At 43.8% G+C, this 72,089-nt stretch overlaps 1 long non-coding RNA gene across 1 annotated transcript; it reads left to right on the forward strand.

Moving 5' to 3' along the window:
- Positions 1 to 26,944: 26,944 nt before the first annotated feature.
- LOC137312614 (uncharacterized) lies at positions 26,945 to 38,499 on the forward strand. Its single transcript, XR_010960756.1, has 3 exons — positions 26,945 to 27,015; positions 34,929 to 34,961; positions 38,471 to 38,499. It is a non-coding gene; the product is annotated as an uncharacterized lncRNA (long non-coding RNA).
- Positions 38,500 to 72,089: the final 33,590 nt, after the last annotated feature.

Below are 72,089 nucleotides of genomic sequence, written 5' to 3' on the forward strand. Positions count from 1 at the left end.
CCAGAATTTCCATTCACTTGCAAACAAGGCCTTTGCCATCCCTGATCTTATTAAGGATGTTGTATTGATAACATGGACTTGCCGGTAACTTCGATCATGGCTGATGACAACTTCCCCCTTACTGAAGCCTCCCCGTCTGTCTATACCTTCTACCAGCTGCCCCACCCAAACCGCTGCGGTGGCGGTGTGAACCTTATAACCAAATTGCACCTTAGTCTGTGCCGCGACTCCTCTGTCAACTTTTCCTCATTTGAGCACATATGCCCCAGGTTAAATTTCCTTGACAGTTTTCGTCCCTCATCTTCTGCACTGAACGACTTCTCCTCCTCGGTGACTTCAACCCGCATCTCAGCTCACCCTGCTGTCTCTTCTCTGAGTTATGTGACCAACTGTTCTCACTTAACCTTTCCTTCATATCAATTATTTATGGGATTTGGGCGTCGCTGTCAAGGCCAGCATTTATTGTATTTTTCCCCTTGAGAAGGTGATGGTGAGCCGCCTTCTTGAACCATTGCAGTCCGTGTGGTGAAGTTTCTCCCACGGTTCTGTTAGGTGAGGTGTACCAGGATTTTGACCCAGTGAGGATGAAGGAACGGCGATATATTTCCAAGTCGGGATGGTATGTGACTCAGAGGGGAATATGCAGGTGGTGTTGTTCCCATGTGCCTGCTGCCCTTATCCTTCTCGGTGATAGAGATCGCGGATTTGGGAGGTGCTGTCGAAGAAACCTTGGCGAGTTGATGCACTTGCATGTAGAATTACATCGTTTTTACAGCACCGCAGAAGGCCATTCGGTCCACCAGGGTATATGCCGCTAATTTTGCTCAACACATACCGCTCACGAGTCACGCCCCCTGCCGCCTTCCAACCCACTTCCTCCTGTCTCCGCCTCTGCAAAAAAACGATGCCCTCAGTCACTTACAACGGAACTTTCAATCTCCCAACTGTGTATCCTTTGGCCCTCCAGTCGCCACCATACTTCTGCAGCTTCAATCACACCCTCACCTCCACCTTTTATGCCCTATTCCCCAGTAAAACTCCTAACTTCTCCCACCCTGGTCGTTTCCCGTGGTAGGGCCTATATCTTTGTTTCCATAAATGCAAAGGCCACAGATTTAAACGCTTATGGCGAACAACCGTTCTCGCCATTGATCACCAGAACTGAGTGGATCACAGAAAGCACTGTCGGGCCCTGTAATCCTCTGCCAAAGCTGCTCATTGCCCCTGGGAAATCCTAGAGTGCAAAAATAATCCCAAGCTCCTTTTCTCTACAAAACCGTCTCCTTAAACCCCTCTCTCCTGCCCACTCCACTCTCACCAACAACAAGTGAGAGGGGCTCATGGAATTCATGTCTCCTTAAACCCCTCTCCCCTGCCACCTGCACTCTCACCACCAACAACAAGTGACAGGAGCTCATGGACTTCCTGTCTCCTTAAACCCCTCTCCCTGCCCGCTCCACTCTCACCACCAACAACAAGTGACAGGAGCTCATGGACTTCCTGTCTCCTTAAGCCCCTCTCCCCTGCTACTTCCATTCTCACCAGCAACACTTGTGAGGGACTCGTGGACTTCCTGTCTCCTTAAACTCCTCTCCCCTGCCCTCTGCACTCTCACCACCAACAAGCGAGAGGAGCTCATGGACTTTCTGTCTCCTTGAACCACTCTCTTCTGCACCCTCTACTTTCACAACCAACAACAAGTGAGAGGGGCTCATGGATTTTCTATCTCCTTAAACCCCTCTCCCTCGCCCCCAACACTCTCAACACCAACAGCAAGTGAGTGGAGTTCGAGGAGTACCTTGTCTGGAAGACTGAGACCATCCGTTCAGCTGCTTCTGTCGCGTCTCTCCTTCCCCTTGTCCAACAAGCCAAACTGCCCCCAAAGCTCCACCTGCCAGAGCACTGAACTTTCATCTTCATCTATTGTCTTCTCTCTCCCCTTATCCCCTTTCTGAGCTCATCTTGTCCATCAGACCCACTCCTGATCTCACGACCCAATTCCCAATATACCTCTGACCACCCAACTAGCCTTCCTGGCCTCTTTGCCAGCTGTTACTGTAAACGGTTCACTTTCCTCAGATTTTGTCTCCTCCCTTTCAAATCTACCGTCGTCACCCCTCCTCAATGCTCACCCTTGACCCCACTACCCTTGCAAACTACCGCCCAATTTCCAACCTACCTTTCCTCTCCGAAATCCTTAAACGTGTTGTTGCCTCCCTAATCCGGGCCCATCTTTCCTGCAACTCAATATTTGAACCTTTCCAATCAGATTTCCACTCCTGACACAGGATTGAAACGGCCATAAAACATGTCACAAATAACATTCAACCTCACTGCGACCGTGATGCACTGATCGTTTCTCATCCTCCTCGATCTCTCTGCAGCCTTTGACACGATTGACCACAACACCCTTTTCCAACGCCTCTCTTCCGCTGTCCAGCTGGGCGGGACTGCCCTCGTCTGGTTCCTCTCTAATCAATTCAGTCGTTGCCCGGAGAAGTGCCTGCAATGACTACTCTTCATGCCCCTGCACCATTACATCTGGACACCCCAAGGATGTATACTTGCTGCCCCTCGATGACATCATCCAAGACAACTGCGTCAGATTCGACAAGTATGCTGGCGAAAAATAGCTCGACCTCACAACCACCTCTCTGAACCGCTCCATTACCTCTGTGTTGTCAAACTTCTTGTTTGGATGAGCCGTTGTCCTTGGCCCCCTGCACAAACTTCGTTCCCTATTAACCGATTCCATCCCTTCCCTCGCCTCTGTCTCTCGCTGGTTTGCAAGCAACCATGCCGCGCTCTTTGACGCTGAGCTGAGCATCTCACCCCATGACAGCTCCATACAATGACTGCCTATTTCCAACTCCGTATTATTGCCTGTCTTATCCCCTACTTCCGCGCATCTGCTGTTAAAAACCTAGTCCATGCTTTTGTTATCTCCAGAATCAACCATTTCAATGTTCTCCTGGCCAGCCTCCCGTCTTCCACCCTCTATAAAGTTAAACTTAATGTCTCTGCGCTTCTAACAGATGCATGTTGTGCACCCCCCACTTCCTTAGAACCACCACTGGCGGCCGGAATTCCCTCCCTAAACCTTACCGCCTCCATTGGTCAATAGAGAGTAATATCGGGTGGCGAGTAAACCAGGCATCCGATCTGAACCCGCACGGCTGCTTATGTTAAAATTATACTGTTTGGGTGTGTTCATAATACAGTTGAATGTTCTGACGGGACTGGAGGTAATCGTTCCAATGGCCCGAAGAACATTTTTGCTCCTTTACTTTCCTCGTGTTCCTATTTTGTAAGCCAGTAATGAGGTCCAGATTTCTAACAGTTCGTCTTTCCTCTCAGGGAAGTGGTGAAGCGGCGGAGAAATGAGGTGAGAATATCAGCAGTTGAATTGTCAATTTTATCATTCATTATTTTGCTAAATTGGACCACAAATCCAACTGAAATAACATCCAGACGCAAACTGTTAGACGAGGGGTTTTCTTACTGGTCATCTACTCCTCAAAATAATAGAGTCCGTAGCATTCAATGTTCGGTGCTACTGATTTATTCAGCATTCAATAATTATTATTAACAATAATTAAACATCCACTTAACAACAGCAATTATGGCAAAACCTTGTGAGGTTTTAGCCGGAGAATCCGAACTAAACACGTTAAAGTTTCAAGCTCGGGATTTTCAGAGTTGCTCAGACCTTAATCGAATTCCAAAGTATCTGTTCCATCATCCACATTTTATAGGCCTTTTCCAACCATTCTATGTGACAATTGTCATGTTTTATAGTTACATTACATAGTTATCATTCAACACTGATTTGATTGTCCGGTACTTGCAGCCATAGATCCAATCCCCCTAACTTGCGACATTGCCTAACTTTACTGATCTAGGACTTGCTCAGGCAGGTTTTCAATTTCAAGTGAAGCGTCGATGCCTTTATAATAAAGCCGGGGGTGGGGGAAGGTTCTCCCTTTTCTGTGTCTGTGCAATAACTTTAATTTTATAGCGGCATCTTACCATAGACCGGTAAAACCCCCAACCTGTTCCCTTTCCCATTCAATAACAATCGACTGAAATACTCACACAGGCACACACGAATACACAAATGCACAAATACACACACACATACATACACACACACACGCGGACACACACACACAGATACACATGTATACAAAGATACACAGACAACACACACATAGACATAAACGCACAAAACACCCACAGTCACACAGATACACAAACACACATTCACGCTCAAACACTCACACTCAAACTCACGCTCATACACATAGACACAAATACGCACAAGAACACACAAACACATATTCACACGATCAAATACTCTCACACACACACTCACCCATTCACAATAAAGCACTTATACCACAACACAAGCACTCATACACGGAAAAAGCACTCTCTCTCACACACACAGACACACACACAAGCACTCTCACACAAACATACACACAAATATTCTCACACTCAAACACTCTCTCACACAGACACACACCCAGCAACACTCTCACATTCTCACACAAGCACACACAATAACACAAGACACACACATAGAATCACTCATACACATAAACATCGACACACGTCGACACACACATAGACATATACACACCCAATCACACAGACACACAGGCACACATCCAAAAAAATGCACACGCGCAGTTGCACAGACACAACACCCAAATACGCAGAAGCCAATTTGCACAAAGCAATGTCTTACAAACAACAATGAGATAAGGAACCAGACATTCAGTTTCAGCAATAAATGTCGGCCAGCATCTTGGATAAACTCTGTTGCCTATTTCAAATATTACCTTGAAATATTTTACGTCTAATTGAGAGGTCAGAGAGGGCCACAGTTTTATGTCACATCCTGAACATAGCATTTCCAACAGTGCAGCATTACCTCTACTGAAGAGTCAGCCTAAATGTTATGCTCCAGTTTCTGGACTGGAGTTATAACCCACGACTTCCTGATTTCGAACCAAGATTGGTTCTGATTTAGTCGTTGTAGACTCTTCCTGAGGGACAACTGCATTGTGGGAACTTCCGACCTCCAGAAGTGTCATTCAAACTTATCCCCTGTGCTCCTGATAATGTGAAGGATCCCATTGGCACCATTCATAGAAAAACAGGGGAGCTGTCCCAGTGTCCTGGGCAATGTTTATTCCGCAACCAACAGCAGTAAAACAGATTAGCTGGGCATTTGTCTCATTGCTGGCTTTGGGATCTTGCTGTGCGCAAATTGTCTCATGCGTCTCCTTACATTACAACAGCTACTCCGCTGAAAAAGTACTTCATTGGTTATAAATTGCTTTGGGACGCCTTGGGGCTCTGAAAGTCGCTATATCAATGCAAGTTCCTTCTTTCTATCATAAAAATATCATCATGGATGAATATATATTTATATTCAAAAGTGAACGGTGATACAGTTAAGCAATCATTGTGACCATACAGCAACTCAGCACTTGGCACATTACCGCTACCTTTGTGATATTCCTAAAAATATCAAGCCTCACATCTACTCCTCTTCCTTATGGACACCTTGGCCATCCCATCCATTTCCTGGAAGAAGGGAGCAAATGGGAAGGGAAGTCCAGCGAAGGAGGCTCATTCACTTCCCAGTGGACAGTGAAGGATCCATTGCTGGTTGCCAAGGACCAGCTACTCCCCATTCTTGGCGGCGGAGATTGTATCCCATTCATATGGAGATTTCATAAAACTTCCTCTGGAGGAGAGACCAACCATAGAAAGAAAACTCTTTAATAAAAGAGGAAAAGGTTTTAAGTAATAAAAGGCAGTGTATTATTTTCTTTGTTTTGTTTCATTTAGACGCTGGCCTTAACCTACAAACACAGCAAAAGAAAGACGGTGTAAGTTACAAATCGCCCTGGCGGTTTATTTCTTGCTTTTGATATTGTCTTTCTTCGTGCTCTTTGCTCCTCCTGGAAAGATGTGTCGAAATATTTTGTCGCATTCTCTCAGGATCTTCTTGTGCTTTTTAACATCACAATTATCTTGTCCTGTAAGTTACTATGTATCGCACCAAATCTATTTTCAATCATATCTAAATGTGTCCTAAAACGGCGACCGAAAAGTGTGCAATGAGAGCGCATTAAACGGATCTGAGTTTGCCTCAGCGGGCTGAACGATTAATTCCCATTCGAACACGAATCTTTGAGCTGTGCGCTTTAGGGTTGCGCCCCTATTGGAAATGAAACGAAATAACAGAGATTAGTTGGGAGGATTGTGGCTGCACATGTGTAAACATACGACTGTTTAGATAGTATACAGCAGTGACGGATTGGCTTTCGGTTTAAGTGTGGAACACGCAGAACATTATTATGTATACAAGACAATGTTCTATTTTCCCACTGACCCAGTGTCCGGTTTGCATGTCTTGAACCAGCCATCTTTTTATCCCGCCTGGAATGTCAATTTGCCCTTTTTCTTTGCTGTGCCTATCGGAAAATGCTACTGGCTTTTTTGATTTTGCAAAGGTGTAAAACGCGCGATATGGATTCAGCCGCCCATTGTAAACCCCTCGGGATTTTCCTCTCCTTCGATATCATTGGGCGAGTCCCTTCTCGCCCGATTTCCGCCACCGCCCAAGTCGGAAGTTCCGCCCGCTATGTATTTCCAGCATCTCCCCTTTCTCTACTGCAGCTCGCGAGTCTCTCCTTGTTTTTAAACAAACAGGTTTAACTTGATCTGATTACTTCATCTGAAATCATAACCGTTAACAGGCAGTCAAAATCATTTAGAGTGGAGCAATATTTCCCATTAAAGATCGCCCACTGGAAAAAAAAATCTTTTTAGAATTTTGTCCTTCTGCTGCCGTTCATCTGCCGATAGAATTTCGCTGTACTTTTACCAAACTTTCAGCCGATCGGTTGAATTCCTGACCAATTGTACTGTTGATTTCAGGGCCAGCGAGACACCCTCCAAACCGGAGATGAGGACTCCAGCATCGACACAATGGTGAAGGTTTAGAACATTTGTATGTCTCCCGGGCACAATGCCCCGCTCCAACCACTCAACAAGAGGGCCAGTGCCGAAAAACGCGATAGTCATGAGCATTTCACCAATTTCTGTATTATCAAGTGAGATTTTATGTTTCTATATCGGAATCTAGAGAAATGCAATATAGGGGAGATGTCCTACCTGCCTCCTGGTATTCAGTTTACTTCAAATATCATTACAACGACCCTTTTGGTGGAGGAATTGTTTATTCTGCACAGCCCGATCCTGAATCGCAAACTTGGACCCCAGTTGATGATCTGGAAAAAAATGAGATGCAAACTTGGTGAAGGTGCAACAGAGGACTACATGCATCCTGAACAGCAGAAGCAACATGTTATAGACAGAGCTGATAGATCCACAAACAACGGATCAGATCAAAGCTCTGCAGTCCTGTCACATCCAGTCGTGAATGGTGGTGGACAATTAAACAACTAACGGAAGGAGGAGTCTCCATGAACATCCCCATCCTCAATGATGGCAGGCTCCAGCATGTTAGTGCAAAAGACAAGGCTGAAGCGTTTTCAACATCTTCAGCCAGAAGTGCCGAGTGGATGATCCATCTCGGCCTCCCCTCGAGATCTCCACCTTCATAGAAGCCAGTCGTCAGCCCATTCGACTCACTCCACGTGATAGCAAGAAACGGCTGAGTGCACTGGATACAGCAAAGGCTATGGGCCCAGAAAACACCCCAGCTGACGACTTGTGCTTCAGAACTAACTGCGCCTCTAGCCAAACTGTTCCAGTACATTTACAACACTGGCATCTACCCGACAATGTAGAAAATTGCCCAGGTATTTCCTGTCCACAAAAAGCAGGAACAATCAAATCCAGCCAAATACCTCTCATCAGTCTACTCTCAATCATCAGCAAAGTGATGGAAGGAGTCGTCAACAGTGCTTTCAAGCAGCACTTACTCACCAATAACCTTCTCACCGATGCTCAGTTTGGTTCTGCCAGGAGCACTCGGCTCGAGACCTCATTAGAGCTTCGTTCCAAACATGAACAACAGCGATTAATTCCAGACGTGAGTTGAGAGTGACTGCACTTTACAGCAAGGCAGTATTTGACCAAGTGTGGCATCAAAGAGTCCGAGTGATATTGAAGGCAATGAGAATCGGGGGAAAACTCTCCAGTAGCTGGAGTCATAACCAGCATAAAGGTCGATGGTAGTGGTTTTTGTAGGCCAATCATCTCAGCCCCAGGACATTGTGGCAGGCGTTCCTCAGAGCAGTGTCCTCGGCCCAACCATTTTCAGCTGCTTCATCAATGATTTCCCCTCCACTTTAAGGTCAGAAATGGGGATGTTCGCCGATGATTGCACTGTGTTCAGTTCCATTCGCAACCCCACAGATAATGAAGCATTCCGTGCCCGCATGCAGCAAGATCTGGACAACATCCAGGCTTGGGCTGACAGGTGGCATGTAATATTCACGTCAGACAAGTGCCAGGCAATGACCATCTGCCAACAAGAGCGAGTCTAATCACCTCCCCTTGACTTTCAACAGCATTGCTTTCGCCGAATCACTCACCGTCAACATCCTGGGGGTCACCATTGACAACTGGACCAGCTACATAAATACAGAGGCTAAAAAAGCAGGTCAGAGGCTACAAGAGCGGGTCAGAGTGACTCACCTCCAGACTCCCCAAAGCCTTTCGAACATCTAAAAGGCACACGTCAGAAGTGTGATGGAATGCTCTCCACTTGCCTGGATGAGTGTAGCTCTAAGAACACGCAAGAAGCTCAACATCATCCAGGACAAAGCAGCGCGCTTGATTCGCAACACATCCACCACCCTAAATATTCACTCCATCCGACATTGGCCCAACATGGCAGCAGTGTGTGCCATCTATAAAATGCACTGCCTCAACTCGCCAAGACTTCAACAGCGCCTCCCAAACCCACGATCTCTCCCACCTCGAAGGACAAGGAGAGCAGGTGCATGGGATCAACACCACCTGCACGTTCCCACCTGCACATTCCCCTCCAAGTCACACACCATCCCGACTTGGAAATATATCGCCGTTCCTTCATCGTCGCTGGGTCAAAATCTTGGAACTCCCTACCTAGCATTACTGTGGAAGAACCTTCACCACACGGACTGCAGCGGTTCTAGAATGCGGCTCAACACCACCTTCTCAAAGGCAATTAGGGATGGGCAATCAATGCTGGTCTTGCCAGCGACGCCCACATCACATGAATGAATAAGAAACACCTTCATGATTTAAAGTTTAAGACTTCTCTCTTTTTCCGTGGAAATAATCCCGGTATTTCAAATCTTTCCCCATACAGTTTCCTTTCTCTGGTCTCATTCGAGAGAATCTACATTGTGCTCTCTATAGATTTTAAGTTGTTTCTATAATGGGACGTCCAAACTGCACACTGTACTCTTGTCAGCAGCCCGAGAGAGCAGTAAAACGGGATGTCAACAAGGGGAAAAGGCAAATAACTAATAAACCTTCATCTTATTCACTGTAGCTGGTTTCATCTTCGATCGATCACTCCATAAAGGCAACCTCCTCTCTACATTTGCCCCACTTTTGACAGCCGTACCTTCACCCATATCCACACTCCAGAATGCCCTTTATTTCAATGCGATGGCTGTAGATAAACCTTGTTCTGTTGTTCGAACAAAACAGTGTCCACGAGTAGTTAGCAATTTTAATTTATCTTGAAAATTCCGTCTATTACATAAATCACTTTCTGGTACAAGAATATTGAGCCAGAAATTACTTTTGCTCAAACAGTGGACAACTAATGAACACATTCCAACGAAAGTCAACAACAACTCGCATTCACAGACCGGCTTTAATTTAATATGCATTCCAAAGGGGTTTCACGGAGGAGCGGTTAAAAACGGGCACTAAAGGAATAAGAAGATATCAGGAGGACTGGCGAAAACCTTGGACAAAGAGTGGGTATAGGGAGAGTGTAAAAGGAGGAGAAGTAAATGGAGAGACTGAGGGGATAAGGTTGGTTTAAAGATAGTAGAATTTAGATGTCTGAAGGAATGTCCTCCAATGGTGAGCTGAAGAGAGTGGAGGATGGTAAAATATAACGATAACTACTTGTATTTATTTAGCGGATTTAACATAGATAAATATCCTAAGGCGATTTACTGAGGTATAATCAGATAAACATGGACCCCCGGCTACACAAGGAGATATTTGGAGGGATAGCAAAACTATAAAGTAAAATATGGCGTTCATGGAAGGTCTGAAAGAAGGAATGAACTTGCCTTTACGTAGCGCCTTTCAAGACCCAGGACGTCCCAAAACGCTTTACAATCAACGAAGTGCATTTTGAAGTGTATTCACTTTGGCAATCTAGGAAAAACGTAAGCATATTTGGGCACAACAAGTTCTCACAAACTGCAATGAGATAAATGACCAGAAAATCGGTTTTAGTAATATTGGTTGTGGGCTAAATATTGCTCAGGACAACTGGGATAACTCGCCTGCTCTTTTCGAATATTGCCATGGGATTTTTTACATCTACTTGAGAGGACAGATGGGCCCTCAGTTTAAAGTGGCATACAAAAGCTGGTCCCTCCGAAAGCACAGTGCTCCCTCAGTACTGCACTGCAGTGTCAGCCTGGATAATATGTTCAAACCTCTGGAGTTAGAATTGAACTCACAATGTTCTAATTCAGAAGCGAGGCTGCTACTCCTGAGCCACGAGTGACACTTGAAAGAGGTAGAGGGAGATGGTTGGGCATAGGGAGGCCATTCTGGAGCGTGGATATGGCTGAAGGCACAGCTGTTAGAAGTGGAGCAAATGGACTAAGTTTGTACAGCGGCCAAAGGAGGAGGAGCCGAGTGTTTGGCCGGGGCTGCAGGGGCTGCATGTTTGGAGGAGGCTACAGGGATAGCAAGGGGTGAGGCCCTGGTGGATTTAAGTGTAAGAACGAATTAAAATATACTACAGGCTTTGGAGGCTGGAAGCCACTGTTGGTCAGTCAGGAATTACATGGTTGGTGAGGGACTCACCAACCAAAAAGATTGGGGTGGAGATGGAATCCGTGGACAGGATGTGGAGATTGTGGGGTCAAAGATCATGACTTCCCGATTTTTAACCGGTTGAAATTGTGACTCATCTAAAACAGACTGTTGCTCTGACAACACAAATATATTGTAAGGGTCAAGAGAGGCGAGGGTTTTGCCAGCGCACAACTGTTAATTGATCCATATCTGCGCACAATTTCACTAAAGGGCAGCATGTAGATGAGGAAGAGGGAGTCAAGGATGGAATCTTTAGAGGCATCAGATATAACTGTGCTGGGGTGGGAAGAGAAGCTTCTCAGGGCTATGATCAGATTGGTGTATCCAAGCGAGCGCAGTGCCACCATAATAGGCCAATGATCGATGAATGGGGAGGTCACGGGTGGATTTCCTGTAAGTGTGGAGGAGGGGCGGAGTTGGGGAGGGTTCGACTATGGAGCGATTGAAGCCCCAGGATGAAAATCTTAAATGTTAGGCGACCGGGAACTGGGAGTCAATGAGGCCGAACAGGACCTCGTGCTGGTTGGAAGGCTGGAGAGGAGTGAACAGGAGGAATGGAGTCTGGAGGAGACAGAGGCATTGATGAGGGTTTCAATGGCAATGAACTGAGGAAAGAATGGAGGCGGGTGAGGGAAGCACGAGGCCTTTGTGATGAAGGTCAAATTCGGTCATGAGCTCAGCTCGGGGTTACATGGGAACAAGTTTATTGGTGCCGTCAACCAATGCAAAATAAACGGGTAAAAATCTGCAGTAAAATAATGGAGAGTGGAATGGCAATGAAGCTCGTTCAGTGTCCGACCCCTAATATCACCCACAGTCCTGAGCGTGGTCTTGAACTTTCCCCGTGTCAGAGACGCAAAATACATATTTTAACTCCGAAACCGCAGGAATAGAGTGAAACTGGACTGCTTTTGCTACTGGATTCAGTGTATATTCCGAGAAATCGGTAAAATTTCTAAATGAATCGGCAGGAGTGAACATGGTCAAAACAATTATATGAAAACTGTAAGTGAAGCCGCTCATTGTTGTTGGACCAGTCCTTTCTGAGCACAGCTTTTAACTTTATTCCTGAGAGAGGTCTCATTAAGACAAAGTTCTGAACTTTGCAATGTTTGTGATATATCCACGTCATTATTTACATTGGAGACAAAGCTGGTGATGTAATGTGTTTGTTTCGGCGACTGTAAATAATAGCAATGATCAGGGGTATAACCGTGTCAGCGGAGATTTGTCCCCTGTATAAATCAGGGCTTGTAGCAATGTATCAGTTCAGAGTCCCTGCCGTTGCTGCTGTTCTCAGATCAATTGAAGTCAGTGCTTCTCACAAAAATGGGATATTCAGTAATGTTTCTGATAGAACGCATTTACTATCCTGTTCTTGCAGCCATTGGAGTTCCAGGTAAGCCGTTACCTCATCTGTGAATATTGTAAATTGGTGTTAACTGTGCTGCTGTACTTGGCTAATTATTTTTTCTCCCAACATGTTTTACGCAGTCACCTCGTCCCTTATATAAGTTGAATGATGGAATGTTGAAAGTCCCTGCTCTTTCAGTCTTATAGGAGCTGCATTATATCTGTAATGAACATTGTGTAACCAACCCTGGCACTGTTACTGGATTGTTCTCTGTACTGAGTATACTGTTGAATAATGGTATGTGCTTAACTTCAAAACGTTCGGTCTTGTAGCAGCTGCATTATCTCTCTTATGATCTTTACATATCCATCATTGTCATTGTAACTGGATTATTCTCTGCATCGAATGTATCGTGGAATAATGGTTTACACTTTTAAGCGGTCGGTCCTGTAGCAATTGCATTATATCTATGGTGAACGTTGTTTATCCAACCATGGCATTGTTACTGGATTATTCTCTACACTGAATATATTGGAATCAGATGTCTGAGCTAAGAGCTGGTATCAGACCATCAGGAGTTGTTAACACTTTCATGTTGTGGAACAAACTTGTCCTGGGATATTTTTTCATCAATGAGTTTTCAGTGATTTATAATGAGACAGTTCGCGGCATCACAATGTCCTCCCTCCACAATAGCATGGTTCAGTTTAACTGGGGTTTCAATGTATTTATTGGTTTTCACTATTCTGAAATATTATTTCATATCTGTGCACCTGACGCAGCTCCAGAGGTCTGGCTATTGAACTGAGTTTGCTGCTGATTCTTTCACATCTCATTCTCTGCTTCACTGTGGATGAATTCACTGTAAAATGCAATGTTTTGAGGTTTTGTTGTATCAGTTTGCACTTTATGTGTTGGAATCAGGAGCCCCTCTATTTACCTGTTGATTATCAGTAGCAGCGGTGATGTTGGCGTTTTCTTAATTGAAAAATGCTGCCATCTAACGCTGTACTTTATAATTACAGGAGAAGGAAATTCAATTATTGTGAGGTGTGTCTGGAAGAGGCATTCGATTCTGTTTATTCCATGCATTGTAGATGAATTGAACAGTGTAGGTGAACAGGTGGAGACCGGGATGATCTGCAGAAACATTAAATTGTTCACTGAGGCTTCACCATTCAACAAACTGACGTTAAGAATAGGATCGTTGGAATACGGGGCTGGTGAAGAGAAAGTAGGTGCAGGATGTTAGAATTGAATCGGATGTGAAAAGGGGCATTGGGAAAGAGAGTAGAGAGAGCGCGGAGAGATATACAGGAGCGATAGAGAACGCAACTGGGAAGAACAACGAGAGAGAGGAGCAGAAGGAACGAGAGAAATAGAAAGACAGGGAGAGAGAGAGGGGGAGACAATGGGGGAGAGAGAGATAGAGAGACACACAAGCAGAATGTGAGAGAGGGAGAGAAAGAGAGATGGAGGGATACAGCGGGATGAATTGCTGAAACTTCGAATACAACTATCAAGAGGAAATGTGGCTTGAAGGTGTTATTCGGATATTGTTGGATTGTGAGAGTTTTATTGTACTCTCTCCGGGTGTCTTTATCACTATCAGTCTGTTTATGTGAATATTCCATTTACTTGCTTGCTGACTGAATAAATTAACATATTTGAAATGTATTTAATGAAAAAGAATCAGTGATTTATTGATCACAGTGGATTATTAGGATACTGTATTCTAGAGCTATGTGTCAGCTTAATTAATGCATGTTAATTACAGGGCTCCACAGGTTAGATGCGAGGAGGATGTTTCCCCTGACTGGAGAGTGTAGAACCAGGATCACAGTCTCAGAATGAGGGGTAGGTCATTTAGAACTGAGATGAGGAGAAATTTCTTCAATCGGAGGATGGTGAATCTTTGGAATTCTTTACCCAAGACGGCTGCAGAGGCTCAGTCATCGAGTGCATTCAAAGCAGAGATCGATAAATTTCTCGCTATTAAAGGCATCACGGAATATGGGGATGGTGCAGGAAAATGGCGTTGGGATGCAGATGGACGGGAACGTGAGCGAGGGCCGGTACAGTAGGGGGACTGTGCAAAGTAAATTTATTGAATATATTATGTAACCAACGAGCTGCTCCCTGACAACAATAACCACAGACATTACGGTTTCAATTCATTAATTGCGTTCTGTTAGTGGGACCGAAAGATTAGATTCCATCAAACACTTTACTGCAGTCTCTCCCTGTGAAACTCAATCTCTCCTCCCACTGCATTGAATCCTCCGTCTCCTCATCCGTTGTTTCCGTTGATCCGCATTCCCAAACCATCTGCTCCTGACTCTCCTCCAGCTCCAAATGTCATTTTCCTTGTCTCCCTCGCAATCGCACTCACTAGCTCAGCCTCCAGCTGCCTCTTTCAATCCGATCCGAAGCTCAAACAAAACGCCGCTAATCTCGGACTTTCCCGATTTGTGCCAGCCCTGACGGCAGTCTTCACCCAGAGCAAAAAAAACAGCAGCATCTCCCCTGTCCCCTCACCTTCCCGGCCCTCGCTCACTCTCCCGTCCATCTGCAGCAGAAATCCGGATTTAACCCGTTGGATTCCCGGTCCGTAAAATGCCTTCTCCCTTCCCCACCGGCATTGCGTTCGCACTCAGCCCTTCCAGTGGATCCGGTGCTCACTTTATTCAATTTCTGTGTCAATTTGCCAAGTCACTAATAAAATTGTCTTTAAAAATACTTCTCTGCCCGAAAGCGCTGTCCAGGTCAATGAATCAATTTCCACCGTTTGGTGCAACAATAAAGCTGGAAATTTCACCCCAGATCCTCTCAAGCTGCTGCTTTGTTTCCAGGTCTGATCAGTAATTTCTCTGCTTCCTTTTCTCTCTCTTACAGTTAACTTGGTGGCGATTGTGATCCTGTCCCGAGGAAAGTGCGGACTCTCCAAATGTATCACTCGCTACCTGGTGGGAATGGCGGCGGCGGATCTCCTGGTCGTTTTCACTGCTGTCATAATGTGGCGCATTGTTGAGATTTATTTCCCAGTTTCGTTCTTGACCATTACCCCCGTGTGCCGTCTCATTGTCATCCAGAGTTTAGCAGGCACAACTGCCTCTGTCTGGTTCACAGTGGTTTTCACCTTTGATCGATTTGTGGCCATTTGTTGTCAGAAGCTAAAAACAAAATATTGCACCGAGAAAACGGCGGCTGTTGTTATCGGGGTGGTGAGTGCGCTGAGCTGTTTACTAGGCATTCCCTGGTACTTTGTATTTGACCCGGAATATATAATGGACAATGTACCCCGGGGTTGTGTCTGGAAACCGACATTTTCCACTTCACCCGCATGGGCAGCGTTTGACTTGTTTAATCTTGTGTTGATGCCTTGTCTCCCATTCATTCTGATTTTGCTGTTCAATGTTCTCACCGCCAGGCATATTTTAACGGCCAGCAGAGTCCGCAGGGGACTCCGGGGCCGCAGCAATGGAGAGAATCACAAGGATCCAGAGATGGAGAATCGAAGGAAATCCATCATTTTACTCTTCAGCATATCGGGCAGTTTTATCTTGTTATGGAGCACAGCATTTTTTTATGTTATCTCTCCACGTATAACAAACGCCCAGTACTATACGGCCAGTGACACTGAGTCAGCCGGACATATGCTTCAACTGCTCAGTTCCTGCACCAACACGTGTATTTATGCTGTGACCCAGACTAAATTTAGACAGGAGCTGAAGTACGGGGTGAAATACCCCCTGAATTTAATTGTTACATTAGTTAAATCATAGAAAAAATTGAGGACTTTACATCCGCAATTAAATTAAAACTCAATTAGAGTAGATTTTCACATTTATCGGTGATGTAAGACGGGCAGGAACGGATCGGGTGCCCGTTATTCACCGCACCTGATTTTACTATAAATTGACATGAATCAGTTGATTGAAGTGACTGATATCAATCGAATACTTCCAATAAATTTGGAAATACCAGAGAGCAATTATATTTTACCCAACAAATGCAGTGTTGTGAAATGATACAAGATGTGATTCTAACAAGTCTAACATGAGTCTCGAAATAATATTATTTCAATATTAAATGTTTAATCCTGAAATGAATAAAACCAAATACTCCTTTTCGGTTGATGATTATTTCCCATCACACACACTGCCCGGTGGGATGGACTGAGGGTGAGCTGTCAGGATCAGACAGCGTCCTGTTCATTGGGACATTTGTTTTGACTTCAACTGAATAAAAATGGACCAACACACGGACCGTTACTAACTGGCATAATATTAATGTAATTTTTGGGTATGGTAGCATAGTGGTTATGTTACTGGACTAATAATCATGAGTTCAAATCCCGCCACGGCAGCTGGGGAATTAAAATTCAATTAATTAAATTCAACTAATTAAATGTAATGAATTAAATGAAATCTGCAATTAAAATACTAGTATCAGCAATGGTGGCCATGAAATTACCGGATTGTCATAAAAGCCCATCTGGTTCACTAATGTCCTTTCGGGAAAGAAACCTACCATCCTTACCCGATCTGGCCTATATGTGACTGCAGACCCACAGCAATGTGGTTGATTCTTAATTGCCCTCTGAAATGGCCTAGCAAGCCACTCAGTTGTAAAATCTCGCTAAAAAAAAAGTCACAATAAGAAAAAAACCGGACGAACCACCAATCACCTGACACGACAAAAGCAAACCAAGCCCAGTCGACCCTGCAAAGTCCTCCTCACAAACATCTGGGGACTTGTGCCAAAATTGGGAGAGCTGTCCCACAGACCAATCAAGCAGCAGCCTGACAACGCATCACTCTCAGAATTAACGTCCCGGAATCTTCCATCACCATCCCTGGGTATGTCCTGTCCCACCGGCAGGACAGATCCAACAGAGGTGGCGGTACAGTGATAAACAGCCAGGAGGGAGTGCACCTGGGAGTCGTCAACATTGACTCCTGATCCCATGAAATTTCATGGCATCAGGTCAAACATGGACAAGGAAACCTCCTGCTGATTACCACATACCGCCCTCCCTCAGCTGATGAATCAGTCCTGCTCCATGTTGAACACCACTTCGAGGAAGCAGTGAGGGACGCAAGGACACAGGATGTACTCTGGGTGGGGTACTTCAATGTCCATCACCAAGAGTGGCTCAGCAGCATCACTGCTGAACGAGCTGGCGGAGTCCTGAAGGATGTAGCTGCTAGACTGGGCCTGCGGCAGGTGGTGAGCGAACAAACACGAGGGAAAAACTTATTTGACCTCGTCCTCACCAATCTACCTGTCGCAAATGCCTTCTGTCCATGACAGTATTGGTCGGAGTGAACACCGCACAGTCCTTGTGTGGACCACGTCCCGTCTTCGCACTGAGGACAACATCCAACGTGCTGTGTGCACGACCACAGTGCTAAATGGGATAGATTCAGAACAGATCTAACAGCTCAAAACTGGGCAACCATGAGGCACTGTGGGCCATCAGCAGCAGCAGAATTGTATTCCAGCACAATCTGTAACCTCATGGCCCTGCATATTCCTCACTCTACCATCACCAAAATTCCAGGGGATCAACTCTGGTTGAATGAGGAGTATAGAATAGCATGCCAGGAGCAGCATCAGGCGTACCAAAAAATGAGATGCCAACCTGGTGAAGCTACAACTCAGGAATACATGCATGCTAAGCAGCGAAAGCAACATGCTATAGACAGAGCTAAGCGATTCCACAACCAATGGATCAGATCAAAGCTCTGCAGTCCTGCCACATCCAGTCTTGAATGGTGGTGGACAATTAAACAACTAACGGGGAGGAGGCTCTGTAAACATCACCATTCTCAATGATGGCGGAGTCCAGCACATCCGTGCAAAAGACAAGGCTGAAGCCTTTGCAAACATCTTCAGCCAGAAGAACCGAGTGGATTATCCATCTTGGCCTCCTCCCGATATCCACACAATCACAGAAGCCAGTCTTCAGCCAATTCGATTCACTCCACGTGATATCAAGAAACGGCTGAGTGCACTGGATACAGCAAAGGCTATGGGCCCCGAAAACATCCCGGCTGTCGTGCTGAAGACTTGTGCTCTAGAACGAACTGCACCTCCAGCCAAGCTGTTCCAGTATAGCTACAACACTGGCATCTTGCCGACAATGTGGAAAATTGCCCAGGTATGACCTGTCCACAAAAAGCAGGACAAATCCAATGCGGCCAATTACCGCCCAATCCGCCTTCTCTCAATCATCTGCAAAGTGATGGAAGGTGCTATCAAGTGCCACTTACTCACCAATAACCTGTTCACCGATGCTCAGTTTGGGTTCTGCCAGGTCCACTCGGCTACAGACCTCATTACAGCCTTGAACAAAACATGCACAAAAGAGCTGAATTCCAAAGGTGAGGTGAGAGTGACTGCCCTTGACATCAAGGCAACATTTGACCGAGCGTGGCACTAAGCAGCCTCAGTAAAATTGAAGTCAATGGGTATCAGGGGGCAAACTATCCTGTAGCTGGAGTCATTCCGAGCAAAAAGGAAGATGGTAGTGGTTGTTGGAGGCCAATCATCTCAGCCGCAGGACATTGCTGTAGGAGTTCCTCACGGCAGTGTCCATGGCCCAACCATACTACAGCTGCTTCATTAATGACCTTCCCTCCATCATAAGGTCAGAAATGTGGATGTTCGCTGATGATTGCACAGTGTTCAGTTCCATTCGCAACCCCACAGATAATGAAGCAGTCCGAGCCCGCATGTAGCGCGACCTGGACAATATCCACGCTTTGGCCTGATATGTGGCAAGTAATATTCGCGCCAGACAGTGCCAGGCAATGACCATTTTTAACAAGAGAGAATCTAACCACCTCCCCTTGACATTCAATGGCATTACCATCGGCGAATCCCCAATCATCAACATCCTGTGGATCAACATTGACCAGAAACTTAACTGGACCAGCCATATAAATTCAGTGGCTACAAGAGCAGGTCAGAGGCTAAGTATTCTGCGGCGAGCGACTCACTTACTGACTCCCCAAAGCCTTTCCACCATCAACAAGGCACAAGTCAGGAGTGTGATGGAATACTCTCCACTTGCCTGGATGAGTGCAGCTCCAACAACACTCACGAAGCTCGACACCATCCAGGACAAAGCAGCCCGCTTGATTGGCACCCCATCCACCATCTAAACATTCACTCCCTTCATTATCCGCGCACTGTGGCTGCAGTGTGGACCATCCACAGGATGCACTGCAGCAACTCGCCAAGGCTTCTTCGACAGTACCTCCCAAACCCACGACCTCCACCACCTAGAAGGACAAGAGCAGCAGGTACATGGGAACAACACCACCTGCACGTTCCCGTCCAAGTCCCACACCATCCCGAATTGGAAATTTTTCGCCGTTCCTTCATCGTCGCTGGGTCAAAATCATGGAACTCCCTTCCTAACAGCACTGTGGGAGAACCTTCACCACACGGACTGCAGCGGTTCAAGAAGGCGGCTCACCTCCACCTTCTCAAGTCCAATTAGGGATGGGCAATAAATGCTGGCCTCGCCAACGACGCCCACATCCCATGAACGAATAAAAATAAAAAAAATCCCAATGGGCTTCACGGTGGAGGGAGGGAAAACGGGCACAAAAGGAATAAGAACATATCAGGAGGACTGACGGAATGCTTGGTCGACGAATGGATTGAGGAGGTTGTAATTGGAGAGACGGAGGCGATGAGTTTGATTTTCGAGAGTAGAATTTAGATGTCTGCAGGAATGGCCGCCAAAGGTGGGATGAAGAGAGTGCAGGATAGTAAAAAATAACAATAACTACTTCCTTTTCTATAGCGCCTTTAAAGACCACAGGACGTCCTAAAAACGCGTTACAGTCAATTAAGTACATTTTGAAGTGTAATCACTTTGGAAATGTAGGAAATGCGGCAGCCAATTTACACACAGCAAGTTCCCAAAAGCAGCGATGAGGTAAATGACCAGAAAATCGTTTTTACTGATGTTGGTTGAGGGATCAATATTAGTATCGTGGCGAACACTGTTGCGTCTACCTGAGGGGGCAGATGGGCCCTCGGTTTAACTTTTCCTTTGAAAGTCGGCACCTCTGACAGTACAGCAATTTTTCAGTACTGACTTTCATGCAGTAGAAGCGCTCCCTCATTACTGAACCTCCGACAGTGCAGCACTCGATCAGTACTGACCCTCTGACAGTGCAGCACTCCCTCATTACTGGCCGTTTGACAGAACAGCGCTTCCTCGGAACTGACCCTACTTCAGTACAACGCTTCCACAGACCAAACCCACTGACACTTCAGCACTCCCGCAGTACTGACCCTCTGACAGTACAGCACTCCTTCAGGACTGACCCTCTGACAGTATAGAACTCCCTCAGTACTGACCTTCCAACAGCACAGCACTCCCTCAGTTCTGATCCTACTACAGTATAGCGCCCCCTCAATACTGACCTTCCTACAGTACAGCGTTCCCTCAGTACTGACACTGCGACAGAGCAGCGCTCCCTCAATACTGACCTCCTTGCAGTGTTGCGCTACCTGCGTACTGCACTGCACTGTTAGCCTGGATTACGTGCTCAAGTTTCTGGACTTTGACTCGAAATCACAACCTTATGACTCAGAGGCGAGACAGCTATCACTGACCCACGTTTGACAGCTGAAAGGAGTATAGGGAGATGGAGGGACTTAGGGAGGGCATTCTTGGCCGTGGATATAGCTGAAGGCACGGCTGCCAAAGGAGGGCAAAGGGACTGCAGGTGCACCAGCGGCCAGAGGTGGAGGAGCAGAGTGTTTGGGAGGGGCTGTAGGGCTGTAGGAGGTTACAGAGATTAGGAGGAGGGAGGACTTGATGCATTTAATTGTGAGAAATAATAAAAATAAACTATAGGCTTTGGACACTTGAATCCAATGCAGGTCAATGAGGGTTTGGGTGATTGGTGATGGACTACCAATCAAAATGAGAGGGGTTGGAGATGGAATGCGGGGCAAGGATATGGAGAATATAGGACTAAAGATCATGACATCCCAATTTTTAACTCGAGTCACAGAATCCATTCCTCCAGTTCACTCCTTGCCGGCCACCCATCCTCCACCTTCCAACCCGCTTCAGGTCCTCCTCGGCCTCACTGACTCTTACTGACTCCCAGTATCCCATCGCCTTAAATTTGAAATTCTCATTCTTTGGTTCAAATCACCCATGGCCCACCCCTTTGCATCCCTTTCCTCCACTGCCCACCACCACCCGCCACCCCCAGCACCACCCCGCCCCCCGCCAACTCTCCAAACATAAAATGATAGAATCACACAACACAGAAGGAGGACATAATGGAGTTTGTGGCTCATCTGAAACAGGATGTCGGTCTGACAACACAAAGTCATTGGAAAGTGAAGGGAGATGGTAGTTTTGTCACCGTACATCTGAAAGCTGGTCCATGTCTGCGGTCAATGTCACCAAAGGGCAGCAGGTAGATGACGAAGAGGAGGGAGCTGAGGATTGAAACTTTAGAGACATCGGATATAACGGTGTTAGGGTTGGAAGAGAAGCGTCGCCTGGCTATGATCAGATAGGTGATTGGAACCAAAAGCGGCCAATGCTCGATGCATGAGGAGGTCATGGGTGGATTTGCTGTGGGTTTAAAGGCCAAGAGCAGAGGAGTGCGACTATGGATAGTTCTTTCAAAGAGGCCACACAGGTACAATGCCTGAATTGCCTCTTTCTGTGTTGTGTGATTCTGTCATTTTAGCTGTGGAGTGGTGAAAGGTCGGCAGTGGAGGGAAGGGGTTCAGAGGTTTCGACCATGGAGGGATTTGAAGCAGAGAATTAGAATTTGAAATGTAATGCAATGAGGCGATGGGGAGCTGGAAGTCAGTGAGGGTCATTGAGACCGATCAGGACCTGGTGCGGTTCGGAAGGTTTGGACTGGTGGCTGGCCAGGAGTGAAATGGAGGAATGGAGTCTGAAGGGGCAGAGGCATGGATGAGGATTTCAGTGGAATTGGGCTGAGGGAGGAATGAAGGCGGGTTATGGAAGCACGGGGCCTTTGTGATGGAGGTCATATCGGGTCATGAGCTCAGCTCAGTTACACGGAGTGAACTTTACTGGAGCCATGAATAAAATGTCGGACAAACGGGGAAATATCTGCAGTAAAACAGTGGAGAGAGGAAAGACAATGGAGCTCGTTCAGTGTCCGTCCCCTTATATCACCCACAGTCATTTCTAGGCTTCAATCCTGAACCTGTCTTTAACTGTCCTCGTGCCAGAGACTCAAAATTCATATTTTAACTGGGAAACTGCAGGAACAGAGTGAAACGGGTCTCTTTGTGTCCCTGGATTCAGTGTCCACTGCGGAGAAATCGGTAACATTGATAAATGAATCGGCAGGAGTGAATACGGTCAATACAATTATATGAAAACTGCAAATGAAGCCGCTCATTATTGTTGGATCGGTCCTTTCAGAGCACAGCACGTAACTTTATTGCTGAGAGATGTCCGATTAAGATAATGTCCTGGACTTTGAGGCGTTTCTGTTATATCCACGTCATTATTGTACATTGGAGTCAAAACTGGTGATGTGATGTGTTTGTTCAAGTTAATGCAATTAATAACAATGATCAGGGGTCTAATCGTTTCAGTGGAGATTTAACCCTGTATAAATAAGGGGTATTTGGAATGAATCAGTACACAGTGCCAGCCGGAGCTACAGTTTATAGGCAAACGGAAGTCAGTGCTTCTCACAGAAATGGGATATCCAGTAATTCGTCAGATAGAACGCATTAATTATCCTGTTCTTGCAGCCGTTGGAGTTTTGGATAAGCCTTTATCTCAGCTGTTAATGGTGTAAATCGATATTAACCGGGTTGCTGTACTTGGCATTTTATTTCTCCCTGTGTGTTTTACACAACTGCCTGTTCTGATCTATCAGTTGATGGTATGTCCTAAGTCTCTGCTCTTTTGCTCTTGTAACAGGTGCATTATATCTGCAATTAACTTTGTATATCCAACCCTGGCATTGTTACTGGATTATTCATTGTACTAAATGTATTTTTGTATAATGGTATGTCCTTAACTTCTAAATGTTCGGTCTTGCAGCAATTGCTTTATATCTGTAATGTACTTTGAATGTCCAACGCTGGTATTGTCACTGAACTATTCTCTGTACTGAATGTATGGGAATCTGGTGTCTGGGTTAAGAGCTGGTCTCAGACCATCAGAAGCAAAAAAAAGTTTCATGTTGTGAAACGAACCTGTCCTGGAATATTTTTTCATCAATGTGTTTTCAGTGATTGATAATGAGGCAGCTCACGGTCTCAGTGTTAGAAAGAGGAAGCTCAATGTCCTCCCTCCACAATAACATGGTTTGGTTTCACTGTGATTTCAATGTATTTATTGGTTATCACTGTTAATGAAATATTATTTCATTGTGTGTGTATCTGACGCCGTTTCAGATGTCTGGTTAATGAACTGAGTTTGCTGCTGATTCTTTCACATCTCATTCTCTGATTCACTGTGGATGAATTCACAGTAAAATGCAATGTTTTCAGGTTATGATGTATCAGTTTGCACTTTATCTGTTGGAATCGTGAGTCCTTCGATGTATCTGTCGATTTTCAGCAGCCGCGGTGATGTTGGCGTTTTGTTAATTGAACAATGCCGCCATCTAACGCTGTACTTTAAAATTACAGGAGAGGAATTTCAATTATTGTGAGGTTTATGCCTTGCAGTGCAGAGGACGTAAACAGTGTAGGCAAACAGATGGAGACTTGGATGATGTGTAGAAACATTAAACTACTCACAGCGGCTTCACCATTTAATAAACTGACACTGAGAATCGAAACTTTGGAACACGGGGCTGGTGAACAGAATGCAGCTGCAGGATGTTAGGATTGAATCGGATGTGAAAAAGGGCATTGAGAAAGAGAGTAGCGAGGGCGGAGAGAGAGGAGAGAGAGATGAAGAGACTGAGAAGAAAAACAAGAGGGTGGGAGTGAAGAAACCCAAGAAGAAAGAGAGGGAGCGAGAGAGACAAAGAGAGAGGGAGCGACAGGGAAAGAGAGGATGAAAGAAAGAGGGACGCCGAGAGAGAGGGAGAGAGACAGAGAGGGAGAAAGAGTGAGACAGATAGATAGAGGGAGACACACGGGAAGAGACAGAAAAAAATTCGCATAGGGAGTTTGAAAGAGAGACACAGAAATAGAGAGAGGGAGAGATACAGAGACAGAGAGAGGGTAGAGAGAGAGATAGAGTGATACACACAGAGAGACGCATGGAGATCAACACACACATAGAGGGAGGGAGAGATAGGAAGAGGGAGAGGCAGTGATAGAGAGACAGAGACAGAGAGAGACACACAGTGAGAGAGAGAAAGCAGCAGCGTGCAATTAATCGGAATGAACTGCTGAAACTTACAGTACAATTATGAAGAGGAAATGTGACATGAAGGTGTTATTAGGATGTTGTCAGATTGTGAGTGTTTTATTGTACTCTTGCTGGGTGTGTTTACCGCTATCAGGTCCTCAGTCTGTTTATGTGAATGTTCCTATTACTTATTCAATGAATGAATAAATAAACATAATTGAAATGTAATTAAAGAATAGACTCAGTCATTTCTGGACAGCTATGAATTATTAGGATATTGTATTCTAAAAGCTATGTGTCAGCTTAATTCAATAAATTGTAAACAATTTTACAACACCAAGTTATAGTCCAGCAATTTTATTTTAAATTCACAAGCTTTCGGAGGCTTCCTCCTTCCTCAGGTGAACGATGTGGAAATGAAATCCTCGAAATGAAATCGCATTTATAATTCACAGAACAATGCCTGGTGATTACAGACAGATTTTTCAACTGCCCGTTGCCAAGGCAATCAGTGTGCAGACAGACAGGTGTTACCTGCAAGGTCTCCGAATATACAAATCACTAAAAAAAACAACAAACAAAAAAAAAGAGATAGAGAGGTCGAAACATAGAAAGGACAGCAACTGACCCGTTATATTAAAAACAGATAACATTTGTTCGCTGGTGGGGTAACGTGTAGCGAGACATGAACCCAAGATCCCGGTTGAGGCCGTCCTCATGGGTGCGGAACTTGGCTATCAATTTCTGCTCGACGATTTTGCGTTGTCGTGTGTCTCGAAGGCCGGCTTGGAGTACGCTTACCCGAAGGTCGGTGGATGAATGTCCATGACTGCTGAAGTGTTCCCAGACTGGGAGGGAACCCTCCTGTTTGGCGATTGTTGCGCGGTGTCCGTTCATCCGTTGTCGCAGCGTCTGCATGGTCTCGCCGATGTACCATGCTCTGGGGCATCCTTTCCTGCAACGTATGAGGTAGACGACGTTGGCCGAGTCACAGGAGTATGAACCGTGCACCTGGTGGGTGGTGTCCTCTCGTGTGATGGTGGTATCTGTGTCGATGATCTGGCATGTCTTGCAGAGGTTACCGTGGCAGGGTTGTGTGGTGTCGTGGACGCTGTTCTCCTGAAAGCTGGGTAATTTGCTGCGAACGATGGTCTGTTTGAGGTTGGGTGGCTGTTTAAAGGCGAGTAGTTGGAGGTGTGGGGATGGCCATAGCGAGGTGCTTGTCCTCATTGATGAAATGTTGAAGGCTGCGGAGAACATGGTGTAGTTTCTCCGCTCCGGGGAAGTACTGGACGACGAAGGGTACTCTGTTGGTTGCATCCCGTGTTAGTCTCCTGAGGAGGTCTATGCGATTTTTTGCTGTGGCCCGTCGGAACTGTCGATGGATGAGACGAGCGTCATATCCCGTTCTTACGAGGGCGTCTTTCAGCGTCTGTAGGTGTCCATCGCGTTCCTCCTCGTCTGAGCAGACCCTGTGTATTCGCAGGGCCTGTCCATAGGGGATGGCCTCTTTGACGTGGTTAGGGTGGAAGCTGGAAAAGTGGAGCATCGTGAGGTTGTCCGTGGGCTTGCGGTAGAGTGAGGTGCTGAGGTGCCCGTCTTTGATGGAGATTCGTGTGTCCAAGAAAGAAACTGATTCTGAGGAGTAGTCCATGGTGAGCTTGATGGTGGGATGGAACTTGTTGATGTTATCGTGTAGTCTCTTTAGTGATTCCTTGCCGTGGGTCCATAGAAATAAAATGTCGTCGATGTATCTGGTGTATAGTGTTGGTTGGAGGTCTTGTGCAGTGAAGAAGTCCAGCTCGAACTTGTGCATGAAAATGTTGGCGTATTGGGGTGCGAATTTGATCCCCATGGCTGTTCCGTGTGTTTGGGTAAAGAACTGACGGGAGAGGAAGAAACGATAAAACTGACGGGAGAGGAAGAAACTGGAGGGAGGATTTCTCAAACCAATCCTGGAGAAACATGGGAGGAAAGAGTGAGTCGGTGTGTTTGTTGGGACCGTGTAGGATTAATCAGAGTGAAACTCTCGGTCACTGAGACGAACACCGAACGGCCCTGAGCTGCAAAACTGCAGATGGTACAACAGGCAAGAGAGGGTTAAAGGTGGCCCATTGCTTTTGTCACTCTCTGCACTGTCACTGAGTGTGGGATTAATAGAGTTTCTGTCTCTGGTACAATATCAGTGAGAGATGAGATTGCATCTTCTGTCTCTCCAACGGGATCTTCTGGGTGAAACGGAACTTTACAGGTCAGTTTGGAACTGGTACTGTGTATGTCTGTCTGTCACTGGGTCGCCACGCCCTCTCTCTCACCGTGTCTGTCGCCCTCTCTCACTCTCTGGTGCTGTATATCAAGGTGGGATACTGCTATTGAGCCTGATAGGAACACACTGATAGGAAGTGTAAGACTGACAGCGTGTTTCTCTCTCTCTCGCTCTCAATTGCTGGACATGAAGGTGGGATACTGTCCGATATAAAACAGGGAGAATGGAATTTCAGGGCCTCACTGTACCTCGGGATGTTGTCGGCTCCAGTTCAAGTTCATGGTCATAATCTCTTCACAGATTCAGGGCGAGAGTCCCTTTCAGACGGGAACACTGGCGGAAATCCGCCTCGTAACTCAAACTCCAACACATGAGACTCGAAATCAGCTGGAATAAAGTGTTTGTGAACTGCTGAACCCTTCTGCGAGGGGATGTGTGGGGAGATAGATTCTGGTCTGGGACTGAAATGGAAGGAGGCGGGTTGACTTGTTATAGAAGGGACTGTATTTAGGTAGGAATATTACTGACTGTTAATTGTAACGGGGCTTAATTAAAACCTCCGGGTTTCTGGGAATCCTTGAATATGAAGCCCGAGTTTGTAAGGGTTTGTGCGGAGAGCCCATATTTCGGTTCTATTATCGATAAACTATTTGAAATTGGCGGGTGGACAAAGGTGGAGGTGGTATTTTCTTTCTCACATCGTTACCAGGGCGATATGAGAGAGTAAACCAACTCAATATCAGAGTCACTTTGAACATATCCATCTACATTCATTATACCAGACTTCCGTGGAACTAAATTGCTCGCTGGTTTGGATGTTCCAGTTTTATTTTAAATCGTCTGTAATGTAATGCGGACAACACCTCACTAAACGAGCCCACGGGAGGGCTGTTTTGGGAAATAGAAAAGCATTGATCGATGCAATAGCTCTTCTGAGGTTTGGGTTGAGGCACTTTGTTGTTACATTTTCCTACGACTGAATTTTGGGTGCTTGATGCTGACACCGAGTGCCTGAAGTGGGACACGGTCCCTTCCCAGTAATAGAGATCCTGACCATGATGGGAGCAAACGTTCCAACTGAACAAAAATGATTTACGGTGTTGTTCGGGGTACATGGTCCATTCTAACCCCTTCATCCTGTGATCACCGTCTAATAGTCAAAGGCTGCCATTTTAGATCATTGCAATATTCCAAACCACATCTTATTTCAGGTTGTACAAAACTCGGTGCTGTTGCTTTAATTGTGGGGACCAACTCATTTGCACCCAGCCTCTGTATCCGCTCTCAGTCTCTCAACCCTTCCGGCTTTGTCCTTCTGTGAGGTGGAGCAGGTGACTCAGTCGCCGTTCCTTGCAGCTCTCATGTCTCAAAGTAGCACTTCTTCGAAAATGGATACAACCGTCTTTTTACTGCTCTTTGGTGAGTCGTGAAACAAATTTATACCAATTCCCGGTCTGAGTGGGCAACTATCAGCGGGAGAGTGAGACTGAGCCCGGCGGTATCCGATCTCCGGTATCTCAGTGGATTAACGCAACTCATAATTTTGTGTGGAGCCTTCTATACTGGAAAGCATTCAGAGCGTTTGCTTGCTTGTGTTGAATTCTCTGCGGGTAACGGTGAGGGGAGTGTAAAGGTGAGGGGACAATCTCTCTGCATATCGGTATTAAAGTATCTCGCATCGAGTTTGTCTTTGACAATTGAATCGATGAGAATCTGTCTGTTAACACCTACAGCTTTGACCAACAGTTGGTCACCGGACCTAATATCTCATTTAGCGGCTCGGTGTCACATTTTGTTTGATATCGCTCCTGTGAGGCGCCTTGAGACGGGTTGAAAACGGGTGATATTTGTCTCCCGATTGCCCAGTTACTGTCTACAGTGTAGGAGTAAGATTGATATGAAAGGAAAATTCAACGATCAACATCCACTGAGTTTGCCGATCTCTATCAAGGGGCGGGGGGAGGGGGATGGGTGGTAGCGGCGACACCATTGGGCTCAGTGCCCCAAAGCCATTGAATGAAATATGGGCCAAGTGTCGCCTTCTCGCATCTTATTGCATCTCGAACGAGCCCTGCTATTTCTGGCGGGGCAGTGGTTCTAGCTGGAATGCTCATGCAGAGAGCCGGCGTGGACTCGATGGGCCGAATGACCTCCTGTCGTGCAGTAACCTTCTCTGATTCTATGATTCCATGATACTATATGTTCCATGCTTGGAAGTGAGCATGCGCGTTAGGAGGGTGCAGTTAATGCAGGGGTCACCACGGCTGACCTCAGGGCAATCAACCCCTGCACTCAAACATGAGCAGATAATGCGGTGGGGTATTGAAGTGCGGCCGTAAGCAACTCCATTCGTGAATACACGTCTTTGTGAGAGATAGAGAGAAAAAGGAGAGAAGAAACATTTTAACACATTCAGTGGATAATTTAGTAAATATATTTTTTAGCTATTCCGTTGGTGTTGAGACATTTTTCCTTCTGTCAGAGGTTAAGTTCCTCTTTCTTTGAACTAACCCTCCTCTGAGTTGAAACCGCTGTCTTCCGCCATGAAGCCAACTGCTCTTACTGTTCTCTTCAGTACTGGCCATTTTCAGTTTGCTTGCTTATTTTTCATTCTCTATTCCGTCTTGCATCTCGATTTTAGGGGTTGTGTGATATTTATGAGCGTGTGTGTACTGTCTGTACAACTAAATGTTTCTGGTGAATAACTCAGGCGCATTCAGCTCGAGGAATTTATTTTAACTCCACTTCCTCCTTCAGTGTGCTAGAATTGACCATGTCACGAAGATATAGGTCTACACAGTGGGTGGAGACTAATGTTCCTCAATAAACAGAGTGCTGCAGCTGCAAGTTGGGCTCAGCATTAACCCCTTATCTCCAACTTTTCATGCTCTATTTTGTAATGAGACCCAAGGGCACCTAGTGATAATTACCATGGATTAATGGAATTAGTTACAAATTACACCTCTCGATAGACCTTATTTAGTTATGGTGGTGAAATGGAGAACAATGGGGCACCATCAAATATGTCCCATTATTGCTAACTTAGGAGATATTAGGTGCAACATTAAACATCTCTATCAATTTCAAGTGAATTCAATTCAATTTTATTAATAAATTAATGCCTGATAATCAGCGTGCTACTGCACCACTATTAGCGGTGGTTTTCAAATAATTAATTAATTATTCGGTTAAAAACCTATCAGAAAGTTTGCCACAGTGTATTTTCATTCAATATATTTCAACACATTCTTGATTCTGCTACACTGTTCTTACTGTCAGGGGTTCCCATTCTGTTTGAGTGTTGTCCCTAAATGGATCCCCTTAATTATAGCTTTGGAGATGTTAGTTGCAATATTAAATATTTTTATTTATTTTAGGTGTCATGAATTGTATTTTATTAATAAATGAATGCCTGAGAATATATCTTTTACTGCATCTCTAATATTTGTTGCTTTCAAAGAATTAATGAATATCACCATCGGTTGGAAGAAAATCAGAAAGATTGGCACAATGAATTTTCATTCAGTGTGTTTAAGCACATTTTTGTTCTGCTGACTGTCCTTACTGTCAGCGGTTAAACTTCCTCTTTGTCCGAGGTGAAGCGCTTCTGAGCTGAAACCACTGGCTTCCGTTCTAAGTATTTGATGTCACTGTTAAATTCTGCCTTCAATATTTTCAGATTCTTTACTTATTCATGTTCAATTTACTTCCTTCTTCCACACCGTTCACCCGAATTGTAACATTTGAAACAATGAGGTGATATTAGGTGTAATATTAAATATCTCTATCTATTTCAAGTGAATTCAATTCAATTTTGGTCTTAAATGAATGCCTGATAATCAGTGTTCGACTGCACCACTATTTTATAAGTATCGGTTCCCAGTGAGTTCAAACACCATTCTGTATTTATTATTTTGATGCCACCTCCTCCTTCAGTATGCTGGAGCTGACCATATCACAGATGTGGATCTGCACAGTGTGTGGAGACTAATGTCCTGAAATAAACACAGTACTACTGCTGCCCGTTGCTCAGAATCAAATAATCTAAGGTTTTAATCGCGTAGTTGGGGAGAGACTGTTTGCACTGGCAGGAGGGTCGGCATTTACCGTTTAATCTCCAACTACCACCTTCAAAGATTTGTGTATTTGTATCCCAGGTCTCTCTGTTCCTGCATCCACTATGCAATTTGATCATTTAGGTTATATTGCCACTTCTCAATCTTCTTTCCAAAATACATCACTTCACACTTCTCTACATTAAATGTGATCTGCCATGTATTTCCCCATTTCACCATTCTACCAATTTCCTCCTGAGCTCTGCCAATATCGTTCTCTCTGCTTACTAAAATTTCAAGTTGATAAGATTCATAGAATCATAGATTCTTACAACGTGGAAGGAGGCTTTTCGGCCCGTCGAGTCTATGCTGGCTCCTTGAACAAGCTATCCAAATTAGTAACACACCCCAATTATTTTCTCCATAACCATGCAAATTAGTCCCCTTCAATTACATGTCCAATTGCCCTTTGAAAGTTCCGATGGAATCTGCTTCCATCACCCTTTCAGGTAGTGTGTTCCAGATCTTCGAAAACCTCTTTATGTAAAATATTCTCCTCATTTCCCTCTAGTTCTTTTGCCAATTATTTGAAATCTGTGACCTCTGATTACAGACCACTTGCCAGCGGAAACAATTTCACTCTACTTGCTCTATCAAAGCCCCTCATTATTTTGAATACCTCTATTAGATCTGTCTTTGCACTTACCTGCTCGAAGGAGAACAACCCCAGCTTCTCCAATCTCTCCACATAACTGAAGTCCCTCATCCCTGGTATCATCCTGGTAAATCTCGTCTTAACCCTCTCCAAGACCTTGACATCCTTCCTAAAGTGTGGTGCCCAGAGTTGTACACTGCCAATGCTTCGGCCACTTCCTTGCAACCATCATAACCCACATCTCCTTAATTACTTCAAATCAAATTACTTCTGCGTTCCAACTTTGGAATAAACACTTTCAAACTCCCTGTTGCCTGGATTTTGACCCGCCATTTGTCATCATACTGCTGCGGCTGTGTAATTTCTCAACCACTCCCATTCCCCAACTGTTGATGCCTTTTCCCCGAGTAAAACGTTTACTCTCTTCCATCCTGATCGCTCCTGCTAGTTTAATTCCAAGGATTGCAGACTTCAGCAAATCTGGATCACAACTGGTTTAGCCATCCATCACCAGATATGGCTGACCCAGAACTAGAACAAGCACTATGTCCTCTCTGAAAACCGCCTGCTACTCCAGGATTACCCTGGGGACCAAAGATAAGCTCCAGCTTCTTTTGTCCACTACAAACAATCTCCATAAATCTCTTTCCGAGCCCTCTCCACATTCACCTCCAATAACAAATACGAGGACCTCGTGAAGTTCATGAAGTCTTACAGCACAGAGGAAGGCCATTCGGCTCGTCATGCATATGCCAGGTTTTAAATGAGCTATCAAATTAATCCCATTCTCCTGTTCTTCCACCATCAACATTTTTTCCCTTTTCAGCTTTCTATCCAATTCCCTTTTGAAAGTTACTATTGAATCTGCTTCCACCACGATTCCAGATCATAACAACTTGTGGCATAACAACATTTATCCTCATCTCCTCTGGTTCTTTTGCCAATTAATTTAATCTGTATCCTCTGGTTCCCGACCCTCCTGCCAGTGAAAACAGTTTCTCCCTACTCGATCAAAACCCCTCATAATTTTGAACACTCCTATTATATCTCCCCTTAACCTTCTCTGCTCTGAGGAGAACAATCCCAGTTTCTCTAGTCTCTCCACGTAACTGAAGTCACTAAGATTAAGACCATTCAGATGCCTCTGCTAAATCCCACAATTCCCAATATCACCACGGCCAACCTCTCCGAAGCCCCCACCCCCATCACACAGCCCTAATCCTGAGCGTTTTTCTAGTTTCCTTCCGATCTCCATACATGTACTTTCCGAGCTGAGCTTGCCCATTAGACCCACCTCCTGCTCCCTTGACCTTATTCAGAATAAACAGCTGACTACCCAACTTCAATTCCGGGCCCCAATCCAGCTGAAATTCTGAACGGTCAGTTTCCTCAGGTACTTCCTCCTCTTGCAAAACTGCCGTGAGACTGTTTGTTTCCTCTGCTTTCTCCCATTCTGTTTGAGTGCTGTCCCTAAATACATCCCCTTATTTATGGCATGGGAGATTTTAGTTGCAATATTAAATATTTCTATGTATATTAAGTGACTTGAATTGAATTTTATTAATAAATCAATGCCCAAGAATTAAATAATGATTTGAAATTAACTTTCGGTTGAAAGCATATCAGAAAGGTTAACACAGTGAATTTACTTTCAATATGTTTAACCTCAGGTTTCCGTTTTGTGCATTTGCTCTCACTGCTAACTTCAACCTGATGTTACATAGGATTATATCGAATTTACAGTATGGAAACAGGCCATTCGTCGTAACTAGCCTGTGCCGGTGTTTATGCTCCACGCGAGTCTCGCCCCATCCGATATCATCCAATCCTATCAGCATATCCTTCTACACCTTTATCTCTCATGTACCTATCCAGCTTCCCCTTAAAGGCATCTATACTACTCGTCTCAACTACTCCATGTGGTAGCGAGTTCCACATTCTAACCACTCTCTACGTAGTCCCAATTGGATTTATCAGTGAATATTTATATTTTGGGCCCCTGGATTTGGACTCTCTCACAACTGGAATCGTTCTTCTCTATATCTACCCTGTCAAGCCCTTTCATAATTTTGAAGACCTCTATCAAGTCACCTCTCAGCCTTCTCTTTTTTAGAGAAAAGATCCCCAGCCTGTTCAATCTTTCCTGATACGTAAAACCACTCAGTTCTGGTATCATTCTTGTTGATAATTTTTGCACCTTCTCCAGTGCCTCTGCATCCTTTTTATAATATGGATACACGAACTGTTCACAGTATTCTAAGTGTGGTCTAACCAAGGTTCTATACAAGTTTAACACAACTTCTCTGCTTTTCATTTCTATTCCTCTTGAAATGAACTCCAATGCTGTGTTTTCATTTTATGGCTTTGTTCACCTGCGTTACTTTTAATAATTTGTTAATATGATCCCTAGATCCGTTTACCCCTCTATCCCATTTCGACTCTCATTTTCCAAGGAATTTGTGACCTTCTTATTCCACCTACCAAAATATACCACACATTATTTTCAAATTCTTTTTAATTAGTCTGCGTTCTAAAGCGATGACACTCACATTGTGATATTCGTGACAGTGAGTTAAGTGTCTGTAAAAGTACCGGTTTCCAGTGGATTCTAACACCATTCACTTCTCATTATTTAGACTCCACGTCCTCCTTCAGCATGCTAGAGTTGACTGTAAGACCATGCGATCTGTAAAGATGCACAGTGTTTACCCACACAATCCACCCAGCTGCTTTCCATTTCTTTCAGTGACGGTTTCACTCAGTAACAAAATTGACCTTTGCGTATTTTGAATAAATTTTCACGCTGTTTTGTACCATCAGGCATTTTTTCATACCGGCCATAGATTATTGGAATTATTTACAAACGGACATCTCGATAGAATTTATTCAGTTATTGTGGTGGAATGTAGAACAAGGGGGCTCAATCTTAAAATTAGAGTTAGACAATTTGGAGTGAAAGCAGGAAGTACTTTTTCAAAGAAAGGTTAATGGAAATCTGCTAAACTCTGCATTTCTGCCTGATTAACTGCTCAAGTTCTGAAGTTGGAGTTGAATCAAAATGGGCCAGAATGCCACCAATTCAATCACACTGAGAAATATCCATAACACAATCCACAAAAATCAGTCTGTACATTGATCCTCTGAAGGTACTGTTTGTAGTATAACTAATTCATATTTTCTCATTTTAGTGATTTTTGGGGCTCGGCGGAGCGTTTCTCAAGGTTAGTGTTGAAGTTGTCTCTGAAGTAATGAAATTGAATGTTCTATACTGCTAAATCATTGAGTTTTGTTTTTATGTATGTTAAGTTAGTTGCTGTAACCAATTGTGTTGTGTCATTGGTAGCAGTAATACAGATCTGCATCTCAGCAGCTCTCATTGCGAAGGCACTATGGGATATGTCCGGTTTTCTGACAGTGCATCCATACTCTTTCTCTGTCGTGGGATTCAAAACTACACCAAAGCACTCCAGGTGGAATATGAGAACACAGGAACAGGAATAGATCATTCAGCCCCACGGGCCTATTCCTCCATTCAATTAGATCATGGCTGACTGTATCTTAACTCCATTTACCCACCTTGGTTCCGTATCCCTTAATACCTTTGCTTAACAAAAATCTATTACTCTCGGTTTTGAAATTTTCAATTGACAGCCAGCCTTAACAATTTTTGGGGGGAGAGAGTCCCAGATTTCCACTCCACTTTGTGTGAAGAATTGCTGCCTGACTTCACCCCTGAACGGCCTAGCTCTAATTTTAAAGTTATGCCCCCTTGTTCTGGACTCCCCCCAGCAGAGTAAATCGTCACACTCTATTTTTTTTATACGTTCATGGGATGTGGGCGTCACTGGCGGGGCCGGCATTTATTGCCCATCCCTAATTGCCCTTGAGAAGGTGGTGGTGAGCCGCCTTCTTGAACCGCTGCAGTCCTGTGGTGAAGGTCTTCCCACAGAGCTGTTAGGAAGGGAGTTCCAGGATTGTGCCCCAGCGACGATGAAGGAACGGCGATATATTTCCAAGTCGGGATGGCGTGTGACTTGGAGGGGAACGTGCAGGTGGTGTTGTTCCCATGTGCCTGCTGCCCTCGTCATTCTCGGTGGTAGAGGTCGCGGGTTTGGGAGGTGCTGTCCAAGAAGCCTTGGCGAGTTGCTTCATTGCATCCTGTGGATGGTACACATTGCAGTCACGCTGCGCTGATGGTGAAGGGAGTGAATGTTTACAGTGGTGGATTGGGTGCCAATCAAGCGGGTTGCTTTGTCCTGGATGGTGTCGAACTTCTTGAATGTTGTTGGAGCTGCACTCATCCAGGCAAGTGGAGTGTCTCCCATCACAGTCCTGATCTACCCTATCAAATACTTTAATCATCTTAAACACCTAAATTTGATCACCACTTAATCTTTTGCACTCAGCCTGGTCCACGAAACCTGTCCTCATAATTGAACCCTTTTATCCCCGTATCATTCTCGTGAATTTGCACTGCAACCCCTTCAAGGCGAATATATCCTCCCAGAGGCGGAGTTTTCAGAATTCAACGCAATACTCCAGATGCGGTCTAACCAGAGCGTTATACAACTATAGCATAAGTTCCACTCCTTTGTAATCCTGCACCCTTGAGAGAAATGCTATCATTCAATTAACCTTTTAAATTGTGTTTTGTCCCTGTCCTCTAGTTTTTAGTGATTTCCGCATATGAACTCCGAAATCTCTCCAGCCCTCCACAGTTCCTTGCTTCTCACTATTTGGAAAACCCACTAATCTATCTGTCTTAGCTCCAAAGTGGATGGCTTCACATTCCCCCATATTGAACTCCATCTGCCATAGATTTGCCCACTCACTGAATCTATCAATTTCCCTTTCCAAATTTCTGCTCCCTCCTACACAACTTAGTTTCGTCAGCAAACCTGGATATCCTACTCCAATACGAATTACCAATTCCTTCATAAAAGTCATTGGTAAATATAGTGAAAAGCTGAGGCCCCAGTACAGATCCCCGGAAGGCACTACAAGTCACGCCCTACCAATCGCTGTATTTAGCCATTTCTCCTCTCTGTCTCCTAGCTTTTAACCAATGCCCTACCCATCTCAATAGTTTGCCTCTAATTCCATGCACTTTCGCGGACAAATGCTCGACTTAATGTTAACATCACTTCTTTTGATCTAACCTGTGTTTCTTATTGTAAGCAATTCAAATAACGTTCGGCAAGAGCCAAGTATTGCCTGGATGATTTGAATGATAAATCTCTCATCTCCCCCAGATCCCTTTCCTGCTTCTCCGTGGTCTGTATTTCCCTCTTGTGTATTCCACCCCTCCCCAACGCCAGTAACTCAATGCATCACAACTCCTCGGCCTTCCTACTCTTTTGCTCTCCCAGGCTTGAATTCCTCGTAAGTCCACAGCTGCCCTCTCTGCCGCTCTTGGCATTCTCCAAACGTCCCATTGAGAGCTCTGTCAATCGTAACTTACGAACAGCATCACCAATACCATCGCCCCGTCCTCTTCTATTGCTGATCTTCCCACCCACCGCTCCCGCTGAGAGTTAACCTCACAAACGTCCTTCCCGTCTCACTTACCGCTCCCCCCCACCCCGACTCCACTACCCGCTTAGACTCTTCAGTGGATCGATCACCACTCCTTCTCATTTACATCCAGAATATCGGTTCACTCGCCAACAAGGCCCTTCTCATCCGTGTGGATGATTGTGGGATTGTGTTGACCTACTGGTTTTGACTGAGATCTGCCTTGTAATGTTGCCATCCAAGCCCCACAATCTATTTCCTGGAAGCCTGTAGGGTACAGTTCTGGGACCAGGCTGCACGGTTACTGTCTCAGAAACAATGAAATCAGAAACTTATCCTAGTGGCGGATGGATCTTAAGGGCTAATTTTAACCTAATCCGCCTGTCGAGAAACTGACTGGATCGGGCACAAAGCTGGTTGTGCGTCCCGCTCGAGTCATGGAAAGTAATATAGGGCAGGGTGTTAAACTGGCGTTCCACCCGATCCTGTGGTTTTCCCGCCAGGCGGGTTAGGTTAAAATTAATCCCATGTGAGAGGCAAACAGGCAGCTGCGCCGTGCAACTGATTTGATACAGAGAGCGGTGTCCCTTCACACAACGCCTGTATCATAGTATCTCTTTGAGAGAGTCTCTTCATTCAGAGCCTGTATCACATATCTCTTTGAGAGAGCATTCCCTTCATACAGAGCCTGTATCACTGTATCTCTTTGAGAGAGGAGTCTCTTCGTACAGAGCCTGTATCACAGTATCTCTTTGAGAGAGGAGTCTCTTCATACAGAGCATGCATCACTGTATCTATTTGAGAGAGGAGTTTCTTCATACAGAGCCTGTATCACTGTATCTTGTTGTGAGAGGTTTCCCTTCACACAGAGTTTGTATCATTGTACCTCATTGAGAGAGGTGTCTGTTCACACTGTAACTCACTGAGAGAGGGGTCATTTTAACTTAACGGGCCGGCGAGAATTGAGTCCAACTCCGATTTTACGGCCTGGCCGATTTTACTCTTCTATTGAAGTCAATGTAGAGTAAAAATCGCGCAGGGTGTAAAACGGGCGTCCGACCCGATCTCGTTTATTACACGGCCAGGATGATTAGGTTAAAATTAAAGTTAGACAAATGCGAAGAAGAATGTAAAGGCAGCAGAGACGACTCAATCAGGCCTGTATCAGAATGATTGCACTTAACTTCCCATGAATGAAATCGTTTTTATTCTTCAGTTTCCTTCGTCAAACCGACCCTGTCGATGGATCCATCATGGAGTGTAATTCTACTTGGGGAAGAAGTTTCACTCACCTGTCACTTCCCTCATAGCAAATGCATTGTTGATTTCTACTGAAATAACGAAAAAACAAAAAACAAACGTTAACTATACCGCTATAACAAAGGATGATGGAGGGTTAAAGCAGAAAGGCAGCATCAGCTACAGGTGTAAATACTCAAAATACTTCGAGAATGACGGCAGCTGGGCATTTTCACCACCCAGTGACGACGTGTGGTTAAATTTAACAGGTAAGGGAGGCTCGCCTAAAATCTTTGTGGCCAGTTAAGACTTTTATGTAAATACTGTTGTTAGTGTGTAGCGACAGCGACTGAGGTGTGTAATTGTACACGGGGAATTCCAGCTGACAGGAGAATGTGTAAAATTTGTTTTTACAAAACGAATGTTATCTTAACCTCAATCAATCTATCTCATTGAGAGAGTCTGGTTCACTGTATCTAACTGAGAGAGGTGACCCTTCACACACAGAGTGTATCATTTTATCTCACTGGGAAAGATGTCTCTTCACACAGTGCCTGTATCGCTTTACCTCTTTGAGAGAGGTGTCCCTTGACACAGAGAGTGTATCATTGTATCTCACCGGGTGAGGTGTCTCTTCACACAGAGCCTGTATCAATATTTATTTGAAAGACGTGTCCGTAAACACAGAGCATTACACAGAATCATACAGCACAGAAGGAGGCCATTAGGGCCATCAAGCCTGTGCCAGCTCTTTGAAAGAGCTATCCAATTATTCCCACTCTGTTGCTCTTTGCCCGGAATCCTGCAAATGTTTCCTTTTCAAGAAAAATAAATATCCTTTTGAAAGTTATTACTGAATCTGACTCCACCGCCCTTTCAGGTAATGGATTCCAGAAGATAACAACTCGCTGCCTAAGATAATGTCTCCTCATCTCCCCTCTTGTTCTTTTGTCAATTATCTTCAATCTGTGCCCTCTGGTTACCGACCCTTCTGCCCGTGGAAACAGTTTCTCCCCATCTATTCTATCAAAACCCTTCATCATTTTGAACACCTCAATTAAATTTCTCCTCAACCTTCTCTGCTGCCTTGAGAACAGTCCCAGCTTCTCCAATCTCTCCGCGTAACTGAAGTCCATCATCCCTGGTGTCATTCTGGCAAATCTCCTGTGCACCCTCTCAAAGGCGAGTGTGTTTTTTCCTCCATCGATTTGACCCATTCAAAACAGTTCTTATTTGCTCGATGTATTCTATTAATTACAGATAAACTGCCAAAGCCCACAGTCTCTATGGACCCGGCCGCTGGTGTCGTGACAGAGGGAGAGAGGGTTCGGATTAACTGCACTGCCAGATAGTCCGCGAACAGGGCCAGCTTGGACAGACAAGGAAACGAGAATCCCATTGATATACGGGATGTCTCAGCCTCCAAGCGATCAATCATCTTCAATATCGCAGACCCCGACCCAACTGACGGAGGAGCCTACACATGTGCCATTGAGAAAACGGTAAAGGGGAAAGAATATATCTCGCCCCGCAGTGACCCGGTGCATTTAACTGTGAACGGTGAGTCATATGTTTAACATCATGTAAATGTATAACTGAGCCTTGCAATCAAAGTAAACTTTGTAACTTCATATTGGGGGGGGGGGGGGTGTAAACTAACTTGGCAGGGGGATGGGATACAGAGTGGAGCTACAATAGGGGGTGATGTGCAGCCAAATATAGAGAAAAAAACAAGTCAGCTTGGAAGACAGGGCAAATATGTGAGGGCAAGGCTGGATGGCATCTATTTTAATGCAAGGAGTCTTGCGAATAAGGTGGATGAACTGAAGGTGTTGATAAACACATGGGAGTATGATATTGTTGCTGTCACAGAGACATGGTTGAGGGAGGGGCAAGACTGGCAGCTCAATATTCCGGGGTACAGAATCTTCAGGCGAGACAGAGGGGGAGGTATAAGAGGAGGGGGTTCGCAATATTAATTAAAGAATCAATTACTGCCATAAGGAGGGGTGATATATTAGCAGGTTCCTCTAATGAGGCCATATGGGTGGAGCTTAAAAACAAAAAGGGGGCAAGCACTTTGATGGGAGTGTACTATGGGCCCCCAAACAGTCAGGGGGAGATAGAGGAACAGATATGTAGGCAAATCTCAGAAAATTGTGCAAATAATAGGGTAATAATAGTGGGGGATTTCAACTTCCCCAATATTAACTGGGATACTCAGAGTGTAAAAGGCTTAGAGGGTACAAAATTCTTAACGTGCATCCAGGAGAGCTTTTTGAGCCAGCATGTAGAAAGTCCGACAAGAGAGGGGGCGGTACTGGACCGAATTCGAGGGAATGTGGCCGGCCAAGTGGAAGAAGTGCTCGTAGGTGAGCACTTTGGTGACAGTGACCATAATTCGGTGAGATTTAAGGTGGTCATGGATAAGGACAGGGAGGGGCCGGAAATAAAGGTTCTAAATTGGGGGAAGGCCGATTTTAATAGGATAAGGCAGGATCTGGCCAAAATGGACTGGGATCAGCTGCTTGTAGGAAAATCCGCATCGGAGCAATGGGAGTCTTTCAGAAGGGAGATTGAGACCAAACAATGGCAACATGTTCCCGTAAAGGTCAAGGGTGGTTCCAAGAACTCCAGGGAACCTTGGATGTCAGGGGATATACGAGATTGGATTAGGAAAAAAAGGAGTGCTTTTGGCAGATACAAAAGGCTAAAGACGGAGGAAGCCCTAGAGGAGTACAAAAAGTGCAGGGGGATATTTAAAAAAGAAATTAGGAGATCAAGGAGGGGCCATGAAATAACACTGGGGAGCAAAATAAAGGAAAATCCTAAGATGTTTTGTTAGTATATTAAGGGTAAGAGGATGACTAGGGAAAAAATAGGGCCCATTAGGGACAAAAATGGCAATCTGTGTGTGGAGCCGGCAGATGTAGGAGGGGTTCTAAATGAATTTTTTGCATCTGTTTTCACTATGGAGAAGGACGATGTAGACATAGAAATACGGCAGGGGGACTGTGATATACTCGAACATATTAACATCGAGCGGGAGGAGGTATTGGCGGTTTTAGCAGGCCTAAAAATGGATAAATCCCCAGGCCCGGACGAAATGTATCCCAGGCTCCTGTGTGAGGCAAAGGAGGAGATTGCGGGGGCTCTGACACCTCTCTGGCCACAGGGGATGTGCCAGAGGTCTGGAGAACCGCTAATGTAATACCATTATTCAAGAAGGGGAGTAGGGAAAAACCGGGGAACTACAGGCCAGTGAGCCTAACATCAGTGGTAGGAAAATTATTGGAAAAAATTCTGAAGGACAAAATTAGTCTCCACTTGGAGAAGCAAGGATTAATCAGGGATAGTCAACATGGCTTTGTCAAGGGAAGATCATGTCTGACTAATTTGATTGAATTTTTTGACGGGGTGACGAGGCGTGTGGATGAGGGTAACGCAGTGGATGTGGTATACATGGATTTCAGTAAGGCCTTCGATAAAGTCCCCCACAGGAGACTGGTCAAGAAGGTACGAGCCCATGGAATCCAGGGTGCGTTGGCACTTTGGATACAAAACTGGCATAGTGGCAGAAGGCAGAGGGTGATGGTCGAAGGTTGTTTTTGTGACTGGAAGCCTGTGGCCAGTGGGGTACCACAGGGATCGGTGCTGGATCCCTTGCTGTTTGTGGTCTACATTAATGACTTGGATATGAATGTAAAAGGTATGATCAGTAAGTTCGCTGATGATACAAAGATTGGTAGGGTGGTAAATAGCGAGGAGGATAGCCTCAGTCTGCAGGACGATACAGATGGGTTGGTCAGATGGGGGGAACAGTGGCAAATGGAATTTAACCCGGAAAAGTGCGAGGTGATGCACTTTGGAGGGACTAACAAGGCAAGGGAATACACAATGAATGGGAGGACCCTAGGCAAGACAAAGGGTCAGAGTGATTTTGGTGTGCAAGTTCACAGATCCCTGAAGGCGGCGGAACAGGTAGATAAGGTGGTAAAGAAGGCATATGGGATACTTGCCTTTATTTGCCGAGGCATAGAATATAAGAGCAAGGAGGTTATGATGGAGCTGTATAAAACACTGGTTAGGCCACAGCTGGAGTACTGTGTGCAGTTCTGGTCGCCACACTACAGGAAGGATGTGATCGCTTTGGAGAGGGTGCAGAGGAGATTCACCAGAATGTTACCAGGGCTGGAGCGCTTCAGCTATGAAGAGAGACTGGGAAGATTGGGTTTGTTTTCCTTGGAGCAGAGGAGGCTGAGGGGGGACATGATTGAGGTGTACAAAATTATGAGGGGCACAGATAGGATGGATACTAAGGAGCTTTTTCCCTTCGTTGAGGGTTCTATAACAAGGGGACATAGATTCAAGGTAAAAGGCGGGAGGTTTGGAGGGGATTTTAGAAAGAACTTTTTCACCCAGAGGGTGGTTGGAGTCTGGAACTCACTGTCTGAAAGGGTTGTGGAGGCAGGAACCCTCACAACATTCAAGAAGCATTTGGATGAGCACTTGAAATGCCATAGCATACAAGGCTACGGACCAAATGCTGGAATATGGGATTAGAGTAGACAGGGCTGATGGCCGGCGCGGACACGATGGGCCGAAGGGCCTCTATCCGTGCTGTATAACTCTATGACTCTATGACTCTATGACTCTATGACCTCCAGGTATATTCAATATACCATACCTCCTGATAAATTCAATACACCAGGCCTCCAGGTATATTCAATACACCAGACCTCAGTATATATTCAATTTCCCATACCGCCGGATAAATTCAATATACCAGACCGCCGGGTACATTCAATACACCAGACCTCCGTGCATATTCAATATACCAGACCTCCGTGTATATTCAATATACCATACCTCCGTATAAATTCAATGTACCAGACCTCCGGGTATATTCAATATACCACACCTCCGGGTACAGTCAATACACCAGACCTCTGGGCATAGTCAATATACCAGACTTCCAGGTATATTCAATACACAAGACCTCCATGTATAATCTATGTACAGACTTCTGGATAGATTCAATATACGAGACCTCTGGGTTTATTCAATATGCCAGACCTCCGTGCAACAAATTTCCTACCGATTGTGGATATTCCAGTTTTATTTTTAATCAACTGTAACGTGAAATGGGCAATGATTCCAGAGCAATCTGCATTTCACTAAAAGAGCCCACAGAAAGAGTGTTTTGAGAAAAAGCAAAACAATTACCGATAGAGCAGGGAGCGCTCTTCTGTGGATTGGGTCGAGGCACTTTGTTGTTGCATTTTGCTGTCCTGCACATGACGTTTGGGTGCTAGATGCTCAAACTGAGAGCCTGAAGTGGGATATGGTTCCTTCCCAGCACTGGAGTTTCTGACCATGATGAGAGCAAAGGTTCTGACTAAACACAACTGATTTCCGGTGTTGTTCTGAATACATACTCCATTCTAGCCCCTTCATCCTGTAATCACTGCATAATATTCAAAGGTTGCCACGTTAGACCGTTGCAATGTTACAATCCAAATTTTATTCCAGGTTGTTCAAAACTCAGCGCTGTCGCTTTAATTGTGGGGATCAACTCACTTCCTCCCAGCCTCTTCTTCCGGTCTGATTTTATCAACGCTTCCGAGTTGTTCTTCTGGGAGGTGGAGTATGTGACTCAGTCGCTGTTCCTCACAGTGCTCATGTCTCAAAATAGCTCTTGTTAGAAAATGGATACAGCCGCCTTTTTACTGCCGTTTGGTGAGTCATGAAACAATTTTATACCAAAGTTATCGGATTCCCGGACTGTGAGACAGCTGAGTGGTCAAATGTAAGCGCGAGAGTGGGACTGAGCTTGGCGGTGTCCGATCTCCTGGAGCTCAGTGGGTTAAAGCAGCTCGTAGTTTGGTGTGGAGCCCTTCGATTGGACAGCTAATGGAGCGGTCACTTCCTTGTCCTGAATTCTCAGTGGGTAACGGTGAGGGATTGCAGCTGGTATTAATTTTCGAGAAAGGGGAGCGATTTAGGGCGGAGAGAGAGTGCCCGCTGCTGATCGTTACCTCGTGGCCCCGGTTGTAAAGTGTTGATTAGTGGATGTCCGCTGAGGACACTGCCAGATTCCGTGCACACACCTTCTGTTTTCAAACTGTTCGCGGACAAACAGCGTCTGAGCTCAGAGGTGAAAAGTGTCCATTCTGCCGAAGGAGAAAACTGATAGACGCCGCCCTTAGAACCGTGTTCCAGGGTGAGTCGCCTCCTTCAAAATAGAAAGGGGAAAGAATGGAAAAATGGAGAAAAAACGGCCAGGTTTCTGTCCGATAATGCACGATTTGAGAATCCCTACGTGGTCAGTTTTTGGTAAAATATTAAGATGCCTATGTGGCAAAGAAGCAGAATGCAAAATGGTTAGAAAGGGTTAATTAGTTAGTAACTGAGATTGATACAAGTGGCCTGGCCCTCCTGCTGGGCCATATGTTTGCTTAGTCAGCAGGCCTGCATTGTCTTATCAATGATAGGTCTTTGATGTGAGTCAAGGACTGGTCTGAATGTCTCCATGTTTATGGCAGATCAATATAGGTAACGAGCTTAGCCAAAGTTGAAAGACATTCCAGGTTGGGAGATAAGGAACAGAAGGGACAGGGAAGAACATTCCAAGTTGGAAAGTGAGGAAGTTATCCCCTTTGATGTCTAACAGCAGCATGGTCAGCACATGGACGATTTATGATTGGCCGGAAATAATGTAACCTCGCATGGCAACCTGTGCCCGGCGTATGATTGGTGTTGACCCTCGTTAAGTATGTTCCAACCCCTATTCATCTGTATAAAAACGTGTGGATTTCTGTATGTTTTTGTTCTTGCTCTGCCAGCATAGAGGGACTCTATCAGGAGTCCAAATCAATGCTGCAGACTAAGAACCCTGCTATTAAAGTTGTGCTGAATTTTAAAATGTATTCGACTTCAGTTATTACTGAACCAGACTGAGGGGAAAGAATCCGGATCGTCAGATTGAGGCTCTTGACGTTTGAGGTTTCACAGGAGATTTAAGCTGAAATCAATATTGTTCTATCGGTTCTATAACTCACTGGTACATTTGCTGCACAGGGCAGCGAAATCGGGCGAGGCGAAGATTCGCTCTCAGACCATCGTGTGCTGCTGGCAAAGTTCAATTTTACCCCCATTATATCGAAGACCTTCCTCCTTCAGATCGTCACTAAACAGCCTTTAGTCTCGTTTTTTGGACAATTGAAGCTATGAGAAACAGTCTGTCCCTGTGTTATGTTGGCGCCAATTGTGTAACTTGTTAAAAATATCTTAAGCAGAAACTTTGGGATTTGGACAAAAATTGAATTTTATAAGGAGAAAATGAGAAATATTATTCTCTCGATAGCATAGCCAGTGTTTGCTATGCAGTAGAATGTATTTCAAAGGAAGATCCAACAATGAAAATCCACTCCTTGCTGGATTCGCTGATCTCAGTCAGGGGGAGGTAGTGGCGCTACCATCGGGCTCAGTGCCCCTACGCCACTGAATGATCTGTCGGCCAACTGTCTCTTTTTTGCTCCTTGTTATCTGTTCCATGCTGGAAAGTGAGCATGCGCATCAGGAGGGTGACGTTATGCCAGAGTCACCACTGCTGCCATCAGGTCAAGCAACCGGCTCACTGTGTGCACTCAAACATGAACAGATAATGTGGTGGGTATTGGCGGGTGGCCGCGGTGTTCAAATCCCTTCGTAAAAACGCGTCTTCAGGGGAGTTAGAAAGAGAAAGGTAGAATACAAACTTTAGCGCAGTCAGTCGATATTTAATTAAATGAGTAAACATATTTTTATCTATTACTTTCGGTCTGATACATTTTGTCAGCGGCTAAGTTCCTCTTTCCTTGAACTAACCCTCCCTGAGTTGAAACCGCTGTCTTCCGTTATGTCGTCAACTTCTATTACTCTTTCATCAGTACTGACCATTTACAGTTTGTTTGCTAATTTTTCATTCTCTATTCCATCGTGCATGTCAATTTCAGGCTCTTTGTGATGTTTGTGAGCTTGTTTGTACTATCTGTGCAACGAAAAGTTTCTGTTGAATAATTTTGAGGCATAATGAAGAGTTCCGATCCAGGAATTTATTTTAACTTCATTTCCTCCTTCAGTGTACTAGGATTGGCCATGTCAGTAAGATGTAGATTTACAGAATGGGTGGAGACTAATGTCCCTCAATAAACATAGTGCTGCAGTTACGAGTGAGGCTCAGCTTTAAACCCTTATCCGCAACTTGTCCAATCTCATTTCCTACCTTTAATGCATCCATCCATTCCAAAATGGAGCTCCGGCTCTTGCATTACAATTCTTTCGCGGTGCGGACGCCTGTGGAGATGTGTAAAGATGCACATTGTTTGCACACAAATTCCACCCAGCTGCTTGCCATTGTCTTTCAGTGACGTTTTAAATCAGGTACAAAATGGGCCTTTTGTGTATTTCGAACAACTTTTCATGCTGTTTCGTGTCATTAGGCCCCAGTGCACCTATTGATACTTAACCATGGATTATTGGAATTATATGCAAATAAACAGCTCAATCGGCCATAGTCAGTTATGGTGAGGAAATGGTGTACAATGGGGCACAATCTAATATGTCCCCTTATTTACAACTTAGCAGGGGTGGAATTTCAAAAATCAGTATGCATTTTAAGTGAATTAAATTGAATTTTTAAATAAATGAATGCCTGACAAACAGTCTGCTACTGGAACACGTGTCATCACGTATCATCTACAAACTTTGAAATTATACCGTTTAATCCCAGGTCCATGTCATTAATATCAATAACTTGACTCCCTCCCTCAATAGCCCAGACTCCACCTTATCAAACAGAGTTAGATTTTCATGTGATGCACATACTAATGTCTTCCAGGCAAAATGGTTCGGAAGCTGTCTTTCGTGTTCAACATTTAAGAATTTAAGAACAGAAGAACATAACAAGTGGGAGCAGGAGTAGGCCATACGGCCCTTCGAGCCTGTTCCATCATTCATTCAGATCATGGCTGATCTTTGAACTCAACTCCACTTTCTCGCCCGATCCCCGTATCCCTTGATTCCCTTAGAGGGAAAAAAATCTATAGATCTCAGCCGTGAATATATTCAACGACTGAGCATACCAAGCAATCTGTGATAGAGAATTCCAAAGACTCACAATCATCTGAGTGAAGAAATGTTTCCTCATCTCAGTTCTAAATGGCTGACACCTTATCATGAGACGCTATCCCCTAGTTCTATAATCTCCAGCCAGGGGAAACAGCCTTTCAGCATCCACCCTGTCAAGCTCTCTCAGAACCTTTTATGTTTCAATGAGATCATCTCTCATTCTTCTCAACTCCAGAGAGTATAGGCCCATTGCACTCAATCTCTCCTCATGGGACAATCCTCTCAATCTTGTGAACCCTCGTTGCACCCCCTCCAGGGAAAATATATCCTTCCTTAGATAAAGAGAACTACCCAGTACACAGTACTCAGGTGTGTTCTCATCAAAGCCCTGTACAATTGCAGCAAGACTTCCTTACTCTTGTATTCCAACCTCCTCGCAATTAAGGCCAACATTCCACTTGTCTTCCTAATTTCTTGCTGTATCTGAATGTTAACTTTCTGTGTTTCGTGTTCAAGGAAATCCAAATCCCTCTGAACACCAAAATTTAATAGTTTCTCACCATTAAAAAAAATCTGTTTTTCTATTCATCCTAGCGAAGTGAATAATCTCACATTTCCTCATATTATAATCCATCTGCCACCTTCTTGTCCACTCACTTAATCTGTCTGTATCCCTTTTAATATTTAGATACTAATATTTACTTATTATGAACATAGGAACAGGAGTAGGCCATTCAGCCCCTCGTGCCTGCTCTCCCATTTGATAAGATTATGGCTGATCTGTGATCTAACTCCATATACCTGTCTTTGGCCCATATCCCTCAATAACTTCGGTTGCCAAGAAGCTATCTATCTCAGATTTAAATTTAGCAATTGAGCTAGCATCAATTGCCGTTTGTGGAAGACAGTTCCAAACTTCTACCACCCTTTGTGTGTAGAATTGTTTTCCAATCTCACTCCTGAAAGGTCTGGCTCTAATTTTTAGACTGTCACCTCTACTCCTGGAATTCCAAACCAGCGGAAATAGTTTCTCTCTATCCAATCTATCTGTTCCCCATAATATCTGACAAACTTGGATCAGATCACCCCTTAACCTTCTAAACTCTAGAAAATACAACCCCAATTTGTGTAATCTCTCCTCTTAACTTAAGCCTTGAAGTCCGGGTATCATTCTGGTAAACCTACGCTGCACTCCCTCCAAGGCCAATCTGTCCTTCCGAACGTGCGGTGCCGAGAACTGCTCGCAACACTCCAGGTGCGGTCTAACCACGGTTTTGTATAGCTGCAGCATAACTTCTGCCCCCTGGTGCACGAGTCCTCCAGATATAAAGGTTAGCATTCCATTAGCCTTATTGATTATTTTCTGCACCTGTTCATGACACTTCAATGATCTATGTACCTGAACCCCAAAGTCCCTTTGGACATCCACTGTTTTTAACTTTTTACAATTTAGAAAGAACCCTGTTCTATTCTTTTTTGATCCAAAGTGGATGACCTCACATTTGCTTACATTGAATTCCATTTGCCACAGTTTTGCCCATTCATCTAATCGATCAATATCGCTTGTAATATTATGTTTTCATCTGCACTGCTGACAATGCCACCAATCGTTGTGTCATCGACAAACTTAGATATGAGACTTTCTATGCCTTCACCTAAGTCGTTAATGAATATTGTGAATAATTGAGACCCCAAGACAGTTCCCTGCGGGACTCCACTAGTCACATCCTGCCAATGTGAGTACCTACCCATACCTCCGTTAACGGATTCATGTATTCGGTAATGAAAGGCGGATGGATGCATTGCATGTGTCCTTTTCCCGTGCGGGTGCAAGTGCAGAGGTGCAAAGAAGTATAAAAACTTCACTGAGCTAAGACCATTGTTCCCCTTTATAGATTCAGAGACTTTAAGTTTGCTCTGCCACTAAATATACCTCTTGCCACGTTCTGTTAACGTGTCATTCCTTGTTTGCTCTTGTTAGTTGAAAGCTTTGGACAGAAATATGTGATCACCTAGGAGCAATAACCATCGAAGAGCTGTGTTTGCTGAAGTTCCTCCGTCTGCAGCTAAAATATGTAATCGAAACCAAGTGGCTTCATGGGATCATGTTTCCTGGGGTTGGGGGGAGGGTGTGATAAGTAGCACGAGAACAAAACACAATAACATTTAATTGAAAGATATCAGAGAGATTGTGGAACTATCGCCATTGTGCTTTTGTCCAGAACATATCAGAGAGATTGGACCTTGAATATTTTTTACAAAAACGAAGCGCAGATTTAGGTAAAATTAAATCAATCGTTCAGTGTGGCATATCTTCCACTTTTGTGTCAATACAGCGGCACTAGAACCGTGGCAGGTCTGTTTAAATCTTGTTGGTATTATCTATCTATCTAACTATCTATCTATCTATCTTCCTGCCTGTCTCTCTCCCTCTTTCCTTGTATTTATCTATCTATCTATCTATCTATCTATCGATCTATCTATGTAGCAGACTTATGGTAAAGATTAAGAGACAAGAAATCAATGGCAACTTGACCACATTAACAGAGAGATAGCTGAAGAGGACAGGAAAGAATAGAAAAGCAGAATATTTTTAAAAGATGAGATACTATAAAATATTGGTATTCAATGGGATTTGGATGTCCTTGTCCACGAATCACAGAAAGTTAACATATAGGTGCAATAAGAAATTAGGAAAGCAAATGTTTAGTTAGCCTTTATTGCAAGGGGGTTGGAGTATAATTATATAGGGCTTTGGTGAGACCACACCTGGAGTACTCTGTACAGTTTTGATCTCCATACCTAACGAAGGATAAACTTGCCTTAAAGGGAGTGCACCGAAGGTTCACTCAATTGATTCCTGGGATGAAAGTTTTATCCTAAGAGCAGAGATTCAGTAGAATGGGTCTACAATGGGTCTATAGAGGAGTTTAGAAGAATGAACGGTGATCTCACTGAAACGTATAAAATTATTAGAGGGTTTGACGCTGAGAGATGCTGAGAGGCTGTTTCCCCTGGCTGGAGAGTCCAGAACTAGAGGTGATAGTGGCAGGATAAGGGGTCGGCCATTTCGGATGAGGCAACATTTCTTCACTCAGAGGGTTGTGAATCTTTGGCATTCTCTAACCCAGAGGGCTGTGAATGCCGTGCCGTTGAATATATTCGAAACTGATAACGATAGATTTTTGAACTCTAGGGGAATCAAGGGATAGGGCGAGAAAGTGGAGTTGAGGTGGAAGATCAGGCATGATCGTATTGAATGGCGAAGGGGGCCATTTGGGGCCGTATGGCCTATTCCTGCTCCAATTTCATATGTTCATTTTTTAATGAAATAGTCGGGATAGATAGAAAATCCTTGAAATAGAGCGGTTTGGCGAGTCTTTCTGCATTCGGGTCTGTTTTGGGGCTGATCACGTTTACCGTTTCTGAAACATAAAAATTCTTATGTCTGTGTGATCTTTCTGGGAACTTTTCCGATTGTAATATCCTATTTTCACGTTTATAATGGAAACTGCCTGTGTAAACTGATCACACTGTAATTACACCCTCTACCAGCGCCATCATTGAAAGAAAAGTATAATTACAGCGACACCGGTTTAAATAAGTAGTTTCCATTCCACGTATGAGCATAGGAATTTATAATACAATTACAAAAGTAAGGGAAGGTTGAAGGATTCTGAAATGGGCACTGAATTACGTCAGCACGGCGTGGAGCAGGCATCTCATATCACCTGAATTCTTGACTTTGCTAGAATTACAATGGAATTCCAAGACGGAAACAGACCATTGGATCCAACCAGTCCCTGCTAGTTTTGATCGTCCACTTGACCGATTGACGTAATCACGTGTGCCGATCACTGTCTATTAGAGGGCGGCCATGGATTTCAACTTCCTTCGTGAATTCGCATCTTCAGGGGAGTTGGAGACAGAACCGGAGAATACAAACTTTAGCAGTCAGTGCATATTCCAGTAAACTAGTAAATATATTTTTAGCTCTTCCTTTGGTTCTGTGACATCCTGTCAGCTGTTAAGTTCCTCTTTCTTTGCACTAAACGCTCCTCTGAGTTGAAACCGCTGCCTTCTTTTATGACGTCAACTGTTATCACTGGTCCCTTCAGTTCTGACCATTTTCAGTTTGCTTGCATATTTTTCATTCTCTGTTCCATCTTGCATCTCAGTTTCAGGCACGTTGTGATATTTACGAGGGTGTGTGTACTGTTTGTAAGACTGAACGTTTCTGGTGAATAATTCACATAGCGTTGAGATCTAAGAATTTATTTCATCTCCACTTTCTCTCTCAGTGTGCTACAGTTGACCATATCGGTGAGACACAGATCTGCACAATGGGTAGAGATTAATGTCCTTCAATAGACACTATATTGGAGCAGAATGTTGTGCTCAGAATTTATTAATGTTGATCTCCGTCTATTCAATTTCAATTCCCACCGTTAATGCATTGCTCCAATCCATAATAGAGCTCTGACGCTGGCATTGCAAATCTGTTTCGAGGTGTACGCGCATGTGGAGATGTGTAAAAGTGCACAGTGTTTGCACACACACTCCACCCAGCTGCTTTCCTTCGTGTGGACATGTGTAAAGGTGCACAGTGTTTGCACACACACTCCACCCAGCTGCTTTCCTTCGTGTGGAGATGTGTAAAGATGCACAGTGTTTGCACACACACTCCACCCAGCTGCTTTCCTTCGTGTGGAGATGTGTAAAGATGCACAGTGTTTGCACACACACTCCACCCAGCTGCTTTCCATCGTGTTAAGATGTGTAAAGGTGCACAGTGTTTGCACACACACTCCACCCAGCTGCTTTCCATCGTGTTAAGATGTGTAAAGGTGCACAGTGTTTGCACACACACTCCACCCAGCTGCTTTCCTTCGTGTGGAGATGTGTAAAGATGCACAGTGTTTGCACACACACTCCACCCAGCTGCTTTCCTTCGTGTGGAGATGTGTAAAGGTGCACAGTGTTTGCACACACACTCCACCCAGCTGCTTTCCTTCGTGTGGACATGTGTAAAAATGCACAGTGTTTGCACACACACTCCAACCAGCTGCTTTCCTTCGTGTGGAGATGTGTAAAAATGCACAGTGTTTGCACACACAATCCACCCAGCTGCTTTCCTTCGTGTGGACATGTGTAAAGGTGCACAGTGTTTGCACACACAATCTACCCAGCTGATTTCCTTCGTGTGGAGATGCGTAAAGGTGCACAGTGTTTGCACACACAATCTACCCAGCTGCTTTCCTTTGTCTTTCAGTGAAAGTTTCCCTCGGGCACAAAATGGACTTTCTCTGTATTTTGAACAAATTTTCATGCTGTATTGTGCCATTCGGACCAAGGTCACCTTTTGATACTTTCCTTAGATTATTGCCATTACTTACAAACGGACGTCTTCGTAGAACTTATTCAGTTATGGCGGGGGAATACAGAACAAGGAGGCACAATCTTAAAATTAGACGTGAATCATTTGGAGTTAAACCAGGAAGTACTTTTCCATGAAGGGTAGTGGAAATCTGGATCTCTCTGCATTTAGTGTCTGCCTACATTATCTGCTAAAGTTCCGGAGTGGTATTTGAATCAAAACGGGCCAGAACGTCACCAACTCAATCATACTGAGAAATATCCATAAAACAATGCATGAAAATCAGCCTGCATATTTACCCCCTAAAGGTGTTGGTGTCTGTATAACCAATCCATATTTTCTCTTTTTAGTGATTTTTGGGGCTCGGTGGAGCGTTTCTCAAGGTTAGTGTCGACGTTTTTCTCCACAATAATGACATTGAAGACTAAAGTTCCAGACTGCTAAATCACTGAGTTCGTTTATATCTAAATGAAATTGATTGCTGCAACTAATCGTCTTGTGGCATTGGTGGCATCTCAGCAGTTGCCATTGCGAAGGCACAATATAAATGCAAGTTGTTTATTTTGATGTTAATCAAGTGATCCATCTCTTTGTTGAATTTGACTAACTGCAAGACTTCACAATTATCCGCATTGATCTGCAGCTTATCGTTATCCACCCACTTCTGCAAGCAATTTAGCGCCTTCCAATATTACTTTCCCATCCTACAGCTTATTTAGCACTTCTACCAGTTAAGTTTCATCTGATAAAACTTCCCGATAAAGACACGAGAACCTCTCATTCTGGTCCCCTTCACATCTTCAATTTGCTACCTCTGTCCCCACCGTTAAAACCCCTCTGAGAATCTATCTCAGTGATCCTACCTTCAGTCACTACTCCTTGTCCACTCATACCTAAGTTTGTGTTATTATTCTCACTGGAACATTTCATGTCCCGTTCACTCTGTCTTTCTCACTCTCTCTGTGCCTCTTTGTCCCTCTCCCAGTCTTTGTCTCTCTCACTCTCTCTCTGTCTCTGTCTCTCTATCTGTCTCCCTCCCTCACTCTCTCCATCTCTCTCCCTGTGATTCTCTTTCTCCTTGTGTGTGTCTCTCTCCCACTTCCATTCTCTACCTCTGTCTCTCTATCTGTCTCTCTCACTCTCTCTGTCTCTCTTTGTCTCCGTCCCTCCCTCTGTCTCATTCTCTCTCGCTGTTTCTTTCGCTCTTCTACCCCTCGTACGTCTATGTGTGGCAGCTACACGCCTTATAATCCGTGTGATTTGTAAGCGCACAGGTAAACAGAAAATGATCCGTGTTCTGCTGAAGAGACCGATAGCGCTGCAGATGTTGTTTTGGGGTGCAGCTTCAAGCTTTATGTTCTCTATACCGCTTCTCCGCCAATGTGCCTTATTGATAACTATTCATTGACGGTCACTGTCGTTGTTTGTACTGTAGAACTTCTGGGGAAACCTGAAATCACTCTGAATGAAGAGACTGGCGTGTACTTAGCTGGAGAGACCATCACGATTACCTGCAATGGAGACAGACATGATCCAGGTGGCAATTATACCTTTTACAAAGATAAACGAGAAGTGTCAGGTTCCATTCCCAACAACATGTATAACATTACAGCAAACGGCAGGAATGATCAAGGTGATTACCAGTGCCGGTACAGAAATTATGTCAACGGGAAAAGGATATGGTCCTCGCTCAGTGACACGTTGGGAGTAACAGTAAGAGGTGAGTGAGATGGGGCAGAGAGTTTGCAACATTACAACAAGTGAAAAATTAAAATAGACGCCAAGCTTCACAGGATAAAAACAGAACGGAATAGCCCCGTGTGTTAGATGGGCTTCAACACTTAACTCCTTGATTTGAAACGCGCGTCTCCACCATTTATAGGAGGCTTTCAATCTTTTTAATCGGGGTTCTCCTCCGCTAAGTGAGCAGATATAGGAATGTCAGATAAATTCATTCTCCTTTCACCACTCGATTCCTACAGCACAATTTCAAGGCTGAAACCAATTTTGGAAACATCATCCACAGTTGATTTTTTTTTGTTATTTCGCAAATCTTTTGATTTCTCTCATGAGGTCGCGAATTCCCCTTTTGTGGAATCTCAGTCCCGATGCAAACAATTTCCTTCAATACAGCGCAATCGACATTGAGTTACCAACCTTGCACTGAGCATGAAAACGCACAGATCCATTTCTCACTGTTGTTTCTACTTAATTTACCACAGATCCACTAACAACGCCAGTGATATCACTTGATCAACCGACTGGGGTGTATTTTGACGGAGAGACGGCCACTATTGCCTGCACCGTGACCGGAGAATTTCGTGGTAAAACCTTCTACTTTTACAGAGATAGCCGAATGCTGTCCTCTAGTCAAATGTTCATAAAGGGCAACATTGGAAATTTCACGATTACCAGCACAAACCAAGGAGGGCGGTACCAATGCCAATATAAAATTTACATCAAAAGAAGGCGGATACTGTCCCAGGGCAGCGATCCTGTGACGGTCACTATAGCAGGTGAGTGACAGGAAACAGGAATTGTTAACATGTCTGTTCAAACTGTTGGTATTTTCAAAAAATGGAACGTCTAATATTCGGGGGGAGGAATATAATCGAATGGCTTTGTTACCATTGCTCAACTCTTGACTGGATCCTTGTAACAATGGGCCCTGAATTCACCCGCCGACAATTCACGAAGAACATTAATGGATATAAGGGGGCGAAAATCGTCTCGGTTTACAGTGAACAGGATAGGAGTCTCGAAAGGAAAGGAATTACAATCCAGAAATGCTTTTTAGTTCCTTGGGATGTGCTGTAGCATTTCACAAGCAATGAATTATACAGCATAGAATCACATAGAATTTACAGCACAGAAAGAGGCCATTCGGCCCAACTTGTCTATGTCCGGAGTTTATGCTCCACAAGAGCCTCCTCCCACCCTACTTTATCTAACCTCATCTTTATTCCCTTCCATTTCTTTCTCCCTTGTGTATTCATCCAGCTTCCCCAGCTAGTCGCCTTAACTATTCCTTGTGGTAGCGAGTTCCACATTCTAACCACTCTCTGGGTAAATAAATTCCTTCTTGGATTTATTAGTGACTATCTTAGATTCATGACCAGTAGTTTTGGATTCCCCCACAAGTGGAAACATCTGCTCTACGTCGAACCAGCGACCAATTTCATGGAAGTGTCAGGTGTGCAATTTATGATAAGGTGCGACTTCCTAATCCTACTGCCGAACACGGGGCAGATTAAAACTGAAACGAAATCTGGCAGGCCAGCTCTCCAGTGCTCGTTTTCCCTACCAGGACCATTTTCCTCACCTCAAACCCGAAAATGCACATCTCGCTCTACACTTCAGGTTGACTACACGTTCATTTCGAGGCCCGGTGCTTCTGTGGCTCTCCTCAGAAACGAGCCTCTCTCAGAAAGGGCCTGGTCTGCCTTCCTTCCAATGGAGCAGGGGCTGCCTTCCCTCCGCTGGGGCCGGGCGTGCCTGCCTTTCCTCCCATGGGGCCGGGCCTGCTTTCTCTCCCCGGGACCGGGCCTGCTTTCCTTACCAGCTCCGTGCTCAAAGTGACTGCGGCAGGATAGCACTGCGCCACTCTGCCCGAGGAGCCTGTGTGTCTGAAGTGAGCGGGTAGGGCGGTGCGAGCTGCTGGACTCTCACTTAATTTAGACCTAATTTAAAAGTGTATCTGCTTTTGTTGTGTCGACAAAGGTGGGAACAAGTTAGACCGAAACACAACAGAAAAATGACCAGTTCACCTATTGGTGGGGCTGGTTGAAGGTTGAGTATTGGGGAAATGACCGGATCCTTCACGGACCCTTAGCAGACCAGGCGGTGCCTTGGTTTAAGGTCTCACACCACCTTGTAGTACTTGCTTCGCATTAAAATGAACCTTCAACAGGGCTTATGGTCTCAGGTCTTGGAGTGGGGTTTGAACGCACGGCCTTGGAACACAGTGGCATCGAGCTGCCAGTGACCCGACTGAATAATTAATTTGTTAATGGAGATCAGGCAATGAAAAGCATTTTGGGTGGTAGCACAAAACGGGCGATAGTGAATCTGCCGCCCATTTTTCACCTCGCATGATTTTCGTTTCCATTGAGGTAACATGTATGTAAATATATACATATATATAGGAAATAAAGGAATTACATTCCTAAAATGATTTTACTTTTTACAATGAAGTGGCAACAGAGCTTATGGTCTCAGGTTTCGGAGTGGGCACTTGAACCCACGGCTATCGAACTCAGTGGCAGTCGAGCTACCAGCGACCCCCGCCCCCCAAAAGTAAATCAACTTGTTAATGGAGAGTTCATTGCGCGACCGACAACAGGCACTTTGTTTGCTTCTCACAAATAAGGATCTTGGCTGAGCACCTGGAGAGCTGCTGGGGGACATCAGTTGTCATCCATCGTATTTCTAGCAGTAATGAAGTGTCTTCAACCTGTCAGCACGATGTCATTGGACTGAATATCAGGCGAGGCATATAACGAGCGATCAATGCGCTACCTCCCGTTTTGCGCTACCGCCGATGACCAATTTCTTCCCCATGATGTGAGATCCACGCTTTTCTTGGGTCCCGGTTATTTACTCTGAATTACGCCCGAGTTCACGTTCAGGCGTATGCTGATATTGGCAGGAAATTTTAGCGTTAATTGATCATCGGAATGGGCTTAATTTCTGTGCAACTTCCAGGTTGCGCCCCTGCAGGAAATCCCAGACCATATATGATAATTCGCAGTGAGTGGTAAATTCCTTATCACAAAATATAACACTGGGAGGGGAAGTATTTCAAGCAATCATGAACAGTAGGAGTTTTTGTGCTGTCTTTTTCTTTCCATAATCTTCACACACCAAAAAAACTTCAGTGGATGAAAGATGTCTGTTTCACAATCGTTCATTTTCCTCATCCAATCCTCCCCATTCTTCGCAATGTTAAACTCATCCATTAATTGTTCAGCTGCTGTACTGGCGGCAACGAGTGGAATTCGGTGGTATTAGCCGAGACTGTTGTACCCGGTCTATTACAGTTTGGTTAACAAAAATAAATCTGTGTTCGATTTAAATTGATCGTCACTGCTTGTTCCTTTCCATTTACAGACCTACCCAAACCAAATATATCAGTAGATTCTAGTCCTGTTGTGAAGGGTGGAAAAGTCATCTTTAACTGTACAACCACCCGGGTCCTTCCTGGCTTCACATTTTACTTATACAGACATGGGGAAGCGAATTACTCGGATGCCCATCCTGCTGCTGCGCGGAACAATTCTGTCAACTTCACCATCACGAATATAGATCATGCCGATGAAGGAAAATACACCTGTCTGTATAAAGGGGATGTGAGGGGAAGGCTGTTAAAGTCCGTTCAGAGTGACCCTGTACATATATCTGTAAGAGGTGAGTGAGATTCACACAGTGACTATGTTCAACTGACCGTCCCCAAAAGTGTTTCTTTTTCATCTTTAATCTGCCTCAGGTTTTGGATTGAAGGTAGTATTAACGTAGGATGAAAGAATGAAATGATGAATGAACCAATGAGAAAAAGAATTCAAAAGTCAATCAAACATTTCACCAATCACCCAGTGACACATGGCTACGATGCCATTACCTTCAGCCACTTCCAATGATATGGTGCTTGACAGGATTGCAATAAATTATCTTATCGCCTGGTTGCGTTTTTTCCCAGAAACACATTAGGCTGTGGTTTGTCCTGTAACTTCGAAACATATTCCTAATTTGATCGATAGCCTAGTATTAAATTGTTGTTACATGTATATTCAGCGATTCTCAGAATCGCCGCGTAACTACAGACCTACGAACCGTTGTGAAATTCTTTGTACATTTAATATATTTGTTCTTGCACATTTACTTGGATTGTTTTGCTGTCAAACAAAATAACAATTATGTCGTGATCCATTTAAGATAGAAAACATTGATAGAGTTTTTACCCGATGTTGTGCAAATTTTAATTTTACCATCAGGAAAACGCTTTTGCTGTATGCTCTTAATGAATCGTGACTCAACCCCGCGCGGTACAAACTCAATTATTTCCAACAGTTGCCATTGGATTTCTCATATACATGTTTCAATCATATTCACAACATACCCAAAAGTATCCACAATGTTAAGGTAAAGTAACCCCTGGGCACTGCCGTGACTTACAGCGGTTAATTCATTCCCATTGCAGACAGACAGACGAATAAACGTATCCCGATAGTCACACAGTCACACAAACACTCTCGCACACACAAACACACACACATAAACACACGCAGCCTCATGCTCTCACACACAGACATTCTCAAACAAACACAGGCACTCATACACACACGCACTTACACACACAAACAAGCATACACACACATTCATAGAAACATAGAAACATGGAAAATAGGAGCAAGATTCGGCCATTCGGCCCTTCTGGCCTGCTCCGCCATTCAAAATGATCATGGCTGATCGTCTAACTCAATACCCTGTTCCCGCTTTTTCCCTTATCCCTTGATCCCTTTAGCATTAAGAAATATATCTATCTCCTTCTTGAATACATCTAATGACTTGGCCTCCATTGCCTTCTCTGGTGGAGAATTCCACAGGTTCACCACCTTCCGAGTGAAGAAAATTCTCCTCATCTCGGTTCTAAATGGCATCCAAACACATACACACGCACACACGTACACAACAGTCAGCTCTATCTATATTACATTCCGTCTGATATCCCTGTTGATCAGCCGTACGGATGAAGAGAACTAAAACTCCCAGTGTTGGAAAACTAATTTGCCTCATCCCCTGATTATTCTGTTCCCTAATTGATGCCAATGATTTCAATCTGTTGGAAATATCGGCCAGCCTTCTGCGAGCGTCTTTTACTTTGTTCACGGACATGCATTTGGATACAACTGATTCAATTTATTTCTCCGGAAAAAGTTCATGTTCCCATACACTACCATACAATACCATACACACAAAGTCAAATCTCTCAATCCAGGCAACATATGTTGAAACGGCGGAAAGGTCACCTTTAATTGACAGCGTCTGTTGCCAGTACAAATCTGCTGAATCGAACTATTCAGATATCCAACGTGTCAATTAATTACACAAATGAATAGAGACCGATTCAAGTTATCCTGGACTGAGTCGGTCTCTGATAATTAACGCTGACTGAGAATATTACAGTGGTCCCGTTCTTGTGAGGCGAAGGCTGAGTCAGGATTACAGAGTGACCCCGTACTTGTGTTTGCAGTGGAAACAGGAGAATTACCCATTCACATTCTCTAATTTCTTAAACATTCCAGGTTCCCACTTCACAGCTCATTCCAACCTAATTCGTCTGTCTCTCGCTGCATTTATCCTGTTTGGGATTGTGGTTATCCTGGGAATAGAGTGCAAATCGATAAAGGCAAAGAAAGGCTCTGATGGTACGTTTGAAAAATTGCAGGAATTTATCAATATTTCATATTGGAAGAAAGTCAAAAAGGAGAGATTTTGTTTCTCATACCGTGCTATAAATAAGTATTAATTTTCACGTTATTAAATTCGGCCACTATGAATAAGGCTGTCCTGATGTTTAAAATCAAGGGCCGTATAATGTTTCTTTTTCACACAAGTGGATGTCGCCTGCCTATTATTTCCTCACTCATTCTCAGTGCAAGAGACGCGGTGATCAAAACACCAATTAGCTGGCCGTTGGCGGGAAACTAATATAAAGTGACAGAGATGCAAATAACAATCTAATGTAATGCATTCAGAATAGTCTTTTGCAAATTCCTTTAAATGGCCCAAACAGATTATGTCTGAATCAAAATATCTTTCACATTTTAATGATATTTACAAAAAGCGATCTTGCTCAGGAGGATTGGAATCAAAGATTGGTTGGCAAAACAGTAATTGAACAATGGGAGGCCTTCAGGGAGGAATTGGTTCGGGTACAGAGTAGACACATCCCTAAAAGAGAGAAAGGAAGGGCATCCAAAGCTAGAGCTCCCTGGATGACTAAAGATATAGAGATTAAAATGAAACAGAAAAAGGAGGTTTATGACAAATATAAGGTTCAAAATACAGTAGAGAACCAGGCTGATTACAGTAATTACAGAGGAGATCTAAAAAGGGAATAAGAGGGGCAACGGGAGAGTATGAGATTAGATTAGCGGCTAATATAAAAAAAGGAATCCATAAAGTTTTTTAATCAACACATAAATAGTAAAAGGGTAGTCAAAGGAAGGGTGGGACCGATTAGGGACAAACAAGGAGATCTTCGTGTGGACGCAGAGACATGGCTGAGATCCTAAATGAATACTTCGCATCAGCCTTTACTATTGAAGCGGATGCAGCCATTGTAGCAGAGGAGGCAGTAGCGAAATTGGATATGATAAAAATAGATGAAGAGTAGGTACTTAAAAGGTTGGCAGTACTCAAAGTAGAAAAGTCACCCGGCACAGTTGGGGGTGCATTCTAGTTACTGAGGGAACTAAGCGTGGTAATTACGGAGGCTCTGGCCACAATGTTCCAATCCTCCTTAGATATGGTGACGGTGCCAGCGGACTGAGGGTTGCAAGTTTTGAACGCCTGTTGAAAAGAAGGGAGAGTAATAAACCCAGCAATTACAGGCCAGTCAGCGTAACGTCGGTGGTGGGGAAACTTTTTGAGACCATAATCGGGGACAAAGCTAATTGGCACTTGGAAAAGTATGGGCTAATAAATGAAAATCACCACAGATTTGTTAAAGGAAAATCGTGTTTGACTAAGTTGATTGAGTTCTTTGATAAAGTAAGGGAGAGGGTTGATGCGGGCACTGCGTGACGTCGTGTATATGGACTCTCAAAATACATTTGATAAATACTTCAGAATAGATTTGTTAACAAAATTAAAGCCCATGGAACTAAAGGGACAGTGGCAAAGTGGATAAAAATTGGCTACCGGGTAGAAAGCAGAGAGCAGCGGTGAACGGTTGTTTTTCAGACAGGAGGGAAATATATAATGGTGTTTCCCAGGGTCAGTATTAGGACCGCTGCTCTTCTTGGTATGTATTAATGATCTGAACTTGGGTATACAGGGCATAATGTCAAAGTTTTCAGATGATACGAATCTCCGAAATGTAGTAAACAATATGGACGATACTCTCAGACTTCAGGAGGACATAAACAGGCTGGTGAAATGGACAGACGTATGGCAGATGGAATATAATGCAGAGAAGAGTGGCTGGAGAGTCTAGAACTAGATGGCATAGACTCAGGATAAGGAGTCGTGCATTTGGGACTGAGATGAGGAGAAATTTATTCACTCAGATTGTTGTGAATCTTTGGAATTTTCCACTCCAGAGGGCTATGGATGCTCGGTCGTTGGATATATTCAAGGCTGAGATCGATCGATTTCTAGACTGTAGGGAATCAAGGGATTTGGGGATCGGGCGGGAAAGTGGAGTTGAGGTTGAAGATCAGCCATTATCTTATTGAATGGTGAAGCAGGCTCGAGGGACATTGTGGCCTACTCCTGTTCCAATTTCTTATTTTCTTGTGTTCCAATATTTTGGTAGGAATAATAAGGAGAGGCAAAATAAACAAAATAATATAATTTTAAAGGGAGTATAGAAACCTGGGTAGCTGGTACCTGGGCACATATGTACAGAAATCATTGAAGGTGGCAGAAAAAGTTGAGAAGCTTGCTAAAAAGCTTATTGGATCCTGGGCTTTATTAATAGAGGCACAGAGTACAAAAGCAAGCAAGTTATGCTAAACCTTTATAAAACACTGGTTTGGCCTCAGCTGGAGTATTGTATTCAATTCTGGGCACCACACTTTAGAAAAGGTATCAAGGCTTTAGAGAGAATGCAGAACAGATTCCCTAGAATGGTACAATGGATGAGGGACTTCAGTAATGTGGAGAGACTGGAGAAGCTGGAGTTGTTTTCCTTAGAACAGAGTAGGTTAAGGGGAGATCTGATAGCGGTGTTCAAAATCATCAACTGTTTTGATAGAGTAAATAAGGAGAAACTATTTCTAGTGGCAGAAATTTCGGTAACCAAAGGACACAGATTTAACGTGAATGGCAAAAGCACCAAAGGCGACATGAGGAAACATTTTTTTGTGCAGCTGGTTGTAATGATTTGGAACGCACTGCCTGAAAGGCCGGTGGAAACAGATTCAATAATAACTATCAAAAGGCAATTGGATAAATACTTGAAGGGAATAAAATTACAGCACTCTGGGGAAAGAGCAGGGGAATGGGACTAATTGGATAGCTCTTCAAAGAGACGGCACAGGCTTGATGGGTCGGATGGCCTCCTCCTATGCTGTACTGTGCGACGATGCTATGATACAGCATGATTTTAAGCAACTGTTTTCATCGAAATGTTCAGTGTTAAACCCTTCCACAGGAGGGTGGCTAAATATCATGACAACCGGCGGTTGTGCAGGAAATACCCGGAGCCACTAGAGTTTTAATAATGCCAGTAAATGATTAGTGTCGTGTCCGTGAACAGTTGGTGAAAACAAGTTGTTTAGAGATATGAAAAATAACGAAGTCGGGAGACTTTACAACTTTATTGCAGAGAGCCAGAACCTGTGATTATCTCATGAAAGTTGATATCGCAAAACATAATGAGAAATGTTGATATGATAATTTGCGAGAGCGCATCTTCACAAAAAGGTCTGACCAAAAAACATAACAAATGGAAATAAGTTTTATGAACTGGGAGTCCGTGCCCTAAACAAGTTTTTTTTAATAATATGTAAATATATTGTCGATTAATGTTCGGAAGACATCTGTGACAATCCATCACTTGCTTAAGCAGTCATGTTGATACCCATTCACTTTCCGTTTTGTCAGGCGATGTTACCGTAGCAATACATCCTATCGAAATGTGCGATGAAGAGATAGCAGTGTAATCATAAGGCATTCAAGATGCCGTTAAAATCTGTCATATTTCTTCCAGAGCAGAGTTCGACAGTCCTGGAAACCAGAACAACTGGAATTTTTATAGCAAATGTTGATATAATAATTTGTATACCTCTTTCTAGATTTATCTGCACATGACACAGAGAGAGAGAGAGAGAGAGAGGCAGATAGAGAGAGTCCTCGTTTCTAATGATCCACATCCATACTAATGTGCAAAGTTTTATAGACTACGCTTTTGGAATTACTCATTTGATGTTGAATTATTGCAATATATCTGTGTTATGGATTTGATTTTGTTTCTCGACTTCGGTTAGACTTGTCCCGAGTTCCTGGAAGGGAACCTGTATTTACGCTTTGTTTTTGCACTATTTCCTTCAAATTATAATTTGTCTTCACTTTATATTATTGAGTTGCACACCTCGTCATATCAGATTTGAACTGGCAAAATCTATTCAGTTATTTACATGAAATTTGATCTGGTGTTACTGTTGCACCTATGCAGTCTATTGAAATTAATATTTCACGTTGAGCACTGAAAATGTTTTAATTATCTCTCCTGGTAAAACTGTCCAATAAGGCTTCATTTGAAAGGTAAACAAATACAATTTTACAGACATATTCCAAACAGATCACTGGATGTACTCATTGTAAAGACGCTTGAAAAGTTTCAGAAATGTATCTGCACTGAATTCACGAAAAATGCAATGAGTGTTATTTGTTCGTGATGCGACTATGAGCTCTATTCATCTGCAGTGAAAACTTGTTAATAGTTGTCACAATTGTTCAACTATTTCGGCAATAACATAGCGATTGAAGGTATGGCTAAATCGAACGACATAGAAAGCCTAAACCTTGAAAGTAACTGACGGCTGCCACTCCCACTCACCAATCGAAACGTTTACCTGTTATTTGGTCTCGAATGACGTATTTCGTCTAATGACTTAACACCATGTTCCCCAGTTGATGAAGCTACTTATTTAATGAGTTTGCAGCATATATAGAGGGGTGGCGGTTAGTGAGAGGTATTTTGATGCTTGAGCCCAGTTAGCTGAAGGGATCTGATCGATTTAAACGAATCATGACGGCCGACGAAAACTGCAACATCGACCGAACATTCAGCATTCCGGAAGAAATTCCTTGGACCTGCCTGTCACAATCTTTCGTTACTGAAATTACCTTGTGTCTCAAATCCAAAATGCTGGTACAGTCCCTGATTGTGGGACTGGCAATAACAACAACAATTTGCTTTTATGTAGCGCCTTGAACGTTGGAAAACGTCCACAGACTCTTCTCATGAGCGTGATGGGACAAAAATTGGCACACCGCCGTGGAAGGAGATATTCGGACGGGCGATTATAAGATAGGTGAAGGAAGTAGCTTTTATGGATTGTCTTAAGGGAGGAAGGAGAGGTGGCGATGTTGCGAGGGTAATTCCAAAGCTTAGGGCCTAAACCTATGAAGATACGGTCGCCGATGGTCGGGCGGAGTGAGATGGACAGACATAAAAGGGGAGAGTTGGAGGAACGCCGATTTGTGGGACTGGAGCGAACAGTAGGGGTCGCCTATCACGAGTCCCACTGAACGTTCAAGGTACACGGTTCAATTTAGCAATTTCCTTCTGCCGATCTTCTTCGTTTCTTTAATGTATACATTAAACGGAAATTGGGGCGTATCATTCCTCCAAACCCTGTCACAATTAGCTGGAGAACAGATGTGGTCTGTTCTTAATTACCGTGACTCGCTCAGCCATATTTTCAGGTAACTCTTGCCAAATTCATTAATAGTTACCTCCGCTCAAGGAAAGCCGACAGCCATTCTTGCATTGCTCTACTATCTCGACTCAGCCACAAATCAGCTTCCGTTTTCTTCAACAAAGGACATCTGTTCACCACCATTTCGTTGTCATCTCGAGCAACGACAATATTCCCCCCAAAAACATCTGTTTCTCATCTCAATTAGTTCACACCGACACAACCGAATTCTGAACGGCTGGCGCCTACACAATCAAAAGCGATTCCTGAATTTAGTGATTTTCTCACAGAACCATAACATAATTAAACAGAGTAGAATTCTAATAATTATTAATAACTGTAAACTAACTCAATATCGGAGTGTGATTAAACATACCCATGTACATTCATTATACCAGACGTCTATGCAACTAATTTGCTACCAGTTTTTGATGTTTCAGTGTTTTTAATCGGCTGGGACATAAAAGTGACATCCAATCGGCACTAGTACCATCTCAGTACAAGCGCCCACAGCAAGAATCTTTTCGGAAATCGGGTTTGGGATGAGGCTCATGATGGTTCATTTTGCGGAGCTGCGCCTGACGTTTGAGTGCCAAATGCTAACACTGAGTTCCTGAAATGGGAAAAAGATCCCTTCCCAGCACGGGAGTTCCTGACCATGATGAGAGTGAAAATTCTAATCAAGCACAAATGATTTCCGATGTTGTTCTGGGTACATATTCCATTCTAGCCCCTTCATGCTGTGAATATTGTAGAAATTTCAAAGGTTGCTATGCTGGACCCTTGCATCGTTCCAATCCATTCTTTATTCGGGTTGTATAAAACTCAGTGCTGTTGCCTTAATTATGGGGACAGACTCATTTTCTTTTGCCTCTGTTTCCACACTAATTATTTCAATACTTCTGGATTTGTCCTTCTGCGATGCGGAGCATGTAGCTCGGTACCAGTTCTTTACAATTCTCACGTGTTAAATAATTATTTTTAGAAAATGGATACAGTCGCTTTTTAGCTGCTGTTTGGTGAATGTAAAAATATGGTTTGAAACAAGCATAGGCAATACCAGCTCACATGGTGCCAAGTAGCTTAACAAGATGTTAAAGGGGGGCGAAGTTCAGCATCTCTGTGAGAAAGATAACTTACATAAAACCAAGAGGCCACTGAAAGAATGCTGAGTCATTAGAATGGTGAAAAACAACCAAAAGTCATGAGACAGTTCGCACCAGATAGTTGCTATGAAATCACATTCCAGAAGCCATTCAACGCTGACATGGAACAAACTGTTTATGCAGCAGAGCTAAGGGATAAGGCAGCCACGCTAACATAACATAGCCATCCTTGGTTGTGTTTCACAGAGTCAGCACAGTGAGACGTTTTACAACCAGGAGATAAGGAAACTGATGTTGACATGCCGAATAGTATAAAGATAGGGCACGCTCCCTCCCTAAAGTTGGAAGTCTCGAGAGGGGGTGATCGGACGTCCATTGCCAAAGGCAGTGCACGGAGGTGAGATCTGCTCATCCTGAACCTGGAGGAATTCATTGCTTGTCGTTTAATGCAATTTGATAACAGTTGTGTTACATCTATAATCAGGGTGTATTGATTGCTGGTCTTTAATGTAATCTGAAGAAAGTTGTGTTACATTTATAATCAGGGTGTATTGATTGCTTGTCTTTTAATGTAATCTGAAGAAAGTTGCGTTATATCTCTAATCAGGGTGTATTGATTGTTAGTCTTTTAAAGTATTCTGAAAACAGTTGTGTTACATCTATAACCAGGGTGTATTGATTGCTTGTACTTTAATTTAATTTGAAGACAGTTTTATTACTGTTGTAAGTCAATCTATTAAATTTGCTATTTGAAACCACTCGGGCCAGAATCAAGTGGAATTTATTGCAGTTATTGAAGGAATAACAATCCTTTTGTTGCGAGGCAGCGATGAGATAAATCCTCAAACATTTCGCGTCTCTCGGTGGGCCCGAATTTTAAAGGTTTGAAGTAGCTGGTGGTAAGAGATTGGCTGAGTAATTCCGATGAGACGAGGAAGAGGAATAAGCTTTCTTTTTGCTGTTGCGGGCTATTGTTATGAGTTTTCCTCTTTTGTCTAATGTTACAAAGATTTTGTTTAGCTGTGAAAGCAGTTATTTCCAGTATTTTCAGTCTTGTAAAGACGCACATGAAGAAGTACAAAATGAAAGACGATGTAAATTATTGGGTTTTACTAAGCTCGTGCTATATTGTTAATTTAATCCGTTCTGCCTTGAGTTTAATTTTTATATTGAATAAAATTGGAATTATTGAGGTTAACTAACCTGTCAAATTGTGGAAGCCAGACTTTTATTGCGGCCACAGTGAAATTCCGGTTCTTTTAAATTTAAATGTGAGGGTCTCAAATTCTGGAAATGGGATTACCATATATGAAAATTAATCTGATTGGAGATAAGTTGAGTATTGATCGGTGTGTACTGATCTAAAAGGAGTTATGTTGAGTACTGGTGGGTGTAAATGGATCTGTTTGAAGTTATGTTGAATATTTTTGGGTGTGAATTGATCTGATTGGAGTTGTGTTGAGTATTGATGATTGTGAATTGATCTGATTGAAGTTGTGTTGAGTATTGATGATTGTGAATTGATCTGTTTGGAGTTAAATTGAATATTGATAGGTGTGAATGGTTCTCATTGAAGTTATGTTGATTATCTTTGGGTGTGAATTGATCTGATTGAAGTTGTGTTGAGTATTGATGAGTGTGAATTGATCTGATTGAAGTTGTGTTGAGTATTGGTGGATGTGAATTGATCTGTTTGGAGTTATATTGAGTAATGATAGATGTGAATGGTTCTGATTGAAGTTCTGTTGAGTATTGGTGGGTGTGAATTGATCTGATTGAAGTTATGTTGAGTATTTCTGGGTGTGAATTGATCTGATTGGAATTTTGTTCAGATTCTTTGAGGATGTAACTGGTAGAATAGATAAGGGAGAACCAGTGGATCTGATTTATTTGGATTTTCAGAAGGCCTTTGATAAAGTCCCACATAAGAGGTTAGTGTGTAACATTAAAGCATACAGGATTTGGGGTAATATACCAACATGGATTGAAAATTGGTTAACAGACAGGGAATAGAGAGTAGGAATAAATGGGTCTTTATCGTAGTGGCATGCAGTGACTAGTGCAGTACCGCAGGGATCAGTGCTTGGGCCCCAGATATTCATAATATATATCAATGATTTGGATGAGGGAACTAAATGTAATATTCCCAAGTTTGCTGACGACACAAAACTAGGTAGGATCGTGAATTGTGATAAGGATTCAAAGAGCTTCATGTCGATTTAGACAAGTTGAGTGAATGGACAAATACATGGCCGATGCAATATAATGTGGATAAATGTGAAGTTCTCCATTTTGGAAGGAAAAACAGAAAGGCAGAGCATTATTTAAATGGTGATAGATTGGGGAATGTTGATGCACAAAGGGACCTGGGTACCCTTGTAAACCAGTCAATGAAAGCAAATATACAGGTGCAGCAAGCAGTTAGGAAGGCAAATGGTATGTTGGCCTTCATTGCAAGAGGATTTGAATATAGGAGCAAGGATGTCTTACTGCAGTTATACAGGGTGTTAGAGAGACCACACCTGGAGTATTGTGTTCAGTTTTGTTCTCCTTACATAAGAAAGGATATACTGTCCATAGAGGGAGCGCAGCGAAGGTTCACCAGACTGATCCCTGGGATAATAGGACTGTCGTATGAGGAGAGATTGGGTAGAATCGGCCTGTATTCACCCGAGTTTAGAAGAAAGAGAGCGGATCTCAATGAAACATATAACATTCTGACAGGGCTAGACAGACTGGATGCAGGGAGGATGGGGACCAGAACGAGGGGTCACAATCTCGGTGTACGGGGTAGGACATTTCGGACAGAGATGAGGAGAATTTTTTTCACTCAGAGGGTGTTGAACCTGTGGAATTCTCTACCACTGAAGGCTGTGGAGGCCAAGTCACTGAATATACTTAAGATGGAACTGGATCGATTTCTAGACACAAAAGGCATCAAGGGGTATGGGGAGAGAGCGGGAATATGGTATTGAAATAGAGGATCAGCCATGATCATACTGAATACAGGAGCAGGCTCGAAGGGCCGAATGGCCGACTCCTGCTCCTATTTTCTACGTTTCTATGTTTCTATTGGTTGGTGTGAATTGACCTGATTGGAGTAGTGTTGAGTTCTGTTTGCTGTGAATTGATCTGATTGAAGTTGTGTTGCGTGTTGGTGGGTGAGAATTGATCTGATTGAAGTTGTGTTGAGTATTGGTGAGTGTGAATTGATCTGTTTGAAGTTGTGTTGAGTATTGATGAGTGTGAATTGATCTGTTTGAAGTTGTGTTGAGTATTGATGTGTGTGAATTGATCTGTTTGAAGTTGTGTTGAGTATTGATGAGTGTGAATTGATCTGATTGAAGTTGTGTTGAGTATTGATGAGTGTGAATTGATCTGTTTGGAGTTATATTGAATATTGATAGGTGTGAATGGTTCTGATTGAAGTTATGTTGAGTATGGGTGGGTGTTAATTGATCTGATTGAAGTTGTGTGGAGTATTGATGAGTGTGAATTGATCTGTTTGAAGTTGTGTTGAGTATTGATGTGTGTGAATTGATCTGATTGAAGTTGTTTTGAGTATTGATGAGTGTGAATTGATCTGTTTGAAGTTGTGTTGAGTATTGATGAGTGTGAATTGATCTGTTTGAAGTTGTGTTGAGTATTGATGAGTGTGAATTGATCTGATTGAAGTTGTTTTGAGTATTGATGTGTGTGAATTGATCTGTTTGGAGTTATATTGAGTATTTATGAGTGTGAATTGATCTGATTGAAGTTGTTTTGAGTATTGATGAGTGTGAATTGATCTGATTGAAGTTGTGTTGAGTATTGATGAGTGTGAATTCATCTGAATGAAGTTGTGTTGATTATTTCTAGATGTGAATTGATCTGATTGAAGTTGTGTTGAGTATTGATGAGTGTCAATTGATCTGATTGAAGTTGTGTTGAGTATTGGTGGATGTGAATTGATCTGTTTGGAGTTATATTGAGTAATGATAGATGTGAATGGTTCTGATTGAAGTTCTGTTGAGTATTGGTGGGTGTGAATTGATCTGATTGAAGTTATGTAGAGTATTTCTGGGTGTGAATTGATCTGATTGGAATTTTGTTCAGATTCTTTGAGGATGTAACTTGGAGAATAGATAAGGGAGAACCAGTGGATCTGATTTATTTGGATTTTCAGAAGGCCTTTGATAAAGTCCCACATCAGAGGTTAGTGTGTAACATTAAAGCATACAGGATTTGGGGTAATATACCAACATGGATTGAAAATTGGTTAACAGACAGGGAATAGAGAGTAGGAATAAATGGGTCTTTATCGTAGTGGCATGCAGTGACTAGTGCAGTACCGCAGGGATCAGTGCTTGGGCCCCAGATATTCATAATATATATCAATGATTTGGATGAGGGAACTAAATGTAATATTCCCAAGTTTGCTGACGACACAAAACTAGGTAGGATCGTGAATTGTGATAAGGATTCAAAGAGCTTCATGTCGATTTAGACAAGTTGAGTGAATGGACACATACATGGCCGATGCAATATAATGTGGATAAATGTGAAGTTCTCCATTTTGGAAGGAAAAACAGAAAGGCAGAGCATTATTTAAATGGTGATAGATTGGGGAATGTTGATGCACAAAGGGACCTGGGTACCCTTGTAAACCAGTCAATGAAAGCAAATATACAGGTGCAGCAAGCAGTTAGGAAGGCAAATGGTATGTTGGCCTTCATTGCAAGAGGATTTGAATATAGGAGCAAGGATCTCTTACTGCAGTTATACAGGGTGTTAGAGAGACCACACCTGGAGTATTGTGTTCAGTTTTGTTCTCCTTACATAAGAAAGGATATACTGTCCATAGAGGGAGCGCAGCGAAGGTTCACCAGACTGATCCCTGGGATAATAGGACTGTCGTATGAGGAGAGATTGGGTAGAATCGGCCTGTATTCACCCGAGTTTAGAAGAAAGAGAGCGGATCTCAATGAAACATATAACATTCTGACAGGGCTAGACAGACTGGATGCAGGGAGGATGGGGACCAGAACGAGGGGTCACAATCTCAGTGTACGGGGTAGGACATTTCGGACAGAGATGAGGAGAATTTTTTTCACTCAGAGGGTGTTGAACCTGTGGAATTCTCTACCACTGAAGGCTGTGGAGGCCAAGTCACTGAATATACTTAAGATGGAACTGGATCGATTTCTAGACACAAAAGGCTTCAAGGGGTATGGGGAGAGAGCGGGAATATGGTATTGAAATAGAGGATCAGCCATGATCATACTGAATACAGGAGCAGGCTCGAAGGGCCGAATGGCCGACTCCTGCTCCTATTTTCTATGTTTCTATGTTTCTATTGGTTGGTGTGAATTG

This window comes from Heptranchias perlo, unplaced genomic scaffold (assembly GCF_035084215.1).
Source record: "Heptranchias perlo isolate sHepPer1 unplaced genomic scaffold, sHepPer1.hap1 HAP1_SCAFFOLD_43, whole genome shotgun sequence".
Lineage (NCBI taxonomy): Eukaryota > Metazoa > Chordata > Chondrichthyes > Hexanchiformes > Hexanchidae > Heptranchias > Heptranchias perlo.